The sequence below is a fragment of the Dipodomys spectabilis genome, unplaced genomic scaffold, assembly GCF_019054845.1.
Source record: "Dipodomys spectabilis isolate Male_0828 unplaced genomic scaffold, ASM1905484v1 ptg000201l, whole genome shotgun sequence".
NCBI lineage: Eukaryota > Metazoa > Chordata > Mammalia > Rodentia > Heteromyidae > Dipodomys > Dipodomys spectabilis.
The window spans coordinates 2965844-3037932 of record NW_024870878.1 but is presented as its reverse complement, the minus strand read 5'-3'; the positions used below and the strand labels follow the sequence as shown (position 1 = coordinate 3037932).

The following is a 72089-nucleotide window of genomic DNA, read 5'->3' as shown; positions in this document are numbered from 1 at the left end:
CCACTTGAACCAGGAGTTCAAAGACACATCAGGGAGCCTTCTGCCAATGTCACAAGGCCTCGTAAACCTATTTCTGGAGTCTCTCAAACAAAGTATTTAACATGTCAGAAAAATAGTTTTAAAATAATACTTATCAAAAATTTTGCTGATCTAAGGAAAAACATAAATCCACAGATCCATGAAAAGCTCAACAAGCCCAAATACATGAAAAATGAAGAAAGAAAGTGCATCATAAACAAATTTCCTAAAACTATGTTAGAGCTCAAGACAAATTTTTAATTTAAGCTCATTAAAGTCTGATAGGAGACAGCATTGAGCTGAAGATAGATATTATAGGCACTAAAGGAAACACTAAATATATATTGTAAGTAAGATCACAAAATAGATAACATTTTATTATGAAAACACTCAAACAAAAAATGAAAAAATAATAACATGTGAATAATATATGTGAAAAGCAAATAGCAAGGAGGTAGACTTAGACTCACTATATACTCATAATAAATGTAAATATTTAAGTATTGAGATAAAAGGCAGAGTTTGACATGTTGAGGGAAAAGGAAAAATCTGCAAGTAACCTGTCAGAATTCCATTTATATGATGATACAAATATATTAAAAATAAATGCATGAACCTGAGTGCTGGTGGCTCACACCTGTAATCCTAGCTACTCAGGATGAGATCTGAGGATCACAGTTTGAAGCCAGCCTAGGCAGGAAAGTCCTTTGAGACCATTAGCCCCAATTAGCCACAAAAAAAGTCTGAAGGTGAATCTGTGGCTCAAAGTAGAGTCCTAGCTTTGAGAAAGCTTAGGGATAGTGCCCAGGACCTGAGTTTGAGCCCCAAGACCAGCACAAACACACACACACACACACACACACACACACACACACACACACACCACATACACACACAAAGAATTAATGAATGGAAAACTATATTCCATTCTAGTACTAATCAAAAATAGACTTGAACACAATTTGAAAGTTCTTTCTAGGCAATGTCCAGCCAATTAGAACATCATAAAAAATAAATTAAAAACTGAAAGCAAATGACTTGCCAACTCATTCTAGAAGTCCAGAATTACCATGATATCAAAACTATAAACAGTACAGAAAGAGATGTGTATATACTCATGTATACACATGTGTATATATACATATGTATGTTATGCACTCATATATGTATGCATATATGTATCACTCATAAGTAACATATTCAAACATTCGTTAAAATATTTTAGCAATAAAATTCATTAATATGATTTTTAAAGATAATACATTTTGACCAAAAAAGTCTTATCTTAAAATTAAAATTAGTATTAGCATTAAATACTGATATAATTCATTAAGTTAACAGGCCATATGACTATTTCAATATATGTAAAAATATTTTATGATGTGACTGTTTGTTGTATGCATTAATTTGGTGGTTATAGCACTTAGTCTTTTAATGAAACACTAATGTGGGTGTTACTGTGATTTGGTATTTGTATGTGTATTAGCATCTACAATCAATTAACTTTACAGTAATTCTTTAATTAAGTAAAGGAGATTACCTTTAAAAATGTGGTGCACAGGGCTGGGAAGATGGCTCAGTGGTGGAGCGCTTGCCTTGCATGCATGAGGCCCTGGGTTCGATTCCTCAGCACCACATAAGAAGAAAAATCTGGAAGTGGCGCTGTGGCTCAAGTGGTAGAGCACTAGCCTTAAGCTGAAGAACTCAGGGACAGCACCCAGGCCCAGAGTTCAAGCTCCACAACCGACAAAAAAAAAAAATGTGGTGCACACCATCCAAACAGTTCAAAGTCCTTGAGAGCTTTAAGGATCGGCCTTCAAGTCCTTAAGAAGTTTCTTAAAGAAGAGAAAATTCTACCTCGACTACCCACTCCTTCCTGAGGTTAAACCTATAGCTTTTACATTATCAAATCTCATAATTGTACCAGATAATTCTTTAAAATAAAACTGCAGATAAGATGGATGCATAATTTATTTTTATAAGGTATTTATCAATTTCATATATTTTATTTAGAATATATGAACATGTATTGCCCTGTAATATACATATAACACACTATAACATATATATTTATGCAATATGTATACTTATATGTGTATATATATACAAATATATATTACAGAGTAAGTCTCTTGATGACCTTTGAATTCCCTAATCCTCTCACTGCTTCTGTTTATGGTAACTAAGAACAAGTGTAAATTGTACTGGGAAAGCAACATCACAAGACAAGGAAGAACTGGCCAGAACAGATTGTACTCCATTCCCAACATTGTAGCCTAGAGACTCATGTTTCACCAAGATATGAAATCCAGGATTGATTGCTGTTCTGAGTCCTTCAGCTACAGTTAAAAGTTAGATATTCACAGACAAAGATCCATCCATTGCAGAAGCTTTCCTAAATCTTGAAGAGATAGCTTTCCTAAATCCTAGGCTAAACTTGTGCTTAGCTTGTATGACCAAGTCTCACCAGACTTGTGCAAGTAGTAGAAACTACAGCTAAGATGCAGAGGGCTGAAGCAGGATCCAGTGTACATGAACCTGCTTTGCATGCACATCTTATTGGTTCTGTTGAAGAGAAATCTAACTTGAATCACCCAAATAGAGCACCATAGACATAGTCATTTTTTACACTCAAGCCAATTCAACTAGGATAAATATGTATTGGGGGGAAAAAAGGAAATGAGTAGGCATTTGAAAATTAATACACACTGGCTCTGATCTGTCACAGATTCCAGAAGACCCCAACTGAAGCCCAATCTAAATAAAGTCTTATTGAGATCAGATAATTGATAAAATGTCAACTCAGGTACATCATACAGTATGGGTTATTTCCACAGTTCTGTAATGGATAAATGAAACAGACACATTGGGCAAGTGGAAGAATTCTCTCATTGGATTCCTCAAGATCCTTTGGAAATCCTTAGAACTGTCTGTATCTGGGAAACTAGTTAACCATAAGCAATATTACATCCCCAGAGAGATCTCAGATTTCAAAGACGGGTGCCACTTCAAGGACTTGAAAGTTGGATGGGCTGGGCAGGGAGAGATCCCTGCATTCTCCTTTTATCTTCCATTTGGCAAAATGAAAGCTGACAGGTATTGAGAATGCAGTCGAATATTACCAACTTAGCCAGGTGGCGACTCCAATTGCACCTGCTGTTCCAGATGTGATTTCATTGCCTGAATAAACTGACATATCCCCTGGCAGCTGGCATGCAGCTATTGTACTGACAAATGTTCTCTCCTTGCCTGATACTAAAGACCACTGGAAGTCAGTTGATGTCAGCTGGTCATACGCCTTCACTATCTTTTTGCAAGAGGGCATTAACTCTCTCCCAAAGGGTCTATTTTAGTCTGCAGAGACTTTAACCACCACTCACTTCATAGGACATCACACAAGTCCATTACATTGATGTTGATAATGTTATGTGGATTAGATCTGGAAGACTAGAATTGTTAGCTATTCTAGACTGTTCAGGAAGACATTTATAGAAAGAAATCTGACAAAAATCGAAGTGTCTTCAAATTCCTGAGTTTTCCAGGTGGCCCAATGGAGTGATGAATGTCAAAATGTCCCTAGATATCCATGATACCTAGATATCTAGGTATCATGATATGACACTCTGAGCCGATCTTACTATTTAAAAGGCAATATACTTCTTTGAGTATGTTATTCCAATCCACTTGCTCTTTCTCCAAAGGGCTTCGATTTCTGTGTGGAACCTAGAGCAAGAGAAGACTTTCCAACAGTTTTAAGCTGAAATATAAGCTGTTCTGACATGCAGCCAAATGATCCATTAGAGTTGATTGTGGTAGAAGGGCCAATGGCAGGTCGAAGTGTTGCTTGGAACTCTGACATTTTTCCCTCATCCTGGGGCTCGAACTCTGGTTTTGGGTGCCATCCCTTAGCTCCTTTTGCTCAAGGGTAGCACTCTACCACTTGAGTTGCATCAACACTTCTGGCTTTTTCTGTGATTAATTGGAGGTAAGAGTTTCAGACTTATTCTGCCTAGGCTAGATTGAACTGTGAACCTCAGATATCAGCCTCCTGAAAACCTAGGATTACAGGTATGAGCCACCAGCTTCTGGCTTGGCTGACCCTTACACAAACCATGTATAGACCCTTAGGTCTGGCATCATATGCCAGGCTGGCTTCAAGCACAATCCTCAGCTCTCAACCTCCCAAGTAGCTAGGACTATAGGTATAACCAGAAACAGCTTTTGGCTTAATACTGGTTCCTAGTAGAAACTGAATTCTTAACCATGTTCCATCCACAACTAAGTGTTGTCTGACCCAGCAAACTATAAATTTGTTCATATACAGTAGTACTCATTATCAAATGGAAGTGGTATTACAAGACTGAGCCCAAGCAGACTCTGAAGGTACAAGTTACTTGAAGAAGTTGTCCATATGTCTATAAACTCTTTCTTAGCCTGAAACTATGGCCTCAAGCGGGGCAAAGGAAAGAAAACTCAGATTTGATTTGCAGACACTTGTATACAATACACAAGCCTCCTACAGAAAGGAACAACTGCAACTCTTACAGTGTCCTTTTCTGAAACATTGCAGAAAGACAATGATGAAGGTAAAAAATTTCCCAGTGGGAACAACTTCAAGTTTTGTAGCTGACTGTTCACTTTGCTTGGAAGAAGGATGGTCCAATATGTGATTATATCAAGACATGGACTATGGCCAATGGTTTATTAGGTGTTCACAGACTTAGATGGGGCATGATTTGAAAGCTAGTATCAAGGAAGTCTGAGAGTGTGCACCTAGGCTTCTTCAAATTAACATTTTCTCTTCAAAACATACCATAATGAAACCTTAGGACAGAAAAAAAATATTGGTAAGGCAAAGTAGTGTACACCGAGGCTTCTTCACATTAACTTTTACTCTTCAAAACATACCATAAAGAAACCTTAGGACAGGTAAGGTACTTATATTCAAATATTGGTAAGGTACTTATATTCAAATTTTACAAAGGACTTGAAGACATTGATAATTATAACACAATCTAAGAAAACTAGGCAAAAGATATGAGAGTCAATAGTGTTATTCATTAGATAAATACTAATCAAATCATCAAATCAAAATTGAGTAATACTAAATGCAAATGAGAATCTTTAAAATGGAAAAGGCTATGCCAGAAGAGGGAAGGAAGGAAAGAAGGAAGGAAGGAAGGAAGGAAGGAAGGAAGGAAGAAAGGAAGGAAGGAAGGAAGGAAGGAAGGAAGGAGGGAAGGAAGGAAGGAGGGAAGGAAGGAAGGAGGGAAGGAAGGGGTGAATATGAAGTAGTAACATCACTTTAGAAAACATTTTAGGAGTTTCTTAGAAGGTTTAGCAAGTATATACCATATAGCCCAATCATTTTACTAGTAGATACTTTCCCAAGAGAAATGAAAGAATACTTCTGCATAAAGACATGCACACAAAAGTTCTTACTAGGTTTATTTATAGTACTCAATATTAAAAAAAAATGGTGAAAGAAAATATACATGACATATAACTATATAATAGAATGCAACTCAGCTATGAAAAAGAATAAACTATTGATCAAATAGCAATATGGAAAATCACAAAATAATTACACTGAGTAAGATAAGTTACACACAAAAAGGTGTCTTGTGTATGACCCCATTTATAATAAAATTCTGCCAAATATTAATGTAAACTGGCAGGAAACAAATTATGATGCTGAATATTCTCTTTATTATGGTGTTGGTTTAATGAATGTGTATATGCCTATGTTAAAACTTGTCAAGTTATGCACTTTAGTTTATTATTTACAACTTATCTTATGTAAATTTTATTTCATTAGACTTGTTAAAATGTGTAAATACAAGAAAACAAGTGAATTAGTTAAGTGTTCCTAACATTTCTTATTAAAATAATATTTAAAGTCATAAAATGCTGCCTCAAGTTTTTGTGAGGTTTGTTTGCTTGTTTGTTCTTACTTGCAATCATGGATATTGATACTTATTGCTCTTATTGTAGTGTCTGATGATTATGTAAACTTTAATGTTAAACGACCCTCACAAAATATTTTATGTCGGTGAGTATTAAGACATTTTTGCATCTAAGTTGATGAGCAAGGGTTGCCTGTATTTCTTTTCTTTTCCTGGCTTGCCTAATTTTTAGTTTCAACCTTACAACATACTCATGAGTTGCAAATATCTTTTTATCCTTTTGGAAAATGTGTGTGACATTACATAGATTTGCAATGACTATTCTACTTGAAATTAGTTTGGAAAAATTGACTGGTAAAACAATCCAGTAATTTTTGGTAATATACTTTCGAAATGTTGTTTATTTTCTGAATATATGTAGATTGATTTAGACTTCTTAATCCTTCTTCACATTGTTTAGTAATTTCAACTGTCCTCAAAATGTTCCCTATTATAGTTTGAACTTGTCATAATGAATTCGTGTGTTAGGCTCTCCTATATCTGTAACTATGTAACCTTTTCAGTTTCAATACTATTTATTATATTTCTTTTTATTCCAAATCAATTTCATTTGATTTTATGGAGTATTTATAACAGTTAACTTTTGGCTTAGTTGATCTACTTTAAATTAATGCTTTTTGACTCTATGGATTTATGTTTCATCAATTTTACAAAATTCTCTGACACAAACTTAAAATGCTCACTTCTCTTTGTTTACTATTTCCTCCTCTGGAATTCTGGACTATGTTAGAATTTTTATTCTGCCTTTCATTCCTCTTAATTTTTCTTTGCTATATTCTATGCCCTGGTTCTGTATGTTACAAAGTGATTTCTTTCAACAAATGCTCCAGGCTGGTGACATTCTCTGCATGTATATACAATCAATTATTTATTCTTCTTCTCTTCTTTTTAAAAATATCAGTAGTTATACAAAAAGGTTCCAGTTCAACATGCCGGTTGATGAGCACAATGCATTTTGATCAATGTCACTCCTTCCATTGTTCTCTTCCATCCCTCTCAACTCCATCCATTTTCACATATGTTCCTTGAATATCATGACTGTATTCTTCCATTTTTTTCCTCTCTTTGTTCCCTACTTTGGTCTCACCCCACTCCCCAGCAGCATATGTTCCAACTTCCTGGCATTTATTGCTTAAAACTGAAATTTAGTTGTTCAAAGGAATTGCACCAGTAGAATTTCCCTCCCCCACCCACAGTTACATACTTCAATTTGTATATATGTTTTCATATATGTTCATAATTTAGATCTAACTTCCAAATGTTTAATATCCTACTAATGTTGTGTGTGTGTGTGTGCGCGCGCGCACGCATGCACATGTGCAAGCATGTGGGTGCAGTCACCTATGTGCCTATCTTGGGCACCGTCCTTGAGCTTTTTTGCTCAAGGCTAGTACTGTACCACTTGAGTCACTGTTTTATTTCCAGCTTTTTCTAATGATTAATTGGACATAAATGTCTCATGAACATTCTTGCCCAGGCTGACTTTGAACTGGGATCCTCAGATCTCAGCCCCCTGAGTAGCTAGAATTACAGGAATGATCCACCAGCACCCAGCCATCTACTAAAGTTTTTATTTTAATAGTCTTACATCTCATCTCTGGAAGTTCCATTTGGCTACATTTTGGGTCTGTATGTGCATCTTTAGCAATGTGTTGCTGCTAGGCGCCATTTGTGTTTCTTTCCTTTGGACTTCATATACTGGTTTTGTATATTAACTATATGACAAGTTCTTTATTTACAGTCTTGCAGGTCTAAATCTGTTATTTATTATTGCTTCTGATTCTCACCCAGGGTAACTTTCCTTTCCACATTTGTGATACTCTTAGATTAAGCGTTCCTATTAAAGGCTGGGAATGTTGCTTAATGGTAGAGCGCTTGCCTAGCAAGCATGAAGCCCTGAGTTTGATTCCTCAATACTACATAAATAGAAAAAAAAAAAAGTCAGAAGTGGCTCTGAAAAAACTGAGAAATAGCCTCCAGGCTCTGAGTTCAAACCCCACAACCAACAAAAAAAAAGCAAAAATAAACCTGATTTTTTTAGAGTCTGGAAATGAGTCTTAGTGGTAGAATTCTAACCTAGCATGCATGAAGCCCTGGGTTTGATTTCTCAGTACCACATAAACAGAAAAGGCCAGAAGTGGTACTGTGACTCAAGGGGTATACTGCAGCTCAGGGATAGTGTCCAAGCCTTGAATTCAAGCCCCAGCACTGGCCAAAAAAAAAAAAAAGTTCCTCTCTACTCCTTCTTGGATCTGTGCTGGTTTCTTGTTTTACAATCTTAAGATGAGAATGTTTCTTCCAGAAAAGATTTGGTCTTGTCTTCCAGGAGCTTCTACTTAACCTAAAACTTCTTCAAACCCCCTTCAAGGCGGAAGTGAGGGATTCAAAGCAGAAGTCAGCAACCCCACTCACTTACCCTTTGAGAAAGGTTCAAAACCTGAAGTATGGTTCTGCTAAAGACAACTGTGCCAAGTGCCACCTGCCCTCCTATCATCGCTCATTATCATTTTACTATCACATCAAAATTTGCATTCTGATTTGTTTCACCTTGGTTTTTGTTATTATAGAATGGGACAAAATAGTGTATATAATAATCCTCAATGACTCTATGGCCTCTTATGTTTTACTAATATATTCATTTAATTCATTAATTTAATGCATTAATTTAGCTAGCAATTTAATGTGTTTAATTAATAGTCAAATATATTATCTTAATTTAATAATTAATTAAATAGACTAATTTAATTGATTTAAACACAAAGTGTTTCCTCTTCAGTTTTACTAGCTGTTTTAGAGTGGATGAGTCTATTTGAACGGCCAAATGTGGAAGTTATCTCCACCTTTTTATTTTGTTTTGTTTTGTATTTGCCAATCCTGGGGCTTGATTTCTGGGCCTGGGAACTACCCCTGAGCTTTTGTGCTCAAGGCTCTGGGTCTACCACTTGAGCCACAGCTCCTTCTGGCTGTTTGTGGTTAATTAGAACTAAGAGTCTCACAAACTTTGAACCATGATCCTCAGAGCTCAGCCTCCTGAGTAGCAAGAATTACAACTATGAGCCACTAGCACTGGTAATTCATCTTTTTTTCAATTGTGGGGCTTGAACTCAGGACCTGGGCCTCTTTGTGCTCAAGGCTAGCACTCTACCACTTGAGCCATAGCACCATTCTGGTTTTTGAGTGGTAAATTGGAGATAAGAATCTCATGGGAGCCTGGTGCCAGTGGCTCACGCCTGTAATCCTAGCTACTCAGGAGGCTGAGATCTGAGGATCACGGTTCAAAGCCAGCCAGGGCAGGAAAGTCCATGAAACTCTTATCTTCAATAAATCACCAGAGAACTGGAAGTGGCACTGTAGCTCAAGTGGTAGAGCACTAGCCTTGAGCTGAAGAGCTGAGGGACAGCACTCAGGCCCAGAGTTCAAGACCCACAACAGACAAAAAAAAAAAAAAGAATCTCAAGGGGACTTTTTTGCCTGGGCTAGCTTTGAACAGTGGTCTCAGATCTCAGCCTCCTAAGTAGCTAGAATTACAAAGTGTGAGCCACTGGCGCCCAGCTCTTCATCCTTTTAACCTGTAGTTTTCATTGCAATTTGCTGTTTCCACTATATATCTAGGGAAATACCAAGTATAATTCCATAGATAGATAGATAGACAGACAGACAGTCAGACAGATAGAGATAGGTAGGTAGATAGATAGATAGATAGATAGATAGATAGATAGATAGATAGATAGATAGATAGATAGATCACCCTTCTTTTCAACAATCTAAAGAAGATCATTTACATATATCACAGGTTGAAAGAGACTGTTATCAACCAAATCATCTCCCTTTAAAATGAGTATGTTGACAGAGATATATCTCAGCTGCTCATCACTTACTGAATTATGCAAGCTCATTGATTTGTTACCAAGTACTGCAATACAAACAAAGAAAAAGACTCATATTGAAGCCCTAATGCCAAATATATCTCAGAATGTGACTGAAATGTAGCACTTCTAATGGTTAAGGTTAAACAAGGTCAGAGGATGGGAACCATAACCATGCACCTGGAGTCATTCTAAGAGAAGTAGAGACACTAGGAATGGCAGACACATTGGGAAAGACCCTTAAAGGACACAGTGAAAGCCAAAGACAGAGGCTTCAGGAAGAACTAAATCTATCAACACCCTAAGAAAAAGATGTCCGTTGTTTAAAAAACTTCATCTGTTAGTATTTTGTATGAACTCTAGCAAAGTAGTATAGGAGCTTACACAGAATTTTTAGTCTTTTTCCTCATTTCCAGAATGACCTGTTCTTCCTACTTCTATCTTCATGGATAACTCTAATGTCATCTCTTCTTTGCAAATTGTTTTAATTTTCTGCATTGCCATCTCTGTGTATGTGTGTGTGTGTGTGTGTGTGTGTGTGTGTGTTATAATTTATGTCAGACATGGGGCTTGCACTCAGGGCCTGGGTGCTGTCCCTGAGCTCTTTTGCTCAAGGCTAGCACCCTACCACTTTGAACCACAGCATCACTTCCAGTTTTTTGGTGGTTAATTAGAGGTAAGAGTCTCACAGACTTTCCTACACAGGCTGGCTTTGAACCAGGATCCTCAGCTCTCAGCCTTCTCTGTAGCTAGTGGCTCATCCCATATTTTTTCTTTCTACTACAGTGTGTTTTATATTGTTTCATTATCTATCTCTTGAATCAGATTGTAAATTCCACAGAGAGAAAGCGCATAATGTCCATGTTTGAATTCTTAGTCCCTATCTTAATCTTGTGGGATGAAAGGACGAATATATATGAATGGATTGATGAATAAACATCTTGTTTCTCCTTCAAATGTCATGCTCCCTGCTGCCCTCTGGTGGCTATTTATTCTCCCCTCTATCTAAGGCAGACATGGAAATGTTAATATTTAGGTTGCTCACAAGTCCTTTGAGGTCACTCATTTTCTAGTTTCTGCAAAACTTTCATCTCCTGCATTATTAGTAACATACTCACCTATAGTTATTACACCCTCTGCCAACTTCCTGGTCATTCTCATTTATTAGGAACTTTTGTACCAAGATGAGAGTCTTTCTCTAACTTAAAAATGATATCTGTTAAACTCACATAGATCAGGCTTCTCAAAAGCAAATTCACTTAGGCCTGATGTTTTATGCCTATAATCCTAGCACTCCAGAGGCTGAGGCAGGAGGAGAATGATTTGGAAGGCCAGGAAGTGAGCTTGGGTTGCCAAAAACTGACTAAAAATTTCTTGTTCAACATTAACATGTTTATCTATAACACACCTTAGGAATTCATTTTTTGCCACATCCAAATTTGAATATCAAGGCTGATAGTTAGAGGATGAAGGTTAGAGGTCAGCCAAGGCAGAAAATACACTAAAGTCCATCTCCAATATAACCCACAAAAAGTGGAGCTGGTAATGGAAGTATGGTTCAAGTGGTAGGTCATCAGCCAAGCAAAAGAGAGATCCTGAATTCCAACCTTGTTACTACCATACACACAAAAAAATCTCTAAATACTTGGCCCTTTAGTATGCCATACAATAACCTCCTCCTGTTAAAAAAATAAAAAGATGGTTGAATCCTAATCCGCAGGATTTACAAATACACTGCTTTGCTTGACAAAAGATACTTTCTAGACATTAAGAATCCTTACACAGGAAGATTATCCTGTTACAGGAGATGACCTAATGCAATCCTGAGGTTCCTTGTATGGAGGCAGGAGGGTCAGAGCTAGAGGAACAAATGTCACAACAGAAGCACAGGTTGCACAGGTTCTGTAGCTCTGAGCCAAAGAACGCAGGTGGCCTCTGGAAGCTGGAAAGGGCAGGACACCAGATTGCCCCTTCTAGCCTCCAGAAGGAACACCACTCTGCCAACCCGCTTTAGACATCTAATGTGCAGAACTGTCAGAGAATAAATCTGTGGTGCTGCCAGTAAATGACTGAAAATTCGATAGAGCAGCAACAGAAAAGTAATAAGGAGCCAATAGACAAATCTCTACTCATGAACCTTCCTCTGACTCACTTGCTCCATTTCTCCCAGTACATTTAAATACTGTTCTCACAACGGCTTGTCACTTTCCTGGCTTGTTTTCCTTTCCCAGACACCTAGCCATGATGAGTTTCAATTTCATCTTCTCTCAGGATGTCAAGGTGTTAACCTTACCGTGTCTCCTCATCTACTCTGATATCCCCAACAACAGGCCAACCTCAAGCTTGCTTCTGTCCTACACAAGTTACTAAACATCTTAAGGGAGGGGACAACCCAACATTCTATGTTGGTCCCACTGAAATATGCCGTCAGTCATTTCAGAGGTAAGATCCAAGATCCTCAGTCCCTCTGTTCCCTGCACTGGTCCTTAATTCACATTTCTTATATTCATCGTGGCAATAATTCCACTCTACCATCCGTTCTCTACTGACGTGGCCCATTGCTGAACCTCTTTTTAGTAAGTTATCTTGCCTTCAGTTTTTAAGAGAAATTGAGACATAGGCTGCTTCCAGCCTGGCCTCTTGTCCTACATCCCTTGCTCTCACTTCCCCTGCTCATTGTTACTTATATGCCGATGCCTAGAAGACAACTCTCTCTTCTGTGTTTTCCTGAATTAAAGTTCTTTCTGTTTTCCAATGTAAGGATAAACTTCTATGAGGTACACAATTCCCCAGTTGAGCTCCCTCTTTTGTGTCTCCATTTTATTGTGTTTATTTCTGATGCAACTACCATCATACATCACTTTAAGCATGAGATAATGTTTATTCGTAATTTTCTATGTATGTGCTTCTTCTTTATCTAGACTGAGTCCCTTGTGATAAATTGCTGTGTCTTATTTGTCTTGTTACCCTTAATACTCCAACACTTTGTCTTCAATGTTTCAAGAAATGGTAAAGAAAGAAGAAAAGAAAGAAGAACCTATCAAGAAAGTGAGTACTATGACCAGCTAGACAGCCTCTCCAATGCATGAATGTGCACGTGCACATGTGCGCTCACTACACACACACACACACACACACACACACACACACACACACACACACACACACACACACTACTGCACATCAGTCAGAAGTCTCATCTCCTCCAAGTGGCTAATTTGTTTGGAGAAAGAGTCTTGTCCCAGACCCCTGGGCAGAAAGTCATACCCATCCAAATAGCAAATGCACTGGAATGTCTATCAAATTTGCTTCAAAATCAGGAAGACAGTCTTGGCTATTTCAGTGCTCCACACCATCTGTTCTGGTGGCATAATGCCCACTTACAAGGTCAGTCTTTACTGCCCTGAACATTCCAGAGCTATGGCAGAAGAGTAAACTTTCTCTCTGAGTTGCCATGAGAAGTCCTCAGCAGAATCATTAATCCCTCCATCATTCACATTTTCCTATTTCATTTTTCAACTAGATGGCAGGGATATTTCTTCATCTTCAAAAGTATTCCTGAGAACAATAGATCTGGCCAAGCAAAAGGGGGTGGAGGTCAGTGTCTTCCTTTCAGATTTCCTTTCCCTCGGAAGGAATATGGCAATAGAGTGAACCACAGAAACATGGACAGGCATCCTGGGAATTGGGGGAATATGCCCAGTTTGCTTAGTGGATACTTGGATCCTAAATCACACCATTTTCTTTCTAAGTGCTTTGTCATTAACCATGCCCTGCACCTAAATGATTTTACATTACAAATTATTGTAATGGAGATGAAAGAAGCCATAATACCCTTCTGATTGGCATATTTGGAGGTTGGAGTTTGCTTGAAGAGTCCTTTAAATATCTAGGGAGTAAATGTGCTACTTATGAAAAACTGCTAACAGCATAGGGAAGTCTGCTTTGGGAAAATGATATCCACCATGTGTTGTAAATAAAAAGACAGAATTCCTAAAGACCAAGGTGAGAAAGGAAGCCAGCCCATTTCTTGCCAAATAGACCCAAGCATTTCCACACTGGTCAGTGCTCCTGTCTGACATTCAACCTTCCTGTAGGTAACTCTGTTTTTGTGTAGACATCTGAAAGAAAATTTATTAACACTGGAAATAGTCAAACACACAGAGCTTATTCTAAGCCAAGTACGTTAGAGGTTTAACCAAAACTGTGTCTCTAACTTTGGTTTCCCATACACTTGAGAGGGGAAAAAAGGATGGATGTAGATAGACACTCTCATCCTTGGAGATTCAACACAAAGGCATCTTTCTCTATGAGGTACCCATAACCACTGCAATTCACAGAAATATTTCCTTCCCTGGATATCTTTAAGGTTTTACCTTTTCTGTTATTCCATACTGTCTCACTTTGTTGAAAACCCACTGTGTTCAAAGAACTTGTTTCCTGGCCACAAGGGCATGGAGGGCAAAAATGGTGTCTATTTCTCCTCTTGACACAAAATTATAGGTGCTTCAAATATTTTACTACTTAGGTAGTGCTGTAGGTAGTAAAGAACCTCGGCTCACAAATGTGATATAGTCTATGAAAAATAAGGAACAAATTTATCTCTGGTGTGTTTAACGGATTGTCTTTTGTGATTCCTGAGAACAAGTTAGGTAGGATGTCTGAGTGAATGGTGAAATCTCTCAAGCTAATAGGATTAAAATGACCTGGACTAGTTGAAGACAGGACACAGACAGGATGCATTGTATACATAAACTGCAAATGGCAAAAAGAAAAAAGAAAAATCTGTATTATCATAAAAATTAAGACAAGGTGAGGGAAGGGGTGAGTTGGGAGGGGTGGGCGAGAACATGGAAAGGGGTTACACTAATCGTGCTACTCATAAACTGCTTTGTTGAGTGACAACTCCTTGGTACAACTAAAGGTCATAAAAATATTCAAAAATAACACTAGACTAGAGAAAGTTTGCCTAAGCAGTAAAGGGTTTTTAAAACAAATATGCAACAATTAGGACCTGAACGCGTTTTAAAGGCGCTGCACTGGGAGTCTGAGGGTCTTGCAAAGGGCCCGCACTGGGAATATGTTTTGCGGGTTCTTAGCCCAGGTGGCGCGCGCTCAGCTTCAGAGAGAGAGAGAGAGCAGTGCGCGCTCCCGCCGTCACTCCGGCTCCTGCCCAGCAGGGGGCGCTGGTAGCGCCGCTCCGCCCGCAGCGCCGCCGCGTTCCCAGCAGGCTTCGCTCCCCGCGGGTCGCGACCCGGAAGCTGTCGCCGGCGGCCGGCCGGCCGGCAGCGCTGACAAACAAGAGTTGGAGGTGTGCGGAGCGCGGCGGTGGCAGGGCTGCCGGGGGCTGCGGACCGCGGCGGTCGAGCGGGTTCCGCTTCCCCATGAACCCAGTCCGGGCGGGGGCTCCAGCTGGGCGCGCGAGCCGGCGACGTGTTCCCGGGTCCCGTCGGCGTCTGTGAGTGTTTGCGGGGGGCCCCAGGCCCCCGCCTCCTGAGGCCCGGGACCAGCTCTCCGTCCGCCCGGCCGGTATGAGGGCCGCGGGGTTCTTCTGGAAAGCGACGCCTCCGCCCGAGGCCCCTGGTTGCCCGGGGCGAGGCGGGGCCGCGGCCGCGCTGGGCCTGTAGGACTTGCGGAGCCGGAGCCTCGCCGGTTCCCGGACCAGCACCCCACCCCACCCCGGTTTCTCCTCGCCTCCTCCCCGCCCCCCGTCAGCCAAGCCGAGAGAAGGCTATCGTTCCTGCCAGCCACCAGATCCTTCCAGCCATGAGGGCAGACACAGTGCCGCCCGTCCAGGAGCCCCCAACCCAGCCCAGCAGGATCAGCCCCCTGTGGAGGAGCCGGAAGCTGTTGATTGTCGGCCTCGTGCTGGGCTGGCTGCTGGTCATCTATCTTCTGGTCAACGTGTGGCTCCTGTGCCTCCTGTCTGCCTCCCTAGTGGTGCTCGGAGGATGGTTGGGCTCCAGGGCCATTGTGGGGGTTTCAGGCCGATTGCACCTGGAACGCTTCATCCTGGTAGCTACCAGTCCTCCATGCCCCGAGGCGGAGAGGCAGTTGGAACTGGAGATCAACCATACCATTCAGATGATTATTCGAGATTTTGTCTTATCCTGGTATCACTCGGTGAGCCAGGAGCCAGACTTTAAGGAAGAGATGGAGGCAGCCATGAAGGGGTTGGTTCAGGATCTTCGGAGGAGGATGAGCATAGTGAACAGGCATGCTCTGACGCAGAGGGTTTTGACTCTCTGTGGTTGTCATCTGCAAAGCTACATTCAGGCCAAGGAGGCCACCACCAGGAAGCAGAATGATCCAGTACCGCCCTCCCAACTGTGGGAGGCTTACTGCAGGGCTACTGTTCCACACCCTGCTGTACATAGCCCTAGTGCTGAGGTCACCTATACACGTCACATAGTGAATGTGTTGCTTCAAGGGCTGGTACCCAAGCCTCATTTGGAAACTAGGACTGGACGTCATGTAGTAGTTGAACTCATTACTTGCAATGTAGTCTTACCACTGATTAGCAAGCTGTCAGATCCTGATTGGATCTACCTTGTACTTGTGAGTATCTTTTCCAAAGCCAAAAATGCAACTCAAATGACCAAACCGCTCTGCCCAGGCAACACTCTGGAAGAGCCTTCAGTTCCCACATCATTGCCATCTGTTGTTGAGGCACAAAATCTGCCAGAAAGAAGAGCCCCTTCTCCAGTAGTAGCTCCAGTACTCCTAAATTTCAGTGATCCAGAGGTTGAAGAAGGCCATGAAGCTGTAGAGGGAGATTTGGCTGGGATAGTTGAAGAAAGGAAAGTAGAAAGCGATTCATCTCATTTTCTACAGCCAGATATTCGAGGTCCCCTTTTCTTATGTGAAGAATCAGAGTTGGAGTCTCCACTGTCTGAACTTAGCAAAGAAACTGTTCTGCTCATAACACAAAGTGACTTCCTTTCTGAGGGAATCCAAGATGCCTTGCGTGCCCTACAGGATTCCCAGGCTCTGGAACATAAGGATGGTGAGGGATCTGATAGCATTGAAAGAACAGAGAGTCCACAGATAGAAACAGAGACAGGTGTGATGGTCTCTATGCTGAACTCCTGTCCAGAGATCCAGATTGACACTGCAGACAAGGAAGTAGAGCAAGGGAATGCTACCTCTCTTATGTCTTTGATGGAGGAACCTGAAAAGACATACCCCTTACGACCTTCATGCCTAGAGAAGGATCTCTCCAATAGTGTGAGTTCTCTGGACCCTACTCTGCCATCCATTCCACTTTCTTCTTCTCCACCTGGTCCTCTCAGCTCAGCCACCTTCAGCTTTGAGCCGCTGAGCAGTCCAGATGGCCCAGTTGTTATCCAGAACCTTCGGATCACTGGCACTATTACTGCCCGAGAGCACAGTGGCACCGGATTTCACCCATACACGCTTTACACCGTGAAGGTAACAGAAATAGAGCTATGGTCACCCAGTGGGTTTGGAAAGCAGCCAGTGAAGCTAATATTCTTAATGTTAGACAATAAGCATCTTTCATGAGTGCTGTGTGTCTAATATGTAAGGTAGAGAAGGCTCTTAACCTAATTCATTCAAATAGTCCTAGAAGTTCCAGGTTGTTGCACCTCAAAGTCATTTCAGTTGGGTTTTAAATGTGGCCATTTTTGTAGATTTGGCATGAGAATTTGTGGGCATGAGTCTCAGGAGTCAGGTTTTTGTGTTTTAGAGACAAGATGCCTCACATGGCACTCCATGTTGTGTTTTTTTTTTTTTTAATGATTCAAATAGTTGTACAAAAGGATTTCAATTTAACATACCTATTTGTGTGTATACAAGGCATCTTGGTCATTCAGTTTTGTACTTTTTTTTTTTTTTTTTTTAATGAAACTGCCATCCAATAGAGGCAGCCTGGCCTAAGGCCATTTTACGAGATCTGCACTAATCTAACCAGACCTCTTCACATCATTTCTGACAAGTGGTTCTTAAGCCTATGATTAAGCACTTCCAGGAATAAGAAACTTGCTATATTCTGAGGTAAATAATCTACCTTTCCCAAAGTGCAAAAGGTGTTAGTGTATATTTTTAAAAGGAAGAAACCTGTGGGGAAGTAGTTTGGAAAGTGAATTCCTGGGCAAGACCGTGTCTTTTGGATTTTACTTGCCTTGAATTTCTCTCAGTCCAAATGCTACCACTAGGCACCGCCTAGAACTACACTCCTCCCAGTAAAATCCCAATCCAAGTAAGAAGGAAGGGGACCTTCCTTAATCTGCACAATGCAGGTACAGTATGATCTGGCATTTTGAAAAGGTACATGATATTTTCAAGGTAAAAAAGTAGAAGTAATTAGAAACATACTTGCATCCACATATACATAGGACATACATTCCTTATGTAAATAGAGAAATTTTAGAAGTATAAATGTCTTGTCATATATAACTCAGGCTAGCCGTGAATGACTTGGTCTAACTTTGCTAACACTTTTCCTGCCTTTTTCTTCCCCTAGTTCTAGGTGCTCCTCTAACGTGTACCTTTTTCATTTACAAAACAAGACTTCTGTGTATTTCATCTTCCATACATATTCCAACACTGGTATTAAACAGTTTTTGTTGCATTAGCAGAAATATCAAACTGATTCAGAGAATGTTTTTGACCATTATTTACTCTTTGGTTTTCATTCTTGTTAAACTTTGACACTAGCTACTTGCTACTTCAAATAGGCATTAAAAAAGGAAAAGTGAAAAATGTGTCAGAAAACAACAGCCAATTGTGTATAGTGTAAAATTGGTTTTTATATGGACATATGTGGCCACACGTGTAAATTAAATATCAATATTGTTACACTTTCTGATACCAAACCAGCTTTCGGTTTACAGGTGATAGAGGTGAGTAGACCAGGACTGGATACTGTCCATCAAGGAACAGAATATTTCACAGAAAGCATTAGGACTCCTAGGTATTCAAAGCTTGAGAGCCCTACCTTGAATTCCATCTCTCTTTCCTCTTCAGTGCTAGCTCTTTATCAACAGCCCAAGTCCTGCAAACAAGGAGTTAGCTTTTTCTATCACTTACTACAGTATAATAACTCAGCCAAACACTAACAATAACTCCATTGTATCTCAACTATTCTGACAGAAAGTTATCCTCTGTGCTTACTGGAAGTTTCCATATTGCTCTTCCAGGAAGTTTAGTATAAGTCATCTTCCCCATATACCAGCCCTGCAAACATGAAAGCAACAGATGCTGACTCCTTGCAGTATCTTCAATCATGACAGTACCTTTAATGATACAAATGATATATACTTTGGAAATATTTTCAGTTTAAGGGCTGGAGTATAGTTTAACTGTTGCACTTGCCACGCATGGAAGAGACCCACAAGTGCTGGGGATGGAGATGAGGGGGAATCAGTTTAACAATAACATTAGGCAGATTAATCTTCCAAAAGCAAAACAAAAACACATGTCCTTTTAATTAATTCCAGACAAAAACTGACTTCTGATTATCTTCTGTTTGAGATTGTTTCTTCTTTCCACCACTAATACAGAACATTACTATTTGAGTATAATAGCAAAGTGATTTTTTCTTCTTAAAAGGTCTAGCCTGTAGTTTGGCATAATAGAAGTGGTATTATCACCTCTATAACAGAAAATTCTGTTATCTCTGTTATATTCAGGCTTTGGGATTTGGAAAATAGTTAGGATTGAATGTCTGTGGGAGAAAGCATTTGAATGGATGTAATGGTGGAGAACAGTAAACCTCGTTTCTGATTTTCTAAGCCATATATATCAGAAAGTGCAGCTCATTCCTTAATTCAGCTACATTTGGGTTTTAGCTCTTCATTACAGCACAGTTAAGCAATCAGCTTTACTGATTTAAGGGACTTCTTTTGTTGGTCCTGCAATAGAATTAAAATAGTTCTTTCCCTTTATACAGTTATTGTATAGTCATTTAAAAAGTCATTATTGAAGCCAAAATAGGAGACTGCCTAGCTATGGCTGATTTGGTCAATAAATCTGTTCCTTCACCAGTATGAGACAGCCCTTAATGGTGAAAACAGCAGTGGCCTGCAGCAGCTGGCCTACCACACTGTGAACCGCCGCTACCGGGAGTTCTTGAATCTGCAGACTCGTCTGGAGGAGAAACCAGATCTACGAAAGTTCATCAAAAGTTAGGAGTTTCCCCAGTCCTGGCCTGCTTGCTTGCTTTTCCTATCTAGCCACCTTGATTTTACTTCTTGGTATCCTATAAGTTGGTGGGGAGGAAAGTACTGCATTGAGTTTCTCTCTTCCCCAAATTTGCTTCAGGAGTTGTAAAGGATTAATACTGGGTCACATTTTTTCTAGGGTCTTCTTTTGTTACTAAATGCTTTCTTCTAGTGCCTCATCTAGTTTAAGCTTAAAAAAAGAAGCATTCACATTTCTGCTTATTGTCCATAACCTAGAATGAGGAGTTAAATTTGCTTTTCCAGACTCATAGATAGATCAATCTTCAATATGAAAATATTGTCCAAAAATCTTTGTTACTTTCCTTTTTGTGTACTCTTTGACAGCTTTTTAAGGCAAGAAAATACTTAATTTGTATGTTGTTTTAAAAAGTCAGTGAATTCCAAAATAAACAATTTTATGTTTTAGTTTTCTTCTAGGCATTTTGCATGTGTTAGTTTACTTATCTTCATAAAAAGCCCATGAAGTAGATACTATTATTTTCTCTTTTTGTAGAAAAAGAATGAAATCACAGAAAGATTATGCATTTTGCCTAAGGTCATTATTACAGTAGAGATAGGAGCCAAAATTTAAATTTGGGCTATTGGAGTTTGGAACCCTCCTAGCAGTTGTACTGCATGTTCTGTGAATGTTAATAAAAGCAGATAGTATACATCATATCTCTGAGATATGTTTGAAACTTCTGCAATATAACAGCAATCCCAAGGGATAATCATTAATTCTATTTTCTTTATAGTTTAATAATGTTTATATGGAATAACTAGGACTTACATGAATGAATTTGTTTTGTTTTGAAGACGTGAAAGGTCCTAAAAAGCTCTTTCCAGATCTTCCCTTTGGAAACATGGATAGTGACAGGGTAGAAGCCCGTAAGAGCCTCTTGGAATCATTCCTGAAGGTTAGATCTGGTGTTTTGGCTTTGCTTTAATTCTCATTCCCCTCCCTCCCTAAGCCAAGTGGGGGGATCTGGGAACGTGAATTTTACTTTTTATTAAAATCTCCATATTCTAGAATTTTCCTTACTTTTACAGCAACTCTGTGCCATTCCTGAAATTGCCAACAGTGAAGAGGTGCAAGAGTTTCTTGCTCTGAACACAGATGCTCGTATTGCCTTTGTCAAGAAGCCATTCGTGGTCTCTAGAATAGACAAGGTAACCACAAGGCCACTGTGCTCAGCTTATATTTCTGTCTGTCAGTGCATTATTTACCAAGCCAATACTTAGAAAATAGAAATGGTGCATAGAAGAAACATAAAGGGGTCAATAGAATATGGATTAGAATTTCTAAGACTTAGCAAATATTTGTCGAACCTTCAATTTACCAATCACAGTGAGCAGCTGTTAGAAAGTAGTAGCCCTGACACTATAAAAGTATGCACATATCTCCTTGGGGTATAGCAATAGTGTTATTTTAGTGGAGGCATGTAAAAATAGATGTAAGCCTTTAGCGATAGGTAAGGTAAGGAGAGGTTCTCTTCTAGAAGGAAAGCTCCTTCCCGGCCCTAGTGTTAATCATTCAGGAAATAAAGCCCTAAGACAAAACACTAAGCTGAATTCCTATTGGTATAGTGGTTCTCTGCTGAAGAAGAGAATGTGCAGAACATTTCACCTTTTTCAAAAGAGTGTCTCAGCAACAACTGTAGAGATGGTAGAAGTACATATGGAATGTGTCAGAGCCTATAAGCTGTGATTCCCAACTGATACCATCATTGTCAGATCAGAAGGCTGAGGTTTGTGTTCATTAGAAGATGGTATGTGTTTTATAAGTTCGGAAAATACTGGCTGGCCAAAGGCCTCCTTCTTATCAGTGCTTGGGAGGACAAATTAAAGTGGAATTCTGTGTCATAGATTCAGAAATGATCCATTGCTATATAGAGAAAAATTACAAATTAGAGGTCAATTACATAAAAGCCCCAGAGTTCCATGAAGATGTGTTCATTCATTGATTCTTTCAGTACCTCCTTACTGGATGCCTGTTTTAAGCCAGGCAATGTACTAGTCTCAGAGAGGCAGAAGTAGATGAGACCCTCCCACAGACAAGAATTTTGTATCATTTAAGTTACATTCTGTCTGTTCCTGCCTTCCTGTGTTTCTTCCCTGGAGACTTGCCTATAGTCTTCCTGTCCACACAGCCTCATCTTCTCTGTGCTAGCCATGTTCCTCATGGAGGATTGCTACAGGAATGACTTCACAAAGGCTTGATGCTGCTTTGAGCCAGCTGCATTAGTGACAAGCATCAAGGAAGAAGATTTCTTTCCATTTCTTTTATATATTTCATTTTATAACTAATATCTATATGTGATTTTTCCATTCTGAGAAATAGAGATGAGTCTTATTCTCAATGAAACTTTTAGGTTTTTTCTTAATTGGTAGTGAAGTCTGTACCAATTGTAGATAGGTTAATTTAGGTCTGCTTGGTTTTTATTCTTTCTATATACTAAAGAAGAGAAGTTGTTTGATTTGACTGGACTAGATAAGTCAACTCTTTGCTCTGTGTGAATTACTCTAAGCATGTTTATATTATTTATGCCCTGAGACTGTATTTTTTATTTTTCATAATTTGCTTCTCTCTTCCTTTTTCCTTACACTATACTGTCTATAGACTGTGTGCGTGCATGCATGTGCAAGTGTGCACACACACATACATTCAGAGCACTTGAACTCAGTGCATCTAGCTCTCATTTGCCTTTATTTTGTTTTAACGTTTAACGAATTTATTTTAGAATAACTGAGTTAAAGAAGGAGAAATGGGAATAGAGAAACATTTTCTGCTCCCTAAACAGGATATGGGAGTTAAAGACTTAAAATGGTGGCTCCAATCTATAGCTTTTATACTTCCTAAGCAGGGCTTTCTTGCTTACAGCAGGTGCTGTACTATTTGAGCCATACCTACAGCTCTTATTTTTTAATACTTTTTTATTGTAAAAATACTGTACAGAGGGGACATTTACATGAGCAAGAAAATGAGTATATTTTCTATCAAGCATTGTTACCTCCTCCTTTATTTTCCACCTACCATCCCTTCCCTCCAACCTCCACAACTACACTCCCCACCCCCCCACTCCCAGCCTAAATTGTAAAGCTCATTTTTCAACATAGTGTCTTGTACATCTCATTATTACAATGGGTCCACCTGTATCCCTATTTAAGCATTTTGATTTTTGTAGATTTGTTAGAGCTTGAGTTTCCAGCACTTTTCTCAAGGGACTTACTTTGAAACAAGATCCTCCAGATCTCAGCCTTTCAAAGTAGCTAAGATTACAGATGGAAGCCACCTGCACCCAGCTGAGGATTCATCTTTTTTAAGTAAAAAGAAAAGGTTGAAAATGAAAAGTACCCATTAGCTACAGAACTCTCTAAGTTTTTATTTATCCCTCTGTTTTGGCTTCTTTTCTCAAGGCATAGTTTTGTGTTATCCTATAAGGAAGAAGGTCTTTATGGCCATGGAGGAAGTATATTGTCATTAGCTGATATTGGCTTTTCCTAATGGATAAGCCCTCTGTTCATCCTGCTGCATAAAGCCCAGTGAGATAACTGCTTGCTGGCCTTTCCATGGGATATGAACACCTTACTGAATCTGTATCTCTGATCCCTGCAGATGGTGGTAAGTGCTATTGTGGATACCTTGAAGACAGCATTTCCTCGCTCTGAACCCCAGAGTCCTACGGAAGAGCTGAGTGAGGCTGAGAATGAAAGCAAGCCCCAGACAGAAGGCAAGAAGGCTAGCAAGTGAGAAGCCCTTCAGTGGTGCAGGGACCCTTCCCCAGATCTCAGATTCATCTCCAGTCCTTCAAAGCCCTCCAAGAGAGGAGGTATTCTGTACATACCCGTTTTTAGGCAAAGCCTACCTCTCTTCCACAGAGGAGTCTGATACTCTCTAAATGCAGTACTACTGAGCAGTTGTTTCTGATATGGGAACCCAGACCCAGCTGACCAAGGGTTTTTGACGAGAAGGAAATTTCCCAATTCTGTGTATTCTCTTTTCCTGGGAAAATGAAATATTTCTTCCTACCAAGAAGTAAGACTTATTACCATGGACTTATTTGCTGTCATTTTTTTGGCTCTGAAATTGCATAAACTAGCAATGAACAGGAAAGGGCTCAAATGGAAGTCCATAGAACCTATTTCAGGTGTGTGTGTGTGTGTGTGTGTGTGTGTGTGTGTGTGTGTGTGTGTGTGTGTGTGTGTGTGTGTGTGTGTGTGTGTGTGTGTGTGTGTGTGTGTGTGTGTGTCAAATGGAAGTCCATAGAACCTATTTCAGGTGTGTGTGTGTGTGTGTGTGTGTGTGTGTGTGTGTAGTGTGCAATACCAAATCACAGTACTTAGCCTTTTAAAACTGAGTGTGTGTGTGTGTGTGTGTGTGTAGTGTGCAATACCAAATCACAGTACTTAGCCTTTTAAAACTGAGTCCACATTTGAAACCATGACCATAATGCCTATGTTTATGTCTTTTATTTTATGTTCTATGCCTATCCTGGGACTTGAACCTCAGGTCCCTGAGTTTTTGTGCTCAAGGCTAGTTCTACTACCTGAGCTACTGATCCACTTTCAGCTTCTTTGTTGGTTAATCGGAGATAAGAGTCTCACTTACTGTCCTACCCCAGCTGTCTTCAAACCATGATCCTCAGATCATAGCCTCCTGAGTAGCTAGAATTACAGGGGTGAGTCACTGACACCCAGCTAAGTCCTTCATTTTTGAAATATACATGTTATCACTTGCAGTTCCTCCTCTAGTGTTTGTTTGTAACACAGCAGGAACGAACCACTTTCCAAAAAAGATACCAAAAATAATAACAGATACAAGGTGCTGGTGGCTCATGCCTGTAATTCTAGCTACTCAGGAGTCTGAGATGTGAGGATTGTGGTTCAGAGACAGCCTGGGCAGAAAAGTCCTTGAGACACTTACCTGCAGTAAACCACCAGCAAACCACAAGTGGCACTGTGGCTCAAGTGGTAGAACGCTCGCCAGGAGCTGAGGGACAGCACCCAGGCCCAGAGTTCAAGCCATATGACCGACAAAAAAAATTAATGAAAATAGACCATCTTAGTATGTGCTAGCCATGCTGTGGGAATATAACCATGACACAATGTTCCTATTTCACTTAGCAAAAAATGCCCTTTTACAAGCGTACTATACACATAGCTTAGTAACAAAGTGGCACTGTCTATGAAAAATTAACTATATACTTCGTTTGGAGAATTTCAGGGCAAAGTCTTTCTTGGCAACTCTAAGCCCAGTAAGCTTCCAAGAATAGTGTTCTTGTTTTGATGTATTATCAAATATTTACCAGTCCTTTATATAGGGATCAAGACGATGAAGTACATTTTGCTTCTGCCCTTTGTTTCTATGCCAGGTCCAGACTGAGGTTCCCATCCAGTAAAATTGGTCCTACACTGAGTGTGACTGAGGAACATGACAGGATCCTCTATTGTTTCCAGGAAGGCAATGTGGTAAGAATCAAAGCCAAGAGAACTGCAGAAATCATGGTTTAGGTGTTGACACTACAGAGTTAAAGAGATTTGAGTATTCTCTAATATCAGAAAGGACTTAGGTATCCCACCAAAAGATTTAACTAAGATCCAGGTCTCATATTTTTATACTGAAAGCATTTTTTAAGTGCTTTGGAATTCTCCAGTTCTGGTTGGCAGACTGGCTTCTAAAGGAAGTGAATTTGGAATAATGAATGACATGATGAAAAGGAAAACCAGTTTCTAGAACAGGTGGCTCAAAAAATGTGAGCAGAAGTGATGATTCCAGAGCAAGCTTCTCTTAGTTGAAACTTGGATAAAGAATAGAAACTTTCGGGACTGGGAAAGTGGCTCAGTGGTAGATTGATTGCCTCCCATGCATGAGGCCCTGGGTTTGATTCCTCAGCACCACATAAACAGAAAAAGCCAGAAGTGGTGCAGTGGCTCAAGTGGTAGAGCGCTAGCCTTGAGCAAAGCAGCTCAGGGACAGTGCCCAGGTCCTGAGTTCAAACCCCAAGGACCAGAAACAAACAAAAATAGAAACAGTCCTAAAATAGTTACAGCATCATTAGGCTCCAAGCCCAAGGTCCTTCTGCACGGGAAAGGTGGGAAATGTGCCCTGCTACCTGTACTCCCCCTGCTCTCTGCATTCTTGATCAGATGTGCCACTGTCTGTTTCTTTAGGAGTCAGATACTCTGTCCATGTCTGGGATGGAATCCTTTATTGAAAAACAGACCAAGTTACTAGAAATGCAGCCAGCAGAAGCCTCAGGAAAAGATCCTGTATCAGTCCCCAGAGACTATGTGGATGGTTGCTCATCAGCTACACCTGTGCCAACCCAAGACCTCAACAATAGTGATACAGGTGAGTGGTGAGATCTTTTTATCCCCAGAGAAAGAAACCAAGTGAAGTCCACTAGAATTTGGATAGGTGACCTTTACAACTCTTAATTTCTCTTGTATTCAGTTGACCAGGCCATGACCATATGTTGGACTCCAGTATTAAAGATCCTGGGGCCTTGGGATGGGTAGGACATGGTCCCCAAAGCCAGGCAAGTGGCAGAGCAAAGCATGGACACAGAGAGTTATAATCCAGGAGGAAATGATCCACAGTATAATGTCACTGTTACTTTGAAGTTATTTTGGGCATATAGAACTGTTAACTTTATCTAGATACCTCCTTTCCTCAGTGTCTGGGATATCACTTTTCTGGTTTTCTGCCTATATTCTTTGTGATCCCTTTTTGTTTCACTGTTTTGGTTTCCTTATCAATCTTCTGGAACTTTAGTTCTGGCTCTCTGTTCTTACTTTGCAAAGCTCTCTGGTAATCCCATATTGTTGTCCTCTGCCCTCAAACATGTACTGATGGTACGTAACTGTTGCATATTGTGGGTCTCCACATGGATAGATCACAGAACAACAGAAATACAGCATGTTCAAAATAGAACTTATCTTTTTTCCCCAAATTCATCCCTTCTGCTTTATTTCCCGCTATGGCAATAACCCTACATACTATCTGAAGGCAGGGCAGGAAAGTGAAGTGTCAGACAGAGGCTTTACTTATTCCTTCTTACAAGCATTGAGGCTAAGTGGTTTTCTTCCCAGGAGAAGGGCAAATATTCCACAGAAGGTCAAAATGTAGGTATTAACTAGTATGCTTGCTGAACTAGAACTTAAAAGAAGAAAGCTGCCAGATGCCTGTGGCCCCACACCTGAAGCCAGCCTGGGAATTAAAGTCTGAGACTCTTATCTCTAATTAACAACCAAAAAGCCAGAAGTGGAGCTGTGACTTAAATGATAGAACACTAGCTTTGAGGGAAAAAAAACTCAGGACAGCACCTAAGCACTTAAGTTTAAGCCCCAAATCCAGCCTTTAAAAAAAGAAGGACACGGAGCTAATAATCACAAAATACCAAAATTATAAGAGAAACTCATTTTATTATGGTCTCTCAGGTATCCAAGAACAGATTACCTGAACTCTGTTCTATGAATCTAAATAAATGGTTTTTAATTAGGAAAAATGGGATTTGCAACCTCATTTCCTCACACATAACTCACTGATTAAGTAAATGCAGTGATAATGACAGTGAGAGCACCAGAGAACTCTTAAGGAATAATAAGATGGGATCTGTAAAACAAAACCATTCTAGTCAAAATCAGACTTTTAAATTTTTAGTGACTGATCTTTAAGGAAATAGTTTATCCCCGAGTCCTTCCTTTTTCTAGTCCTGAAGTATTCATATGTTCATATGATAGAAAATTTACTATTTTCTTCAAGAGAACTTTGACAATGCCTTGTTTTCTTTCTCATTTTTTTTACTGCTATGACTAAGTGTCACCACAGGGTGGCAGCTTCAGGCAAATGCTAAGACTAAGAAAACTCTAGCATTAAGGAGGACACTGTTCCCAAAAAGAAGAGAAGCCCATCATGAACAAATTGATCAGCTCCCACACAGCCCTGGAATACATTACCAAAAAGGAAGTATATATTGGATACTTTAAATGGAAGTGGGATTCAGTTTATTTCACCATGTCCATCAGAATCTGAAGTTATTCATGTTCTAAAATACTAGTTATAGAACTGGGTCAAGAATAGCTATTGATCTTAAACTAACAGTATTGTTGACAATTTTCTGTAGTATAAATAGCAGTAGCATGGTATATCAGAATCATTGTGAAACATCTGAAATCTCCCAGGAAACCAATCAGAAAGACTCTGAGCATAGGTTTAGAGAATAAATCATTAGGACTAATAAAAGTCTTCCATCCATAAAACACATGTGTTCAGGAAACTCCAGCTTAGCATAAAATATGAGCTCATAATTGGCCCTTCCAGATTTCCAAAGAGGAAAGAAATCAGTAAAGGTCAGGGCATTTTACCAGAGGTGTGGTACTCTTCCTAGAACTACATGTTATCTTAGAATCAAAATGAAGCCTCTTGAATTCCAGCCCCACCAGTGTAATGGAGATGGTTTTCAGGAGAATGAAGCCCAATCTTTCCTCACATCTGTCCACATTTCCATGATACATTGTGAGAGTAAATGGAAGGTCGGTGGAAAGGACAAGGCCTTGCCAGTTCCAGTTAGTCATAAATTGTGAGCTCTCACTTGGGACAGAATGAACTCAGCATCCTGAAGGAATATTGGGGAACAAAAACTAAACAGGTAAGTATATGTAAAATATTTTAAAAAGGTAAAAACACTAGTTACGATGTCAAGGATATAGAAAAACTGTGAAGACAGCTGGTGCTCTACTACTTGAGTCATGCCTCCATTTGCAGCCTTTTGCTCCCTTTCTTATAAAACGGTCTTACTGACTTTTCTACCCAAGCTTGCTTTAAAACTAGATCCCCCAGATCTCAACCTTCTGAGTAGCTAAAATTGCAGGGCTAAGCAGTCAGTGCTAGATACTTTTTTATTTGTTTTAGAGACCTTCTAAATAGAGTGAACATTTCTTGATTTCAGTGTAGAGGAATTACAAAAACAAAAGATGATAGATACAAGGTTAAGAAGACCCAGTGCATTAAAAGATATTCCTCAAGTAAGGGACTTGTGTTTTTTTTTTTTAATCCCTTAGGTACAGAGATAGAATTAGCTGACACAGCCTTAGATCTGATCCTCTTACTATTGATGGAGCATTGGAAATGGCTATGTACGGAAAACATGCAGAAATTTCTTCGTCTTATCTTTGGGTCCCTAGTTCAAAGGTAAGATTGCTAATTTCTTCACCGTAGATTCTCAAATTGCATATAAGTTGGATATCTTGCTCTGTAGAAAGGATGAGTGTAGGGTCTTTGGAACCTATTGGCTAGACCAGAGGGTAGATTCTCTGTTATAGGGGAACAGATGTGAAAACTGACTAAAGAGTATCAGAAAGCTTTCTTTTTCTTTTTTTTAATAAGTTTTTTATTGTAAAAATACTGTACAGAGGGGTTACAGTTATATGAGCAAGGTCAGAAAGCTTTTTAAACTACGCTATTGTTTAAAGTTTGATTGTGTCTGGTTCTGTAAGACTTCTGACATAATGCACTTAATTGTGGACACTGCCTGTGATGGTAAAGTATGTTAGCTGAACATTGCCTACTTTGGGATCAGTTCTCCAACTCTTTATATCTCCAAGGCTCTATACCTTTCACCTGTTACAATAAACACTTCTTAACTAACAGTGCATAGTCACTGTGATAATAATCAGTGGGAAAGACAAGTAGAAAACTGATCAGTGCTCTTGATACAATCAAAATTGCCTTTTCTAAAAAGGGCATAGATATTCACAACTGAAGAACTACTTACCGAAACAGAAATAGAAGTATAGAAGGAAACATAGATTTGCAGTTTGGCTTAATTCAGGTTTTGTGATCCCAACATGATTGGTAGACTTGTACATAGATGGAGGTTTTAGTGATTGACTTTTTGTCCCAATGTGAAAAAGGCTAGAGATACTGTCTATGAGCAATCAAAACACATGGTCTTATAAGGCAAGCTAACATGTTCTAAATTAAGGAGAAGCCAAATATTAACCATTTCTGTTAGATCACCCTATTGATACATTGATAAAGTACCTTTTTAAAAAGTATCTTTTCAAAAAATCCTCTACAAATAGAAAATTTATTAACAAGTAATCCAGTCTCTCTTCCCATACACAATTATATAGGATCAAAGAGACTTAACCCGAAATCATAGAGACTGAAAGATGCTGCACAGGGGGGTGTGTGTGTGTGTGTGTGTGTGTGTGTGTGTGTGTGTGTGTGTGTGTGTGTGTGTGTGTGTGTGTGTGTGTGTGTGTGTGTGTGTGTGTGTGTGTGTGTGTGTGTGTGTGTGTGTGTGTGTACACAATTATATAGGATCAAAGAGACTTAACCCGAAATCATAGAGACTGAAAGATGCTGCACAGGGGGTGTGTGTGTGTGTGTGTGTGTGTGTGTGTGTGTGTGTGTGTGTGTGTGTGTGTGTGTGTGTGTGTGTGTGTACACAATTATATAGGATCAAAGAGACTTAACCCGAAATCATAGAGACTGAAAGATGCTGCACAGGGGTGTGTGTGTGTGTGTGTGTGTGTGTGTGTGTGTGTGTGTGTGTGTGTGTGTGTGTGTGTGTACACAATTATATAGGATCAAAGAGACTTAACCCGAAATCATAGAGACTGAAAGATGTTGCACAGGTGTGTGTGTGTGTGTTTGTGTGTGTGTGTGTGTGTACACAATTATATAGGATCAAAGAGACTTAACCCGAAATCATAGAGACTGAAAGATGTTGCACAGGTGTGTGTGTGTGTGTGTGTGTGTGTTACTAAAAATTCTGCCCAGGGCCTCAGGCTTACTAAGCAACCTCTATATCACTTGAGCTTTACTCCTTAGACCTTTTCTTTTTCTTGTTTTTGAGCTAAGGTCTTGCTAGCTTTGCCAACCTGTACTCCAACTTGATATCCTCTTGCCACTGCCTCTTAAGTAGTTGTGATTTTGATTTTAGGCACGGGTTCCATTCTCAATCAGGATGAACATTTTTATTTGCTGAGTGCTTATGTATGCAGGTACCTGCCTCTGTTTATATATATTTTCTTAGAATGACCAAGTAAGATAGGTAGACTTAGTTTTTAGACTAAGAAAATAGAGGTTGGCAAATAACTTACTTACCTACCCAGGGTCATTAGTGACACACCTAGAATATTAAGCTATATTTGTATGAATACAAAGCATTGTGCTTTTTCCTATATATTGCAGACTTAAAACTAGTCTCCAAGTGAAACACAAATACAAAATGCTTGTTTTTCTCTGTCCTTCTGTGTTTCCCCCCTTGTCCTTTATATATATCAGTCCCACCATTAGAATGCTTTCACAGAAAAGTGTGTCTGAAAGATTATTTGCACTTAAAATTCTTTAGTGGTTCCTATTGCCTGAGTATTAGGCTTTCAGTAGATTTTGAAAGATTTAAAAAAAATGTAGCTGGGCACTGGTTGCTCACATCTCTTAATTGTAGCTACTCGAGACAGAGATCTGAGGATCACAATTCAAAGCCAGCCCAGACAGGAAAAGTCTGTGAGGCTCTTATTTCCAATTAACCCCCCCCCCAAAAAAAAAGCCAAAGTAGAGCTGTGACTCAAGTGGTAGAGCACTAGTCTTGAACAAAAGCACTCAAGACAGCACCCAGACAAGTTCAAGCTCCAGTACCAGCACCAAAAAGAAAAAAAGGAAACATGGTTTTTCCAGTATGTGTTCCAGAGTTCTAGGGTTCTACTGAAGTTCTTCAAAAGCCAACTTAGAACCTAAGTAGAAAGCTGAGAGGATCCTCTTTTTTGTTTCACTAGATTTAAGGTGTCTTCTACTTTCAAAAGTTTTGGCAGTAACACTTACCATAATTTTCTAGAGGACATTCTGGTCCCCAGGACATAGCAATATCTGGAGAAATTTTTGGTTGTCATAGCTTAGAAGAGAAGACAGGAAGCCCACTGGCATCCAGTGGATAGATGTCAAGGATTCTGCTTACCATTCTGTGCTCCACAGGATGGCTCTTCCCCCACAAACAGTTGTGAAGTGTATGTAGTACTGAGATTGAGAAACCTGGTCACAGACTAAGAGCCACAGCTAGCTTTGCATCCCCAGAAACATATAGAGTCTGGGCTTTGTGGAGATCCATTATATATTGGATAAAGGAATAGACATTTCCTTTTTCAATACCTGTATACTCTTTACATTTCATTCAGCCACCTATAAGTATTATTAATTAGGCCTTAATTTTTCCTCTCCATCTACTAGGCTTTGCTTTGCAGGTTTTTCAAGTACTTTAAAAAACTAGTAGGCTACCAAAACTAGGGAGTTCGTGATTATTGATGACCTCAAATTCTTTGCACATCATATTGGTTTCAGAGCATAAGAAGTAGCTCAAGGAACATAAAAGTATAGGGAGAGAGTAAAAAAAATGGAGATTTATATCAGAGAGAAAGAAGTTTATCTGAAGTCTGGATAACTCAGAACTAAAGTCTAAATAAAGAAGTCCAAGTAAATAAGAGAGAACCTTACCTGAGAATTATAGTAGGGCCACGGAAGAAAGAACTGGTAAATCATGTGGTGAACCACCTTGGAAATGTACAGAGACCAACATCCAACACAAGGGAAGTAAGCCCTGAAGGAATTACATATGGAAAAGACAGGCTCGTTTAAAGGTTCAAAGGTAGTCTGAGAAACTTCCAAGCCAGGGTGTAGTACCTCAGTGGGAAGTGAACAGAATATGAAGAAGTCATGCTCTCTAGCCTATTTTTTTACTTAATGGTAAAAATTGGTTCAGGGTATTTTGTAGCATCCATTGCACTTTACCTTAAAAGTACTTTCCTCTCTATATAACTAGGGAATTATTTTGAACTTATATGTTTAGTTAATTGGACAAAATGCTACGAAAAGCAGGTTAGTAATGTACAAAACAAACATAATCCCTACTTTTCTCAAATTTTACAGTTCTTACTTACCTACTGTCACAAAGCTAATCAGGATGGAACCAGCATTCAACCCCTCCAGGTGCCTCTGAAAAAAAGCTCAAATCCTTAGGGCCTAGGGTATACTCATATTCTTTGAGATTTGTTTTCTTCATCGGGAAAATTGGATTCATCATGCCGCTTTTCTCTTTAGGTAATATTAGAAGTTGTCTGCTAAAGGTTAGGCCTTAATATGTATTCTTTAGAAAAGGAGAAAAGGGTATACAGCATTTTGTGAGTCTTAATACCTCTAGCAATGGTTCCATATAATTTGTGTTTTATGTCTTTAATACCCTTACCCATACTAATCACCTGCTGTAAGGCGTCACATTCTGTCTTGTGCTTGTCTCTGAACTACACAGACTTGGGCTTTTAAACAATGAAGTCTTTGTGAGTCAAGATAATTTTGTGCCAGTGGGTTCATTGATTAAAAGCAACAACCAGAACAGTTGCAGTCTTACATTAGGAAAAAAAAGAGCACCTGGACCTTGTATGGTACAGACAAGCCCAAGTTCCGAAGTCCTAGGTATACTGGTGCTCCTGGTGAAATGATAGGAGGGCTGCTGGAATCCATTCCTAATAAGGAGAGCTGGGAAATCAAGCTAAGTTTCTCTTTTCCAGCTCCATCCTCTGGCAGTTGTACTAGATCAAGCTAGCTGGATAGACAATTTTCTAGTGAATGAAAACGGAAGCTCATGTCATAAATTAAATCAGAGAGGGATTGCTGCTGAATTTCCCCTGATTCTTTTTCTCATTTTTACTTTTGTTCTTGTTCTTGTTTTGTGGCTGTTCCTCAAGAACTTATTGTAACTGTGGTCACTTACACTTGTTTTTCACAGATAATTCCAGGTGATGATCATTTATATTTGTTAGGTTATCTCATATTGCTCCTAGCCAAAAACCTCGATTATATCTAATCATATTTTATATGTAGTTCATTTTGTTTTCTGTCAGCTGTGAAAAAAATAGAACTCTAGCTGATTGGCATTCCTTACCTTAAGCTTTCTCTGACTGGAGTTTAAGAAGGTCATCCTTCCCTGTTCAAAGCCTTCCACCTTGCCCTACAAACAACATTCCCATCATTTTCATGATGTTCATAGCTTCTCAAGAATCTTGTGCTGGCTTTACAGTATTCCAGAAATTTCCTTAAGATAGGAAGTGAGAAGTCATAGTATTTGAAAAAAGGAAAACTTGCCCCTGTATAGGCTCCAAGGATCTGACCTCCCATGGCCCTTAGTCTCATATCACAATATTTAACCACAAAGCAAATCATTCATGCAGGTATAGAACACTTAATTTTTTCTGCCTCTTTTTAAAAATATATTTTATTGTAAAGATATTATACAGAGGGGCTACAGTTCCATGATGAATAGATGTCCTATGGAGCATTGTTGCCCCCTCCTTTGTTTTTTCCCTACTATCCCTTCCCTTCCCACCTTGCCAACTCCTCCCTTCCCCTGTCCCCTCCCCCCACCACCCCAAAGGTGTAGAGCTCATTTTCAACCTAGTGTCTTGTATGTCTCATTGTTACAGTGGGTCAACCTGTATCCTTGTTTCAACATTTTGTTATTTCCCTTCCCCTCCCCTCCCCAAATTAGAAAGATACAGGGCACCAGAATCAAATAGTGACAACAGAGGTTATACCATAGGGGAAAAACATACAAAAGGAACAAAAAAAATCACATAGTACATTGAAATTTTCTTAATAAATCAAAGAAAGGTTGGACAAATGGGATTGCATGAAACTGAAGAGCTTCTACATGGCGAAGGACATAGGCAGCAAGATCAATAAAAGCCAACTGATTGGGAGATCTTCATTAGCCATACAGTAGACCAGGGCCTCATATCTAAAATATACTTAGAACTCAAAAAATTAAATCTCCCAACAACAAATCCTCAAAGAAACAACCGTCCGATTAGTAAGTGGCCTAAAGACTTAGAGACTTCTCTGAAGAGGAAATAAGAATGGCCAATAGACACATGAAGAAATGCTCAACTTCTCTAGTCATAAAAGAAGTGCAAATCAAAACAACATTGAGATTCCACCTCACCCCAGTTAGAATGGCCATTTTCAAGAAAATAATAACAGATGCTGGTGAGGATGTGGCCAAAGGGCAACACTACATATACTCTTGGTGGGAATGTAAACTTGTAAACCTCTCTGGAAAACAGTTTGGATGTTCCTCAAAAGACTACACATAGAGCTCTCCTATGACCCTGCAATCCCAGTTCTGGGCATTTACCCAAACGATCACAAACAAGGCCATACTAAAGCTACCAGCACAACTATGTTATTGCCCCATTATTCACCATAGCTAAGATATGGAACCAAACCAGATGTCCCTGGGTAGATGAATGGATCAAGTAAATGTGATGTCTGTGTCTGTGTGTGTGCGTGCGCATGCGCACACGCATGTGTGTGTGTATATATATGTATGTGTGTATATATATATATATACACGTGTACATATATATGTATGTGTGTGTATATATATAGTAGAATTCTATGCCTCCATCAGAAAGAATGACACAACCCCATTTGTTAAGGAATGGAAAGACTTGGAAAAAATTGTATTAAGTGAATTAAGCCAGACCCAAAAAAAACAGGTCCCATGGTTTTCCTTATTTGCAATAATTAGTATACGTCTAGGATAATCCTATCAGACAAGCAGAAAAGGTCAAAAGCTATGTACATATGACCATATAAGATGGTGCTAAGCAAAATGAACCTCAAGATATGGTCACAAGAGGTTTTTTCTTTGTAGCATCTTATAATTTGATCCCTTCAAAAGCTCCTATGAAGAGGTGGTATCTCATTTCTTAACATGAGGTATCTACAAAGAATTTGGGTTATAAATGAAGATCACAGAACTCATAAACATCACTCAGAGAATGTAAACCAAGTTTCTCTAATTTTCAGTCATACTGATTCTCTAACTTTCAGGATCAGAACTTTGCCATGATTTGGAGGGATAAAAGCCAACTCAAATCTTTGGCTCATAGTAGCAGACCTAAGAGATGATATCAGATACTCTAGAATCCAAGTTGTGTATCCATATCCACATACTCACATACAAAAAAATGGATATCTCTAAAGTCCAACTACATTATTGTCCACAGGACAACCTACTTTTTATTTTTTAAAAGTGCTTTATGAAGCTGGGCACCAGTGGCTCATGCCTGTAATCCTAGCTACTCAGGAGACTGAGATCTGAGGATCGCGGTTCAAAGCCAGCTCCAGCAGGAAAGTCTGTGAGACTCTTTTTTTTTTTTTTTTTTTTTTTGTGAGACTCTTATCTCTAATAAACAACCAGAAAACTGGAAGTGGCACTGTGGCTCATGTGGTAGAGAGCTAGCCTTGAGCTGAAGAGCTGAGGGATAGCGTCCAGGCCCAGAATTCAAGCCCCACAACCAAAACAAAACAACACAAACAAAAGATGCTATGAACTTGATTTCTCCCACACAGCTATAGTACCATCCCCACTAAACCCACCCACACACCCAACAAGGGGTGTAGTACGAGGTTCTGGTTTCTCCACATTCCCAGACTGCTATCCAGAACACCTTATGTTTGTCCTCTCAGAAACCACAAGTAGCTAAGCACTTTTTGCAGGGCACTTGAATTCTCTTTGTTTACATTCTGTACTTTGGGGCAAGTTGGGACTACAGGTAGCTGTTGCCACTGCTCTCCTTATCTTGTACTCTATAGTTTGGATACCACAGATAGTATAGACAACCACATTTAAGTTCACCACCTCCTTAAAACATATTCATTTTTTACCCTCTAGCATTACTATCTCCAAGCAAACAAATTTATTTCTTCTCCTTCCAGCTTTCTTCATTCTTCTTGCTCCCTTGAAAGACCTATATAGATAACTACTTTGGACTGTAGGGATTTCTGCCAAGTTGTAAGCACACTCTCTAGCCTACAAGAGAAAGGAAAAAAAGAGGGGGGGGAGGCAGAGTAAATTCAACCTCATGACCCTTCCTAGCTCTAAGCCAAGACTGGAGGAGTTGAAATCTGAGCCAGGCTTATAAATCTTTTTGATTGTTGATGGTGTGGATAGAATGGGGGTGGGGAGCCCAAGATAAGTTAGATGTCCAAAAAAGGCATTGTTAAGTCAAAAGAAAGCTTTGCACGCATGCGCACCTAACCTTGTATGTCAGCGTCTGTTATGTAACAACACATGCTCCTTATTTGGAAGAAGGGAAGTCGGGGTAACAATCTAAGTCAAGGAACAAATCCAGTTTGTGCAGACTGCCCATGTTCTGAAAACAGAAGAAACTTGACATTATCCTTGCATGCATCAGAATCAGGTTTAGAGAACTGGAAAAGGACTCAGAGCTAGTCTGAGTTGAAAGGAAAGAGGAGATGTATACTGTTGCTTCACTGATGGTAGAAGGTTTGGGGCAGGAAGACCAGCCAAGGTAAGAGATGAGATTATTTTAGAGTCTTGATGTAGAGTAAAGGAATGAGAAGAAGCTGGATGGGCCTCCTGCCTAGATGCCCAGAGCTATGCCATGGTAAAAATAGGAGCCAGGCCAGCAGTGGAGTACGAGAATGCCATGTCCATGGTTCTGCCCTCCCCATGGCCTCAAAGATGGCACCGGGATCCTGTGTCAAAAGGGCAGCAGACACATTCCTGGCATCTTCATCAGGCTTTCTTAGGAAGGAAGGAAGGAGTAAGTGAGTGAGTGAGTGTGTATATTGGGGGCACATGGGAACAAACTGACTGGCAGAAAGAGTGGGGAAAAAAAGAGAAGTTTTGTGACCTCTGGGCAGAAGTGAGCAAAAATAGGTAGTCAGAAAGAATACAGAGAGAAAATAAAATATGTGGTTTAAGGAATTCAACATGCAGTGGACCAAATAGAAAGTTAAATAACTAGTTCTGGAACTTGGACCAGGCCATGGAATACTTTCTTAGTGAAGGTATCTTTCAGCAACACATTCTTCAGGAACAGTCAGAAGAAGGTAGGACAGAGTTTAGGGCCATTAGAGAGTATTATGCTATGAGGTCAGTTTGTGCCTGTCCCTGAGGACAGTTAGGAATGGCTGACCATGAACCTCATGTCGCTTGTTTTGTAGGTCACCTGAGGGTCATAGGTAGTTTCTGGCTAGAACTCCACTTAAAGCCCTATTTCTTAATGCTCCTGTGTAAATATTAGATAAGGGATATGGTAGATAAGGAGTCAGTGACATTGCTTTTCTTAAGGAAAATGAGATCCATCACCCAAAGGCACAAGTAATTTTAACAATAAAGGAGCTGACCTTTACTGTATACTGGCTACACCAAGTAATCATCTACAAAGTTTATTTATGAATGAATGAGCAATTCTGTAAGATTGATATATGTTTTCATATTTCACGTTAGGAAAATTTTGTGCAGATTTAATAATTTCCCAAAACATAGAACTAAGAAATTTCACATCCAGGATTCTACATAAGTCATGCTGGCTTCAAAACTCAAGCACTTTTTACTATTTAACACTGCCTCCCTTCTGTGCAAGCCTTCTGACAGTGGCCACTTGTAAATCTCTGTGTTCTCAGTATTTTGCTTCCCATCTGCTCTGCCTGGTTTCAGGACATAGATATCTGATAGGAGCATATAAATTCATCCCCATCTGCATATTCTGATTTAATTCTTAAAACACCCTGGGTCACAGATTGATTAGTCTCCTTAGATGTCTCTTTTCTACGTACTATTTACAATTAGAGAAAGAGTATCAGGATAGAGATTCAGAGTTGCCTAGGAAGCACAGACTTCCCTTTAACTTCTTTTTCTTCCAGTTCAGCTCTGATACCTCGCTATATCATATAACTGATCTCATCCTAAACACAGCTTCTCCAGAAAATGCATAATTTTACAAGAGCCTCAGATACAAAATTAACTTAGTTTTTAGATTTCTTGTTTTTCCTGTTATTGACTTGCGCTGTTTTTAGAGGTGTTGAAATGAATGTTCTGCAGTGATGTCTTTGCTCAAATTGCGTTATCTCCTTGAGAAAAGGCTTGTCCCATGCCTCTTCCATTAGAACATGCTGAAGGGAAGCTGTTGACCTCTCAGGACTGGGCCAGGAGGATCCCCAGTGGTTTCACCTACCAAGCATGTAGTCTGCTGACATCTTTCTTGGTATCATTTACTCTACACTTGACTTGAATACCTATCCATGGTTATAACATGTGGATAACTGACTGCTTTCTGTCCGTGAACTGTCCATTTCCATTACTGTATGTAGTGTATGCTCTTAAATTCTCTTGTACTCAAGGAGAGGAGCAGCACTGGTCATCGTACAAGTTAAGGGGGAAAAATAATAGAATACTGAGGCATTTAAACCAAATCAGGTTATTGGTATCTCTTGCCTATCTGTAATTACAAATAAGAAGCTAAGAACTTGATGTTTTGATGACAGCTTTAGACTATGTAATACCCTTGAGGCGGGATCTGTGCCTTGTTTACCGATATCCCAATTGCCAAGCCTAATTAAAAAGATACTTAACAAATTTGTGTCCAGGGAATGTGTAAGATCACATACTATTCCACTTAAATCAGTCCTTCTCTCATCACTAACAAAGGCTTCAGGCATTCCTCTCCCCAGTGCTGTGGGACAAGAAGCACAAAAGGAAGCTAAATCTTTCATCCTTCCCCCCAACAGGGCTCTTAAATGGAGGCTTTCCAAAAGACCATAGGTTCCCACTGAGAGGTCTCACTGAGATTGCTTGCTCAAATGTCCTGCTGTCAGATAATCTAGACTTCTCTCCTTCACATAGGAATGAATTAATATGGGTCTTGAAGCAAGATCCATCTGAATACATACCCTACTGTCAAGTTTACTATCTCTGTAATTTATTTACAAGTCACTTAACTTCCCTTTGCCTTAGTTACTCTCCAAATGAGAATAACTGTGCCTTGTTCATGAGATTGTTTAAAGGATAAGAGATCATTTGGGGTTAAAAGTTAGGGAGGTTTATAGAGGAAGGTATCTGGAGCTGGATCTTATAGGACAAGTATCAGTCACTGCACATTTTTGAATGGGGTCAAGGGAAATTGCCTTTATTTTTAAGCAAAAAGTAACCTTTAAATGTATTTTGCATGTTTTTAGTCAAGTTGTAGGTTCTCTCTCTCTCTCTCTCTCTCTCTCTCTCTCTCTCTCTCTCTCTCTCTCTCTCTCTCTCTCGCTACTGCTACAGGGGAAGTGAGTAAAGGAATTCTCCCTCTGGACACCAGATGGCGCTGCAAGTCAAACAATACTTACTAACTTTATTTGAGGGAAACCTGTTTTTGCAATTTTATAGGTCTCTTGTCCTGCTAATGATGATATCCAAAAGCCATTTGATCCTGCACCCTGATTTAGAGGCCACCAACCCTCCCACTCCATAGTGCCAGTGACTTTTAAGCAAGCCAGTATTCTTTCATCTTCCACCATTCGTCTTTCTGTTGTGATGAGTCTTCAGTCTGTTTTTGTTTCTCAGAGTGGCATGTCTCGCCAGAGTTGCCCATTGAGGTAGACCATCCCTTAAGGATTAAATACTGGGAATGATTAAGCACAGGTGAACCAGATAATCTCTGGTTGAGAGAAGTGCATCTGAGTTGAAAAATGTTGTCAGTATTCTTTATAAGGTAGTTGGAATCCAAAGCCATGGAGATGTATACTGATACATCTCATTAAGGTGGGATAGTCAGTGGTAGATTGTCCCAGTGCTAGGAACTTTTCCTGCTGCTTTCAGTCATAGATTCAGATTGTTTGGCTCTTTTCTGTTCACTTGTATTTAGAGGGGCAGGCACATGTTTTTCTTTTCTTTTCTATTTTTTTTTTTTCAGGTGCTGGGTATGGAATTTGGGGCCTTATACTTGCTGGGCATGTATAGGGGGATAGTATACACACACACACCCTGCCCCATTCTGATCTTTATCTACAGACTTCATTCAGCCTATATAATAAAGGAGCAGGGAGAGAGTAGTGTTGAACTGGCAGGAAGGAAGTACACTGTAGTCTTATCTCTTAATATGATGCCAGCACCAAGGAATTCTGGGGGGGAATTAATCCCTCTTAGAACTTAGACTTGCTTTGTAAATGCAGCATCAAGATAAGTATCCCCCAATGCCATGGTTTCTTTCTTCCTTTCTTTTTTTTCAATTTCATTTGTTACTTCCTTATGTTTTCTAACCACAGGTGGTACTCCCCAAGTTTCCATTATATGGAGGTACTGCAGATACCACCACTGTCCTAATAGCCTTAATACTTAGATATAATAGCTCCATACTTGAAAAGATTTTGAGATTTTTGCCTTAGATGAAAAGGAGAAACAAATACCTTTGAATAATTCTCCCGCACCAGGTGATTCAGTTCATTACAGTCGCGTTTCCTTTTCCTCCATGCACCCTCCCCCATTGTTTGTTCTGCTTCTTGGACTTGTACATCTGCTTCTCATATTTATCTTTTGTTCTCAAGATGTCTTTTCTGCCTTCCTCTAGCCATCTTATAGAATAATCTGGAGCCATGCAATTTCTGCTTATTTAATACAGTCTCAGATAATTACCGTCCAAATCATGGCTGAGTATGCTCTAAAACTGCAACCTCTTATACCCAGAGAAGGTTGGACCCTGTCTGAGTAGAGAGCACATAATTATTTGACACTTCTCCCTTCTTTCCCTTCCCCTTCTCATTCTCTGCTGAGGTGATGGCTCTGTGCTCCTGCGGAGCTGAGAGCTCTCCCTGTGAGGTAAGGTCACTGTGAACAATAGGGGCTCTGGTTGTCTTGACAACCACTTAAATTACTGCCTTCTCTCCTCCTTTGTGTTTTGCTTTACTTCCTGGTGCTCTAGCACTAAGGACTACTACCCTTCCCCTGCCCTTTCCCCTCTATCAGGCTCAATTTTCTTCTAAATGGGTGGCCACTTTAATTACCTTCCCCTTCTCCAGCCACTTCCCTGCCTTAGGTGCTGAGAAAGGCAGGCTCAGGATTAACACCTGGGGACTGAGAATGAGCCCTGCTTGTGGTTCCCATGGGGCCAAGATTGAGGAGGCAGTTCGGATCTTGAGGTCTCTTCAGCAAAAATATTATTGTTTCAAATATGCAGGTCTAGTTTTAGGAAAGATCCTGGAATATAGGCTTCATATTGCCTGTAACTCCACAGGTCTTGTTGCTTACTACCAAATGGTTTGCTAGTCCTGTAATTGCTTCCCTGACCCTGCTGAAGTTAATGGTAGGAAGACTAGGCATGAAGTATAAGCTCACTGGGGATCCTGCGGTCATTTAGTTCCTTGCCCCTGATAGAATTCTTAAGGAGATCCAGGGGGATACTTTTCTCCATTACGTGCACAAACAGCCAGGTGCTTTCAAAAGTGCTTTTATTTTTCTCAGTTGATCAGGAAAACTTTATGAAGAAGGCAAAAGAAGAATTGGCCTAGATTAGCCAGGCACAGTGGCTCTAGCCTGTCATCACATCTACTCGGGAAGCAGACATTAAGGATGGTCCCAATTCCAGGCTTAAACAGGATTTTTAGATCCAAGCCCAAAGTTTACGAGTCCCATGTTGAGTACTGCCACTTGCTCCCATATACCAAAGACACAATGGAGAAAGGGATTTTTCTTTTTATTACATGGCAGCCATGGGAAGACAGCAGTGTAACACTCTGAGCAGTCTTCAAGAGTACAGCCCATTGCTTCAGGTTAAGTAGGAAAATTGAGCACAGAAGATAACAAAGGTAAATATAGTTAAAACAGCCACAAATCACAATTGTTAGCTCAGGCTTAGTCACAGGAGGAGCTCTAGAGAAGTTGTTACCATTTTGCCATTTGAACCGGAACAGATTGCCAGGCAAGTAGTCGTTTGAGCTTTTGGCTGTTTTCTTAAAGACGGTAAGATGATGTCATTGCTTGTTTCAGGGCCATTTTGTCTTCTGTCATGCTTATAGGTGAATCCTGTTCTTCCTGGAGCCCAAGTTGATTGTAAAGAGCCTGCAGCAGGCATTGGCTCAGACTAGAGAGCACAGATGCAAAAGTAGGGGTGCTGGGTGTCTATAATTTTCAATAAATTCATAGGCCTAGCAAAACTAGCGTTCAAGTTGCCAGTCTGGGCAAAAAGTTAGCAAGACAACCATTTCAACCACCAAGCTAGGCATAGCAGCACACATCTGTAATCCTAACTATGCAGGAGGAATGGGGAGAATCATCATCACCAGATGATAAGGGGTAGTCTGGTACTTTTTAATATTTATTAATTTTAATTTCCACATTTTATTAACTATGTTGTCAGTGGAATATCGTGTTCTGGGCTGGTCTTCTGCAAGAAGGTATCAGACCATGTCTGAAAAATAAAGAAAGAAAGGACTGAGTCAAATGATGGAGTGTCTCCTGGGGAGGAAAGGAGAGCAAAAGAGAAGGAAAGAAAGAATTAGTCTGTTTTATAAACAAGGAAGCAAAAAAATTAGCTCATTCAACTTTTAAGTGGTCAAGCTAGGTTTACAGGCTTGTGGTTTTTCTGGGTTAGTTTTAAAGTCAGCCAGCTCTGGTTCTCTGATTTTCTCTGAATCGAACATGTAACATGAATTTATAACATGATAAAAGGTGGAAAACATTGATCGGAACGTCTTTAGAGGCACACTGGTAAGCTTTCTAGTTAGAGTCCTGAGGGTATCATAATGCTTAACTCTGAATGACTGTCTAGAGATCTCCCTTGCAATCGAGCTTACCTTTCCCAAGTATACAGTCTACATTTCATTGTCCATTTTTCAGAAAGGCAGCTGACTTTTGATTTTGGTCTTTTTTCACATTCTGCTGTCTTCCTTTCTTTCACGATAGTTTCAAGTACTGGCTCAGAATCTGTTTAGCGCTATTCCATCTGTCAAACTCACATCCCAAAATACCAGTGTGAGTTACAGTCGCCATAATCTCTGTTTACTTTGTTTGACTTTCAGTCTCTTCTGGCCTCTGGACATATTTGCCAGGAAAACCAACAAAAACACAGGCTGCTGACAGCTATTTCTTGAAGGGTTATAATGTGCCAGAAAGGAAACAAGGCTGACCTATTTGCTTACCTTCCACCTCTTCCCTTCCAGAGAAATGCACAACTAGTTGTGAATTACTCATTGCATGAGTTATGTACATCAGCCAGAATCTTCCAACATACTCCTTACAATATCTACCCTACCGCTGTTATATTGGCCCACAGTTTAATTTTACTATTAGCCTAAACAAAGATCATTAGGAAACTTAATCTAACGTTTATAGGCAGATGTTTATTTTTTATTTATTTATTTTTTGGAGGTCCAGTCGTGGGGCCTGAACTCTAGGCCTGGGCGCCGTCCCTCAGCTCTTCAGCTCAAGGCTAGCGCTCTATCACTTGAGCCACAGCGCCACTTCCCGCTTTTTTCTTTTTGCTTATGTGGTGCTGAGGAATCGAACTCAGGGCCTCAGGCATGCAAGGCAAGCGCTCTACAACTAAGCCACCTTCCCAGCCCTAGGCAGATGTTTATATAGATATATATGAAATGCTAAGTACAAAGATTTCTATGTTATTCACAGTTTTTTTAAATCTATTATTGCCTTTCTCCATAAGCACGAATAATGAAGAGCTTACTTTTTTTTTTTCCTTTGGCTGCTTTAGTGGGACACATGCCCTTGGCAAAGCTTACAGTGTCATGCTTTAAGAGCAGTGTTTCCCCATATACGTGTTAATTGACTTATATTTATCAGTCATCTATTCTGTACCACTATGTTAAGTGATAGTAATACATTTAAAAAAAAAAAACCTTCCTTAACCTTCTCCTATAGGAAGTTTGATATTCACCTGGAGGTGCAAATTTATAAATAAATTGTTCCAGTGTAAAACTGAAGCCTTACAAAGAACTCTATTATCCAGAGAAACGACAAAGTAATCAATTGTGAGGGGCCCAGGGAAGGCATTCAGAGTGGTTGACATCAAAAGTGGGAATTAAAGAATCAGGGGTGTTGACAGCAGACATCGAAGGGTAGAACATTCAATGCAGAGCAGTAAAATGATGTAGCATATCTGTGGTGCAAGTTGAGAGTGATTCAGAATATGCAATGTGTAAAATGAATGGATGAAGATAATACTGAAAGTACAATGGTAGTTGATTTATGCAGGGCCCTGTCAGTCATTCCAGGATCAAAGCATGTGCACCCTATTTGATGGGAAGCAATTTATAAAACAAACACAGTGGTGGCATGATCACATTTCAATTTTAGAAAAATCACTTAATGCTATTGAGGATTAATTGAGAAGACAATTAGAGCAAGGGAAACAAATTAGGGAGTTTTTTTCATTGGTATAAGATGAGAAGAGGCTTAGCTGAGATCACAGCTGTAGGAATGGTAGATCATGAATTTGTGAGAACTGCCCATGTAACATTACAACCAGAAGTAGTCACTGGTTGGACAGTCTGTGATATGGGGCTAGGGTCAAAGGAATGGAGAAAATAAGAATTTGTATAGTTTTCCCATGGTTGGAGAAGTATAATTAATAGCATGGTATGGTCCTTTGTGAACAGTATATATAAATTGTGACTAAAGGTGTGTTTGCCTATTAAATCAATAGATTATTATTTACATTGTTTTGTATGCATATAAGTGATGACATGGACTATATCTCTAACTTAATCAGTATGAGAATTTTAAATAAAAAGTTAAAGCCTAGATAGTATTTTCATCTTTTCTTCTATGTGGGTCTCTTTTTGGAAGAAAAAGGAATATATGGCCTGAGTAGCTGTGTAGCTGGTACCAAGGGAAGGTTTTTGTGTGTGGGTACCAGTCCTGGGGCTTGAATTTAGGTGTCGGAATCGTCATTGAGCTGTTGTGCTCTAGGCTAACACCCTTCACTTGACCACAGCTCCATTTCCAACTTTTCCGTAATTAATTAGAAATAAGAGTCTCACAGACTTTCCTGACCAGTATGGCTTTGAACCACAATTGTCAGATCTCAGCCTCCTTAGTAGCTAAGATTACAAGCTAAGCCACCAGCACCTAGCTCCAAGGGAAGATTTTTAAATGTTCAGTGGCATAGTTTAGGATATATCCCATCGTGAGCTCTGCTATAACCCAAGGAGAAGAACTGTGCTCTGCAGGAGACCTATCAACCCAGTGAAGAGGAAGAAGTTGGATTTTTTTTTAATTAGGTAAAATTAAAACTGTATATTGTGGAAAACAGCCAACTCAGAAAGGAAAACAGAAATGGATGAGAGGCTCTGGAATTCACAGAAGAGCATAATAGATTTAACACTAGAGGTATCCCTGATAGTTTTGGAACAATATTCAGCAAATATTTGATGGCTTTTTATATGATTAGCACATTACAGTATGTGCCCGAGGAGATAGTAGAATGAAATGAGTCAGATCCCTGCTCTCAAAACCTTACAATGTTAATTCTTTTGTAACTTATAAGAAGCTCTCTAGGCAAAATAGGCAAATTAAACGTATCATTCTCATAGAGTAGGGGAAATCAGCATTAAATAAAACCAGGACAAGTAACCAACATCAGATTCTAGATGAATATCTATTACAAAATAAAGAGGAGACATAAACTGAGTAATGCAGATGTAGTAACCATAGAACTAAGAATGGTGATCAGTAAATGAAAAAAAAAAAAAGCTGAAGTTGTGGAACAGTATTGGGTGGGAAAGACACAGCAATCAATAAAAATATAACTGGTGTCAGTTATTCATGCTTGTAATCCTACTACCCAGGAGACTGAGATCAGAGGATCAAGAGTCAAAGCCATCGTAAGCAGAAAAGCCCAAGACCCTTATCTCCAGTTAACCACAAAATGGTCGACTGCAGGTATGGCTGAAGTGATAAAGCACCAACTGTGAGCAAGCAAGCCAAACACAACCACAGTGCCATGAATTCAAGCCACAGTACTGACATACATGTGTGTGTGTGTGTGTGTGTGTGTGTGTGTGTGTGTGTGTGTGTGTGTGTGTGTGTGTGTGTGTGTGTGTGTGTGTGTGTTTGTGTGCATGCGTGCGCACATGTTTATGAGAAAGAAAGGGAAAGAGAGAGAGAGATAAGGAGTCAGAGATGGGCAAATATCTTGCCTTTTCCAAAACAGATAGTTTATGGACCCTGACATTTATTTCTGGAAATTTCTGAAGTATATTGTAAAGTATTTGTTTTGTAAACACTCAGAAACGAAAATAGTGAGCCCTGGAAAGTGGTATGTGTTTAGTAGGAGTATGTTTTGAATGATTAGCATGGTTTTTGTCCTTTAACAGGATTGTGAGACCATTAAATGAAAGGAACAAGTGGTGTTATATCGATAATTATTTCAACAGGCCTTTATCATACTATGACAGACATGGGAGGCCTGGACTAGTTAATTCTTGCTTTAAAGTGGTTTGAGTATTTTTAGCACAAGAGAATAATGCCATCCTGAGAAGACATTTCTAGTGATGGAGCATTGCTCTTGCTCAAACCTTATTTGGTTATTTTCAGCAATAAATTTGAAGTATCTCCAATCTTATAGAAATAATTAATTTTCTTGATGACAGAAATCAAGATTCAAAGAGGTCCTGAAATGTTAGGATGTATAATCTAAAACTACAAGATGGCACCCACATATCCCAAGCAATTTTAGGGAAGGAATAAGGAATAAGGAACAGCCAGAAAGTCCTCTTTGAGGTCACTGGTAGTGGAAGGCACTGAAATTTTAGCACACGGGGGCAGGGGGGCGGGGGAGGACATAGAAACAAAAAAACACATAGTACATTTTAAATATGTTAAAAACAATAGCAAGAAAGAAAAAAACAGTTGTGTTCCTATCTTGGGGTTCATTTCACTTAACATCATTATAGATATATATATACATATATACATATATATACATATATATACACACACACACACCACATCACATCACATTTTCTTGATCCGATCATTTTCTGAAGGGCATCTGGGTTGGTTTCTTATCTTGACTATGGTAAATAATGCTGCGATAAACATAGTTGTACTGGTAGCTTTATTGTGGCTTTGTTTGTGATCGTTTGGGTAAATGCCCAAAAGTGGGATTGCTGGATCATAGGGGAGCTCTATGTGGAGTCTTTTGAGGAGAAAAAGATAATTTCTGACATTCAATAGATGATTTCTTGAAGGTCCTTAACATTCCATCAACTGTTATGTGTACTAATCTTTTATCTGTAACGTACACATTACTAGTCAAAAACAAGGACTGTTTATGCCTAGATATAAAAGCAAGAAACTCAGAGTCTTAAACTGTGGTATTAAGAAGGGTTAAGTCCTCTCTTGATGGTCATGTTTCAATGATATGGATCTATGACTTAGAACATAAAAGTTTTTTTAAAAAATCAAAGAAGAAATTGTACATACTCTGAGCCATTTAAGACTTCACAGTTGGGGCTGGGAAGGTGGCTCAGTGGTAGAGTGCTTGCCTCATATGCATGAGGCCCTGAGTTCGATTCCTCAGCACCACATAAGCAGAACAACACTGTAAGTGGCGCTGTGGCTCAAGTGTTAGGGCACTAGCCTTGAGCTGAAGAGCTGAGGACAGCACCCAGGCCCAGAGTTCAGCCCCCACAACTGACAAGAAAAAAAAAAAAAGACTTCACAGTTCATTGGGAGAAAGAAGCTTCATGTCATTGGAGTTCATTTCCTCCTCATTCTTCTCCTGCACTGAGCAGGAAAGGATGGTGACCTAGATACACATTCAGAGGGCAGCAATGTTGAACTTTCTCACAGCTGGGTAACTTGGGTCTGCCTAGTTATAGGACAAAGAAGCCTAGAGTTGAGAGTGACAGGGGGACTGTCCATAAACACAAGAAAGCTGTGGCAGGAAGACAAGGGCCTGGGAAAGGAATCAGATGGGAAAAGAAGTGTTAACTTTTATCAGGTGTGAAATTGGCAAAAACAACTTGTTTAATGTCAAATGCCCTGAATCCACATTACCCACCTCCTACCCCTAAGATCTGCTTTTTCTTCTACCCTGTAGAGTGGTATTCTCGAGAGGATGAGCCAATACACAGAACAATGTACTAGGACCAGGGGTTCAGAGAACAGTGTTCATATTGTATGTGGCTATGTTGTTTTGCAAGGTATAGTAGACAGACATTGTTTCCAGAAAGCCAACTTCATAGCTTGTGCTTTTCCACTTTCTCAAAATCATAACCTTTTCTTCTATATCAGTGTTCTTAAACTTTTTTTTTGAAAACTTCTATTCACAATGAGGAAAGCCTGGAAGCCTGTCACAAATACTTGAACAGGTACAAATATGCATTCAGATATACACAAACATCTGGTCTATGCAGTCATATGGATGTATATACATACATGGCAAAAGTATTCTAAAACCTCTAGTGTACTTTCATATTTTCTGTTTGAATGAATTTCTATTTTGACTTCTTAAAATGTTGCTACAGCCACCCACACAGGACTTCCAGTGATATTCAGTCCACAATTTAGAAAATATTCTGGGACAGCTACCAGGCTAAATCACTACAAAGTAACCTGATACATTGGATCCAAAAGACCCCAGGTCTAAGGAAGTGTGACATGGCTGAACCCACTTTAGAGGACATGTGACATTGTCTAGAATTTTTTTTTTCATTTTGATAAATATTTTATATGAACAGAGGCACATAGGCATTGTACCTTTATACTCCTCTTCCAAGAGTATCCTCCTTTGGTCTCACTGTGTGTGAATACAGAGAGATCTGTATAATTTTATCCTGTCCTTGTATATTTTAGAACTAGCTTCCACATAGGAGAATAAATATGTGCCCTTTGTCTCTCTGAGCTTGGCTTACCTCACTTAAGATGATTTGTTCTAGGTCCATCCATTTCCCTGAAAATGACATACTATTATTCTTTCTAATGGCTGTGTAAAATTCCATTGTGTGTAAGTACCATATTTTTTTTGACCCATTCATCTATTAAGCATCTGGGCTGTTTCCATATGGAACTATTTTGTGATTGTCACAACCAACATCTAGTTGAGGATAAAGAGTCAAGTATGCTTCTAAACATCCCATAGGAAAGCAGCCCCACAGGAAAGAATCAGCAGTCCAAACTGTCAGTGGTGTGAAAGTGAAAACCATGTTCTAAGGATAGAATGAGGCAGCACTTCATGGCACCTGTATGTCCATTTACAATGATAAATGTTGTCTATAAGCACAAGAACAGGCTGTTAAAGATCAACTTTAAGCAAATTTTTCTCTCCTTTTCTTTGAACTGTACTTGTGCCTTAGGATAAAGCTGAGGCATATTCATACTTGGGGTTACCAGCTTATAAGGAATGAAACCTGGTTTTTGTTTGTTACTTAGACCACAGCAGGTATCTTTGTTAGAATAGTAGTAGTGCTCTTAGGAATATTTTTCTAATTTTTGACTTGACTATTTTCTTTCTGTCTCTTGCCTGTAAAGTCACAATAACTTAGGACCCTTTCTCACTTAGCCATGACGGATCTCTTACAAAAGAAGTGGAGGGAATTTAGTTATCTGGATTAAGCCTGATCTCCCCCAGTCTTCTCCTTTTATTCATGAAATTTGATTCGTCTGTTTTTGTTTTGTTTTGTTTTTTTAATGGGAAGTGACCTTCTGCTAATCTTGAAGCACCATCTTAAGTCCTGGTATTAAACCATCTCCTTTTTGTCTACTACTTCATTCCTCCATCTAGCTATTTCAGACCAGGTTCTCTTGAACATGGAATAGAATGTACCCCCCATATATTGGCAAGCCTTTAATCTCCAGATCCTCCTTCCTTCCATGTCTGGCATAAGAACAGCTCTTAAACATCTCAGTGTCAATCTGTTGTTGTTCTTTCATGCAGTAGGCTATTTCTTTCCTTCCCGCCGCCCCCGCCACCCACTATAGAAGTAAGGCTTCTATGTACTGTGAGCCATCCCAGAAATGGCTTAACAGAACAGACCGTTTGGGTTTTCCTTTTCTTTGAGGATTCAAGTATAACAATAGGAAGAGATCTGTCTAAATCAAACATTAGAACCAGAACAGTGTTGAAAAAGAAAACCAAAGCTATTTGAGGCTATTTCTACCATATTATTTTAACATGTTTACCTCATGCGTATCATATTACATAAACAATAACATTTTTATTTGGTAAATGAAGTTTATCATGGAAAGATGATGATGATAATGATGATGATGATAATGATGATGATGATGATGATGATGTGTGTCCATCCACCTTGAAACTTTAGATTCCCATTAGTTTAAGTGCTTAAGTAAGCAGGGAATGATACTGCATGGCAGCAGGGCCAGCACTTAGGAGGCAGAGGCAGAAGGATCTCAAGTAAACACCAGCTTGGACTATATGGCAAGACTGTCTCAAAAATAAGCAAACAGACAGAAAGAGTAAGGAATATAGATTCTAGAAACAGATGGTGAAGACATTCCTGTAACACATCAGTTCCATTCCTTTGCTTTAAGGAGCTATAGGGTCATAGATCTGTTTGTCTTGTTTTCTTTTGTGTATTTGTTTGTTTGTTTTTTCTGTGCTGGTACTGGGGCTTGAAATCAGGGACCTGGGTGCTGTCCCTTAGGTTATCACTCAAGGCTGATACTCTACAACTTGGTCCATAGCTTCACTTCCAGATTTTTAGTGGTTCATTGGACATGAAGTCTCACAGACTTCCTGCCCTACTGACTTCATACCCAGCTCCTCAGATCTCAGCTTCTCCTGAGTAGCTAGAATTACAGGCATGAGCCTAGTACAGTTTAATAAAGAGATGGAGGTATGGATGAAGCTCTATTTCCGAAAAGAATGACAGAATAAAAGGAAAGGAAGATGAAATGGATAAAAAAGAAAATGTTATTGGCTGAAGAAATCTCCATTTTCTTTGTTATCAGTAATCTACTGGCAACTGGAGCTAATGGCTCATCCTTGAAGAGATCAGAGTTGCACAGTCCCAGGTTTGCCTAGGCATACATACCAGAATATGCTTGAAAAATAACTAAAGCAAAAAGATCTGGGAGTATGGCTCAAGTGGAAGAGTGCCTGTCTGTCAACTTCAGGGCCTTCAGTTCAAACCTCAGTATTACCAAAAAGGGGAAAAAAAAAAAGGTCCACTGGCATTGGCTTATATCTAGATATCAACAAATTATACCAGATCTGTGAATCTGGCCATTTGAAACTTTTAAAAGACATTGTAGATAATAATAAAGCATATCTTAGAAATTGGATTGTAACTCATAAATGTGAGCTACTAATATATATATATATATGGCAGCTTGAGCAGGGGTAGTTATAAAGGGGATTTTCTTGATTTGGGCTTTGTAGTCATGGTTCAAGACAAGATACTATCCCCAGAAGCTGTGTGGACCAGAAAGATTGGTTGCACATAGTGTACTGCAGAGCCTGCCTTGTAGAACTAGAAAGTGACCACACTGAGGCCAAGGGTCTGAGGGAAAGCATTTGTTTTCTAGAGGAGGACAAGCAGGAAGAACCCAAAGGAGAGTTTTGCTACTGTATTAAATGCGATGTACTGTAGTCCAAGTGTGTGATCTGTAGGGTCTGGGAAAAGATAAGGAAAGTTGACTCTCTTCAAGCTCTCATACAGAGAGAAAAGCCACTCTGATCTCTGCTCCTCTCTGTAGCCCTGAAGTTCTATTTGGTTCCTGCCTGTTTATACAAGTCTATTTCCAACAGTCCTGGGACCATCCTCCAGGGTCTTCTGGTGACCAACTGTACCTTGGGTTACAGTGCTTAAGAGTGACTTCTTTTATTAGCAGTTGATATTACTTGGAGGTGTTAATCCTAATAAACAGTTCTGCTGTTCTCTTCCCACAAATTTGACTTACCGACTCATCTTCATTATCAGATGCTTCACTTTACCTTTTCAGACTTGGACTTTTCTTCTCAACATCCCCACTTAGAGCTTGAGAAGTTATAGCCTTAGAGCTTTGTATAAATTCTTATTTTGCAAAATACTAAAATTCCTTTTTCTTCCAACATCTGTCACCAAGAAGAGACCCAAGAAGATATCCTTGTCATAATGCAGTATGAGGTCCTTTCCCACTAATAGACTAATGTTAATTCAAAAGACTCTGACTCCTTTCTTGTATGGTAGGCCCAAAGATAACCGAGGTTTTCTGATTGTATAATATGCTTAGTCTTTGATGCTCAGCTTTTGAAGCACTTGAATCATGGGCATTTTTGACCCCAGACAGAAATAAGGGTAGACTGGCATCTATGAATATGTGGATGATAAAATGAGCTACAGCTGATTCAGGATGCTGTGTTTCTAGAACAAAATCTAGGAATTAAGGAATCTCTAGATTCCTTGAAGATTTGGGGTAGCAAGGCTTTGCCCCTCTCTACAGTCTCTTAAATGAGAATCTAAAACACATCATTCACCTCAGTAGAAGGTGCAGTGGTTGTGTGTAGTTTGAGATGGAGAAGGGAACCTTTGAGTCACTTGATCCCCTGCAAAGAACCCAATCAGGTGGTCATAGCCACCTCCCTCTGGTGACCCTCTTCTATAAACAGGAACAAGAATTCTTGCTACTGGATCCCTCTTGTCAGGCGGCTTAGGCTCGCTTAATGAAAGGCCTTGTGAAAAGGAGATGCAATCCTAATAATAACAGACACGATCGTGATAGCTATTTTGGGCAAGAGCAGCTTTGTGCCGCTCTTGATCTCCATCGATGTCTGCCATTCTTGTCCTGCTATTACCTTTCAGGTTTCCTATATTTAGAATCATTTGTGAGCCCTGGACTTGGGGGATTGCAGCCCCCAGGACCGGAATGCCCAGCTTGAGTGGAATGCAGACTGTCTGGCAGAGTGGAGGTTAAATAAAGTTTGCCTTGGCGGCCTCCTCTGCTCTTGAATGGGCAACAAGTAATTTGGGCATAGGAGCAATAGCATGAGCTGCTGTGCATCACAGTTTTCTGGCATGAGTAGAAGTAGTTGGTGGTCCAGGATCAGCATAGCCATGCTATTCTCCAGAGATTGGTCTTGAACTTCAACTCATGACCATACCACTCTGGAAGGATGTAGGGACAAATAAAGAATTACAGTGAAACATGTTCCAGATTTTCCCAGATTTAGTATGTCTGCCCCTCAAGGAAATATTCATTACAATGATGACAGTTGTCAATCAACAAACATTTTTTGAACATTAAGGCACTTTGGGAAATTGTTAATAAGTGCAGGACCCAGAAATCTTGTAACATTTATAATTTAGTTGAAGAAATAAACCTAACTCATATTCCAAAGTAATATAGCAGCTCTAGACCTACACTATAGCATTAAGTGCCAAATGATAAGAGGAGAGCTGTCTGGCTTGAAATTTCATTGAGGAAGTTGAGATTAAGTAGGGCCTGCCAGCAAAGCCCGCATCAACTTCTGGAGAGAAGAGGGTCTTATAAGTGACAGGACTGTGAGAAAGGGCAGATGTAATCATTTCTCAAGACAAAAAAAGTGTGTTAAGGTCAGGTAACAAGAGAGAGAGCAAAGGATTGTATAAAAATCACCAATCTCCTAACTGGCAGCTCTGTGTTCAGGTTACTCAGACGCTTATAATCCTTCTCCCTGGACAAGAGCTGGAAAAGCTAGGTGCAGTGCATTCTTACTTTGAGACTGAGACCCTTTTAACATTCTATTCTGTAAAACCCTGGTACAGTATAAAGCTCACAGTGAACACTCAGTAAATTCACTATTTTTACTCTTGCATGTTTTCAAATTGTGTGATCCCAGTTCAGATGACTTGGTTTCCACTCTGAGAATTGGTGCTGATTTTGCTTTGACCTGTTTAGATTGCTCACATAATTTGTGCTGTGTTAGTTAGCCCATTAGGGTTGCTATAAGAAAATACCATAAACTAGATGGCTTATAAAGAGAAACCTGTTCCTCACAATTCTTATGGATAGGAAGTTCAAGAGCCATGCACCAGCAGGTCAGTATTTTCTGAGGACTCAATTTCTCATTCATAGACTTCCAGTCTTCTCCCTATATCCTCATGTGGTTAAAGAGTCTCTTTTATAAGAGCACTGGCCTCATTGACCATGGCTCTACCTATGACGTAATCCCCTCATGCCGCCACTTTACAGTTAGAATGTTCACATAAGACCTGGAGGGTGACAGATTCATTGTTTTATATTCCATTTCCTTGTGAGATTTTTGCACTTCTTTCTCTTTTCTACCACAGGTGGCTAGAGGTACAGGTGGCTAATCTAACATGTCCACAGCGCTGGGTGCAGTACCTTCAACTTCTTCAGGAGTCCATCTGGCCTGGTGGTGTTTTGCCTAAGTTTCCACGGCCTATAAGGACTCAGGAGCAGAAAGTGGCTACCAGGAAACAGGCTTTACAGAGCCTGATGAGTATCCTGCCAGGTAATCAGATGAAAGGGTGAATTTTAATACAATAGGTCTTATAACTTTACTACCTTTACCCTGTACTTGAATGTGGCTCGACTCAAAGTCTTAAGATACTAGAAAAATAGTCAGAGCTGAAATTCTTTTATCCCTCATTCAGGAGATTGCAAGGAAATGGAATTGATCACCTTGGCTTCATACTAAGCACCAGAAGAGAATACTATAGATACTTAAATTAAAAAGGTGGCTCAGTGGTAGAGCGCTTGCCTTGCATGCATGAGGCCCTGGGTTCGATTCCTCAGCACCACATAAGCAAAAGAAAAAAGCCGGAAGTGGTGCTGTAGCTCAAGTGGTAGAGCGCTAGCCTTGAGCTGAAGAGCTGAGGGACAGCACCCAGGCCCAGAGTTCAGGCCCCACGACTGGACCCAAAAAAAAATAAAAAATAAAAAAAATAAAAACTCCTGCCTAATTGTAGGTATTCATGCCTATAATCCTAGCTACTCAGGAGGAGATCTGGAGGATCATGGCTCAAAGGAAGCCCAGACAGAAAAGTTTGCATGCTCCATTTTCAAAACAATTATCAAAAAGCAGGGCTGGAGGCAAGACTCAAGTGGTAGAGTGCCAATTATGAGCTAGCAAGCTGGACAAGAACAAAGCACTGAGTTCAAGCCCCAATACTAGAGGGAAAAAAAAAAAAAAACAAGCAAAAAACTCTTTGGATCTAAGGAAGCTGTATCTACAGAAGTAGTCTCAGAAGCATTCCTGTTCAGTGAACATGTCAGTCAGCTTCTCTACCAACTTACGGGGTTATGGGGCTGGGAAAGACTGTAAGTCCTCCAGAGCTTACAACTTAGCAATAGTAAAAAGACCTGTGAAAGCATTTTCTTCCTATATGCTGTTTTTAAAGGGAAGAGAAAGTAGTTTGTTGCCTACAGCTTTAGTAACCAGGAAACAACTCTCTCTTGAGCCACAGAAGTAACCTGCACTTTTGTGGCAGGTTACAAGAGTATTTCTTTTTTTGTTGCTTTGGGTTTTTTGGGGGGGGTCCGGTCGTGGGACCTGAACTGTGGCCCTGGGCGCTGTCCTTCAGCTCTTCAGCATAAGGCTAGCTTGAGCCACAGCACCACTTCCGGCTTTTTTCTTTTTGCTTATGTGGTGCTGAGGAATCGAACCCAGGGCCTGATGCATGCAAGGCAAGCGCTCTACCACTGAGCCACCTTCCTAGCCCAAAGAGTATTTCTTAAAGCACATTTCTACTTAGATACCTAACGTAGGGAACATTTTTATTGTCTTTTCTCTAGTTTATGAAGTCATCATTTGGCTGTGTGTTTTGGAGTTAGACCAGAAAGCACCTATCTATGTAAAATGGCAGAAATTTTGGGGAGACATTCTTCTGAGATTGAAGTTTCAATAAAGATGCAAAAGTTCTGTCTTTTTTTTTTTTTCCTCGTCAGATTTTTTGGTAGAAATCCTGGGGGTGAACAAGTGCCGGCTAAGCTGGAATCTCATTTTAGAGTCACTGCAGCAACCTCTCATCAACAGGTAAACTGAAGCATGCATGCCCACCACCATCAACATAGGGAAAGCCATAGATGGTTTCAAATCCCACATCCAGAAGAATGTGATTATACACTTGCCTTGCTCTGTCTGGTCTCCTGATTGCATTGTCTGATGTCCACTAAGTAAAATCCGTGTGTTCAGGCTTCTGAGCAGGTTGTGCCATGGTAGTAAGTTCCTGTTAGACCAGCTATTTGTATTCAGAACTCACTGTAGAACCGGTATGAATGGCCAACAATGCTCTGCTAACTGCAGGCTTGCAACTTCAGTGTGCATAATAGATCTTTCCAACATCTGCCAGCCCCTGTTAACGTGCAAGACCACACACTGACCTGTACATCACAGGACATACCTTGACTTTCAACATTGGTTCCCAGCCTCACAACACTTGTGATGAGTGTTGATATTATGAGTTGTCATTACTTAAAAAGAAATACCAAAGATAATAAAATTGAAATCAGATAATTCTGAGTGGCAATTCCTTGAATAATTTACAAGAAGCAGACTCCATCCTTAAAGCTGGAATGCTTTGGGAAAGTCTAGAATGTTCTTATATTCTTTTCTCAAACCCTACATCAAAGTCAATTCCTTGGTGCAGGTTTTGCCCCCTGAATGTAGAGTAGCCTGTAAATCTATAGTGATTAGTATGAGAAGTGACCGTAGTCAATAACATGCCATCCCAGTAATTTCCCCTCCCAGCTCTTCAGAGAAGTACTGATGTGCTAATGTCACTGTCCACAGAGAAATGGTACTTTATAAAAGTCCCCTTTATAAAAGTTCCCTTTTTGCCTTTGATGGGGTTGTAGCCTTTAGCAGCTCAACAACCACTTCATCAGACTGTTGCTGAAAAGGTAATGAGTAAGTGGGTAAAGAAAATAAGTATTATAAACAGAATCTTGTGTTTCTTGACTGAACTCTTAAGTTGTTCTATCCATTTCTTTCAGACATTTGATCTACTGCCTTGGGGACATCATTCTGGAATTCTTGGATCTCAGTGCCTCTGTTGAAGAATCTGCCACAGCCCCCTCAGCCTCAGACACCCCAGGCAGCCCCAAAAGGATGAGTGTTTCCCCGTAACTGGCGGTCATTCACGCATTCTTCAAAGACTAGGAAAGGAGAGTAGTTCATTTATCCAGACACCAGTCAGGACATTTAATCCACTGAGCAAGGCAGCTCAATCCTTGCCCCACTTCAAACCCAGTTCTAACCTTTGTAGCAGGTGGCAGGGGTTATCTATCAATCGCATGTGTATCCATTTCCATAGCTTTGTTGTGGTTTTTGGATTATTGCTAGTGGCTAGGTCCTCTATGTTTTGGAAAGCAACACTGTGAATTAGAAGAATGAGCACCTTTTGCCTCTGTCCTTTCCCTCTAAGACTGCACAGCCAAGCCCTGTACCTACATGTGCCTAAGCTACCAACACACAAACTCCGGATGCAACTATAGCTCAGTTTCCTTGGAGGAGAAAATAATCTTAGATTCTCTTTTCCTGGAAACTGAAATTCATTTGAGGTCACTCTTTACAGTCAGACCTCTGGGTCCTACCTAGTTAGTAATTCCAGAAGAGGAGAGGGAAATGTTTCTCAAGGGACTTTTTGCTCATGGGCTGTTTTCCAACACAGCAGCCTTATTGAGGCTGTCATGAAGGCTGATTCCCTGGACGGCTACACTTTTCCTGTTCAGAAAGCTTCAAAGAAAACTGCCAAGCCTCTGGTAAATCCACCCACCCTTCACACCCTATCCTGAAAGGAATTGCAACACAGATTGCATTTGTAAGCTTTCCTCCTAACACCCACCCAAAAGCCATTAAGTTTTAAGATTTATAACTTTCCCTCTATCTTCAACAAAATCACATGGCAACTTAGATATTGGGCTTCACTGTTTCCAGAGAAAAGGAAAAGTACTTGTTCCATGGCTAAGAATGCTCAAAGGATAGAAACCCAGATGAGAGGACCTCTGTCCACATGTCTTTGGCAGGAAACTTTTACTCTGAACACAAAATGATAACAGATTTAAAGGGCTTTGCTTGACTTCCTGTAGGCTTTAAGGATCAAGTTAGTCCTTAAGACTTGAGAAGGTAAAAGTGTTCCGTCAGAGGTAATGTCCACTAAAACTGCTGGTAGAAAAGAAGGCAGGCAGCAAGTCAAAAGGGAAGCACTGCTACCTGTGAAATGCTGGTGTGTAGCTAGTAAAAGACATGTCTGGGCACTACCAGGAAACCATGACTGACCTCTAACCCTCTTCCCCTGGTGCATGAGACTCTCCCACTTGAAGATCTTCTGCCTGGAATTAAGACTGCTGAGAATGGGCTTGGATATCAAGACCAGTGTCAAAGTTCTCAAAGACCATGAAGTAGGTGATGAGCGCACAATTAAAATTGTCATAGAAGAAAAAGTTGTGAAATAATGTTACTTCTCTTCCCACCACCCACCCCACTACCTTCCTGCACCCTACCCTAGCCTGGTCTGTAAGCTCTTAACCATAAATTATGTTCTGATGTAACTAGGAGGCTTAGGTGTGCTATTCTTGCTGAAAGGCAAGAAGGTAAATGAGATAGTGTCTCATGACCCTCTCTGTCCTTCAGAGTTAGTTATGACAGTGACTTGAAGGCTCTGAGTGCTCTTAAGTACCTTCTTCACTAGATTTTCATAGACCAAAGTAGCTTAGCCTTCTACATGGCCTGAGTACCTACAGGGCTACAAATCCAGCCAGAAGATCCTTTGGCTCCTTCAGGCAGACTGTGGCATTCTGGGTAGGTGGAACTGCGCAGTCCTAGTTTCTTCTGCCTTCTCTCCCTACCCTTACCCCTCACATGTACTTAGCTCTCTGTACTGCTTTCATTCTGCTGTTTCTGACTCAGATGTGACACAGATTCTCTCCGTTGATAACCTGACACACCATGAAATCTCTCTGTCAAGAAATTCTAAGGAATCTTTAGACACTTCCAATCCAAACAACTTCTTCAAATTTCACATTATGTAAGAGACCCCACCTCTACTCCACCTGGCCCAGATAGATAAGCTGTCCTCACATCCTACTTCTACCCAGGAGGGAAATAATAGATATCACTAAGGAAATAATCAAAACCTAGCTCTCTGCTCAAAAAACTTGCCAAGTTTGGGTGGCAGGTAGGCTAGATCAGCATTTGGGAGGGAGCCACCGGTGTTAAGAAAGATTTCAGCTTGGAGTGTAACTGAAGGCAGCTGAGGCCTGGGTCTTCACTATTCCAGTCATTTCTTTTACTCTGGCATATATTCATGACTTAAGTTTTATTTATTTACATCAGAATTGTAATGGTTCTCTCTTCATAAAACCACTTCTATAAAAGAGGAGGAGAATGCTGTATACTTTCTGTTAGATTTTCAGCGTTATCTTTGCCTTTGTTTTTTCAGTTCAAGAGAGCTGTACTTAATCATCCATCACAAAACAACCTACCACATTTTTTTTCATGCTTGTGGATTAGGCTTGACAAAACTTAAAAGTTATATTTTTAGATCTGAGCAAAGGGTCATATATAATTTTTAACTTAACACAAGCTAGTAAATTTCGAAGTTTCTAATTTACAAGGTGACTTTTGGGGGGGTTGAGGGGTCCAGTCGTGGGGCCTGAACTCTGGGCCTGGGCGCTGTCCCTCAGCTCTTCAGCTCAAGGCTAGAGCTCTACCACTTGATCCACAGCGCCACTTTCGGCTTTTGTTCTTTTCTTTTCTTTTTTTTTTTTTTTTGCTTATGTGATGCTGAGGAATCGAACCCAGGGCCTCATGCATGCAAGACAAGCAGCACTCCACCACTGAGCCACCTTCCCAGCCCCATGGTGACTTATTTTTAAAAGAAGCATAATGTAAAGTCTACCTTGACAAATTAAGTGGTACCATACATTGTTGGTTAACTGTAAAAAAAAAAAAAAAAGTTCAACAGATGTCTAGAAGCTTCTTGTCTTGCATAATTGAAACTATACACAGTGAAACAACTTCCCGCTTCCCTCACTGGACAGTGGTGGTAGTTGAAGAGCCACCATTCTGCTTCTGCCACACAGAAGTAGAATTGTATAATATATGTCCTTCTTACTACCAGCTTATTCTACTTAGTATAATGTCCAGGTACATCCATATTGGAGCCTGTGACAGAATTTCCTTCTTCATGAAGACTCAGTAACATTGTATTGTATGGATATGTCACATTTTCCCCATCAATTCATGGACATTTAACTTGCTTTCACTTCTTTGTGATTGTAAGTAATGTTGCAGTGAAAATACATGTAAATACTTCTTTGAGATCCCGCATTTACCACTTTGAAACAAATACTCAGAAGATTTCAAGATCTATGGTTCTATTGAGGAACCACCTTAGTTTTGCTTTGCAGCTCTACTTAAAATGCACGCGCACACGCACACCCGCGTGTGTGCGCGCGCGCGTGTGTGTGTGTGTGTGTGTGTGCACTTTAATACTCACCATCCTAATGAGGTGATAGCTCATTGTGGTTTTGAATCTTCCAGATGCCACTTCCTTTGCTCATAGCACCCAACAACAGTTGTTAGGTCCTATACGAAGTAAAGACAGATATAAACATAGCCCCCTGGCTGTATGAGATAGGATGCTTTGGATAGAAATTGGACTGCTAGGGAATTATATTTTCCTCTATAAAATCAGTTTAAAAAAAAAAAGAGCCCAGGGTTCATGGATCTCATCAGTTCAGGGGCCTGATTCCTTCCTGGTTTCTGCTCTGCCTTTCTAAACATGTAAGCTTTTCCCAAGACTACCAGATCCAAAACGGCTTCAGTTGCTGGCATCACATCCAGACCTAAAATTGTGAAAAGACAAGGCCATCTGATGACTTTTATGAATGAGAATGAGGGAGCCATTTCCCAGAATCCCTTCAAGAGTCTTCTAATTACTCCTTGGCCAGGGCTGCCCACCCTTCTGTCAGTCTGCACAGTGATCAATGGGATTATGGTGACTGGCTTGCAATAGTATTGACTCCCAGAAAATAGGGAGGAGGGTAAGTGATTTAGGAAGATCAGACACTCCAAAGGAAAGTTAGCAAGGAAGAAGTGAGGATATGTATTGAGACACTTGTCTGTAATGGGTTATTCTACCAACATTGAACAAATACACGTGCAACTCAGAACACCTAGTGCCACCTAAGAGTTACCATTTGATTACAAACATTCTATGCATATGAACACAATGCCCTCATCAACTGTAAGGCAGATGCATCTACATATGCCATTTTGTACATGAGGCACAGAGGTCAACTCAGTTGCTTACACACAAAAATGACAGATCCAGATAACAAAAATCTTGTCAGACTCCAAGCTCATGTGCATAACAATTGCACTTGGCTGATTCTATCTTACAAAGAGAATTAAGACCACCCCCTTACTTATAAGGCATCTATAATACAGAAACCAACAAACCTTTACTGTAAAGGACCAGAGTAACTATTCCAGGCTTTTCAGCTGTAGGGGCTGTCCACTCAGCTCATCCATTGAAGCATGAAAACAGGCACCAATTCATCAGCAATGTGGTTCTGTTCTGTGGTTCCAATAAGATCTGAATTCTAAACAGGCAGCTGGCTAGATTTAACCCTTGAGTTGTAGTTTGTGGACTTCGGGTCTAGTGAGTTAGAATAGTACTTTGAACTAGGCTATGACTGCAATTCACCTTGTAAACAATGAATGTTTTCATTTGGTGGTCTGAGATGAGGCCTATAAAAGTGCATGTCTGCTATGAAATGGTGTAGTTATCCCACCCCATGGCTGGTTATTAAGGAAGCAGGTGGAGATACCTTCCTCTGAAGAGCCCATGGCCCCTCATTGCCCTCAACTTCCACAGTCCCTCAGCACCTCCCAGGACAAAACGGAAGGGGAGGGAAGGAGCATTAACTTGGGAGCTGGGGAACACATGTTTGCAGTTGAAGGCTCAGTTGAACAAGCTCTGCCATAATGGATCACCTCTGTTTCCTTTCCACTGTAAGTGCCAGAAATCACAGGAGAATGGTTGTCATACTCATTGCCGGAAGCCCTAACGGGTTGAACATCAGCCAGCAACTGCATCACTCCTGTGTGATAAGAGGTTATTGCACAAAACAAAACAAGATTCTAAGGGAGCCAGGAGCCAGGGAGGAGGAAGATATCCCAAACGTGATTTTTACATCCTCAAAAAAGCAAGTGAAACATGTGAGAACCTTTCCTTTGCAGCGACAGCAAGTGAAGTGAACGTGGCTACGGAGTAGAGGAGGTAATTTGGCCACAGGTCACCTGGCTACCTGTACTCTGAACTGTTCTCAGACACCTTGATGTCTTTTTATCACTCACATTTATCTCTGGTCTGAAACTTCAGATTCTGCTTTCTTGGATGCAAAGTAAGGACGTGACAGGATTCAGACATCCTGGTCTGGATGTCTACCTACCAACATGAGATAAATCTTTCTCAACTTACTCACATCCGTACCTGCAGGCATATCTGTGAAGGTAATCACTGCATTTTCTAGGATGTGGAAGAGAGGGAGGAAAGAGAAAAGGAAGCTGGGCACCAGTGTTTCTTGTAATCCTAGCTACTGAGGAGGCTGAGGATTGCAATTCAAAAAGCCAACCCAGGCAACAAAGTCTGTGGGACTCATCTCCAAGTAAGCAACAAAAAAAGCCTGAAGTGAGGCTGTGGCTTGAACACAAAAGCTCAGGAACAGTGCCTAGGCCCTGAGTTTAAGACCTATAACCAACTAATTAATTAAAAGAGAAAGAACAGGGGCTAGGAAGGTGGCTCAGTGGTAGAGTGCTTGCCTTGCATGCATGAGGCCCTGGGTTCAATTCCTCAGCACCACATAAGCAAAAAGAAAAAAGCCAGAAGTGGCGCTGTGGCTCAAGTGGTAGAGCGCTAGCCTTGAGCTGAAGAGCTGAGGGACAGCGCCCAGGCCCAGAGTTCAGGCTCCATGACTGGACCAAAAAAAAAAAAAAAGAGAGAGAGAAAGAACGATCTCAAGATCCAAACTTAGAAAACAGTTCTTGGGTTGGCATTTACTGTTCCTTTTAACCCCCTATAATATATCCCTCAGTCACCAGTGTTCACTTAGGAAATGCAAACTGATGTTACTATTAAAGTGTTCCAGCCATTAAGAAGGCAAGTCCATTGTTGTACATGAATAACTCACACTTGGCATTTTGTATTTGTCTTTCTTATCCTCCACTCACCGCTACACTTTCCATGGTTGCAAGCAAGGGAAGCTTGATTATGATTGCTTCCAGAAACTCCTGAAGCTGAGTGAAGACTAAGCCAGATGAACACAAAAGTCTTTGGTAGCAAGTGAAGAGATGATCACATCTTCCGGAGCCATTTTCTGTCCTCTGGGTTGGACTAGGTTTTGGTAACCACACAAGGCAAAAGATGCCATGGCCTGTGGGTCTTGAAGAGTTATCCCTACTCCAGGAGCTATTAGAAAGGATGAGCTATAGATATTCAAATGAAATGCAATTTGCAGCTCTGCCACTTGGGGGAACAGACCCTACTCAAGGAGGACACATCTCTCAGTATCGGCTCCAAGTTTGAGAAAGTATTTGCAAGCCACTTCTTTTCTAGCTTTACACAGTTTGCCTCCTCTTTAGCCAAGAATGTGAACAATCCTTTCAAAAGTAGTAAGGGCTTCTTTCACTAAGGCTACCTGAATCACTAGGACAATTTGGCAGAATCTATTAGGGAGAGATTGGATGTTTTACAAAAACATTGCATTATACCTCAACCATATTTCTATCCTTTGGCCTATACTTTTGTTTCCAACAGGCAGCTTACCTTTCCTCCTGGGATGGAGGACTCCTTCTACTTCTTAAGGACTCATTCAAGTTCCACTTTCTCCAATAACTATCTGGTGGTTCCAGCCTTAACTCTCCCCCTCCCAGTGAGTTATTTAAATTGCCTCTGGAGTCGTGAATAAATGAGTCTTCCAATACAAAGTAAAGATTTGTGTTTATTAACTCATAGAGGTAACAAATGTAAGTAGAATCTAATGAAATAATTTTCTAGAGACAGAAGATGAGGGCAAGCACAAAGTGAATAGTAAATATTCATCTTTAAAACTTTATTATATCCTCAACAGCAAACATCAAATAAGTTTTTTTTTTTAATTTCCTATGTAAGACCCACATGGTTTTTCCTTAACTATACTATTTGTAGGCTAGGGATATAGGCATAAAGTTCAAAACCTAGGCTTTTTAAAGAAAACAGGTCCTGATTTGAAAATGCTTTTAAAAATCATTCAGTAGTAAAAAATGACCAATGTCCCTACAGTTCCCCAGATCTCCACAAGTGTTTCTACTTTTCATCTAAGTAAGATCAGGAAAAAAAAATCTGCCTAAAGAAAATATTATCAACTCTTTTCTACCCCAGACATACATTTGTAAAGAGTATAGATAGCATCAAGAAGGAAAAAAGACTTCCTACTCTTCCCTGTTCTGTGCTTTAAAATTGTCCTGTGGTTCCAAGCTTAAAATTCTTTCACACCTTTTCAAATGGTTTAGCTAAGCCATGTCTAAGATACCAAAGGAAAAACTTCAAAGTTTAGTTGGAAAAGAGAGAGCACAAGCACATTCCTGACTCACACAGGATGTTTGCATCCCAACCATGTTTGTTTCTGAAACTATTTGCCCAAGCCCAACAGATCAAAACAAGGCAGCTGCCATAAGGAGAAAACTAAGGAATCTAAGACATCTGGCTAATGGATAGGTTCCCCTGGGGTAAGTTCACCTATTGTTTCTGGGTTTGAAGTGAAAGTCTCCAGGTCGTGGTGAGGAAGCGGGCAGAGCAGGTGGAAGAGTAGAGGAAGAAGTTATTCTGAAGATCAAAGCAAGGACGTGTAACATAACAAGGGAGGCCTCTCTAGACCACTCAGTACTAAGGTCATATATTAGTTTAAAGTACGCCTGCATACGAAAGAGCACATCTGCCATGGTATGAGGGCCATTTTTCATGCCAGGGCACATTTGCAAAACACATGATTTGGAATAGTCTGGAGCCAGAATTGGTTCTGTATCCACCCCGGGGCAGGTTGGTTAGACTCCAGTGTAAACCTCCTTGGGATAAACCACTTATTCCAGTGGAGAGCGCTAGATAATTAATACCAGATCTGTCCCAAACAACTTTGTATGTCTTACACGTGGGCCAAGACCCAGAAAGTTCCCTTTTTGATGGATCTGTTGAGATGAGGTTGAGAGTTTTGGTGTTTTCATATTTGATGGAAGCTACCCCTTAGGTGCATAGATGTGGCATTTTGACAGTCATGTAGCATTTTCAGGGCAAGAGCTGGTCTGGACAGATGAGGGAAAGTGTGGGAATATAGTACTATCTGTGGCCCATCTGCTCTCAAGAACATCATTAGGTGCATACTTTTAGCAGTGTGGAAAGATGGAAGCACTAATTTGTGTTTCAGCAAGTTCCACATCTTGAAGTTTGGGGTATGGAATAGTGCCTACCAGTGGGGGGAAAGGACCCACGTTCTTTATGGGATTAGAGTTTCTGAAGATTTCCCCCCCAAGTGATAAAAATTGTCCTGATTTAGTCTGTTTCATGGCAGCCAGCATTGAACCAATCATTTGCCTCCTTTCATTGCTTTTCTTTGTTCATTTCTGAAATACTTTCCTTTTCTGGCACGAGCCACCTGCAACCAGCTAAGAAGTGCCTTTCAAAAATGCATTAGCCAGGGGTTGGGAAGGTGGCTCAGTGGTAGAGTGCTTGCCTTGCATGCCTGAGGCCCTGGGTTCGATTCCTCAACACCACATAAGCAAAAAGAAAAAAGCGGGAAGTGGCGTTGTGGCTCAAGTGGTAGAGCGCTAGCCTTGAGCTGAAGAGCTGAGGGACAGTGCCCAGGCCCAGCGTTCAGGCCCCACGACTGGACCACCCCCCCAAAAAAAATGCATTAGCCAGGTGCTGGTGGCTCATACCTGTCATCCTAGCTACTCGGGAGGCTGAGATCTGAAGATCATGGTTCAAAGCCAGCCCAGGCAGGAAAGCAGTAAGACTTTTTTTTTTTTGTAAAAATACTGTACAGAGGGGTTATAGTTTCATAAGTAAGGTAATGAGTACTTTTCCTATTGAGCATTGTTACCTTCTCCTTTGTTTTTCCCCTACCATCCCTTCCCTCCCCACTTCTCCAACTCCTCTCTCCCCCCCCATCCCCCGCAAAGTTGTAGAGTTTGTTTTCAACATAGTGTCTTGTACATCTCATTGTTACAATGGGTCAACCTGTATCCTTGTTTCAGCATTTATTTCCCTTCCCCTCCCCAAATTAGAAAAATGTATGTACAAGACTCAGGGCACCAGAATTGAACACAGTGAAAACAGGGGTTATACCATACAAAAGAAACAAAGACATCACATAGTACATTATAAATACTAAAAACAATAGCAAGAAAGAAAAGCCCACTTGTGTCCTGAGACTCTTATCTCTGGGTAACCACCAGAAAACCGAAGTGGCACTGTGGCTTAAAGCGGTAGAGCTCTAGCCTTGAGCTGAAGAGCTCAGGGACAGCATTAAGACCCAGAGCACCAGTCAAGCAAAAAAGCTCAGGGAGCATCCAGGCGCTGAGTTCAAGCCCCAGTACTGCAGTACTGGCACACACACACACACACACACACACACACACAGCCAGGTGATGGCAGCTCATGCCTATAATCTTAGATCCTCAGGATGCTGAGACCTGAGGACCAAAGTTCAAAGCCAGCTGAGGCAGGTAAATTCATGAAATTCTTATCCCCTAAACCCAAAGTAGAAGCATGGTTCAAGTGGTAGATCACCAGCCTTGAGTGAAAAAGCCAAGTGAGAGCTTGAGTCCCTGAGTTCAAGCCCTAATACTGGAACTAAATAAGTTAAAGAAATAAAGAATGAATGAATAAATAAAAGAACATTGATTAAAAGGTTATCTTAAATCAGCTGACAGCACAAACTGACTGAAATATACACAGCAGTGCTCACTGAGGAGCACTGGGCCGTGGGCAGCCCCTCTCACCTGCCCTTGGTTGTATTGTCGTCTGTCTGCCAGTTTCATTAGACTGTAAACTCCTTGCAAGCAGAATGTCTAGTTTTCTTCCATTTCTCCAGTGCTTCACACACTATTATGACTCACAATTTTCTCACCTGTTCTGTCATCCCACAAATTTTCAGGAGCCTTGGTCCCTGCACAAACTAGGGTGGCCAACGGCAAGACTGCCTGAATCAAGTTAGCAACCACCTCGGGGCAATTAGAAATGCTTTTCTTTCCTTCTGGTGGGCTTGGACTACTCATCTACTTCTGGTCATTTTCTTTCCATCTTCTGACAGAGTAGCGTCCACACCCTCACAACCCCTTTGGCTAACCCAGAGATAGCAAGAACACCCAGTTCCCAGCCAGCAAAGATGAAAGCTCGGGCTTTTCTCTCCTTCTACACCTCCCTTCTAGTTTGAAAACACATGGAGGGGCGGGAGGTGAAGTCCCCTGAGAAGGAAGGGTTCCCAGGGGTTGTCACAGCTGCAAAACCTCCAGCTGAAACTCGGGAAGCTCCAGGTCTGTTGCCACAGTAACCAGCATGGTCTTGTCTCTAATGCTTTGGCGAACTCTTGTCTGATCAGAGGTGGAAATGGCCCCAGGAGCTGACCCCAAGCCAACAGCTCTTAACCCTGACCCACCCCATAAATACATATCCAGCTGGATCTTCTCAGTTGCTGGGGTGAAGAGGCCTATGATCACCACAGGAGGAATCTGAATTCTGGGTTCATTACCAGACCAGACCCCTCCAGCCCTCAGTCCAGTCCCATGATGAGAAGACTTCTTAAAAATTACCTTAGCCAGGACATCCGTGGCTCACACCTTTAATCCTAGCTACTCAGGAGGCTGAGATCTGAGGATATGAGTTCAAAGCCAGCCGGGGCAGGAAAGTCTATGAGACTCAAATCTCCAATAAACTACTCAAAAAAGACCAGAGCTGTGCTCATGTGATAGAGCATTCACCTTGAGCACAAAGAGGTTCAGGAACAGTACTCAGGCGCTGAGTTCAAACCCCAAGACCAGAAAAATAAGATACAATTACCTTACGTGGCTTATAATGCTGAATTCAAGTGAGAAGCGCAGTGACTGAGGGAATGTGATGTCCTTCCTGCCAGCTGTGTATGTAAAGAATGGGCAGGGAAGGGCGCCGGTCTGCCTCCTGGGGGACCTGCTGATAGTGAGTATCTGTAGTTGACTATATCATCTCCTGGGGGCACCCACCAGGGTGTGCAAGTGCTGATTTCCATCTCAAACAGAAGCTCTTCCTTGCCAAGTGAAAATGAGCCATTAACAGTATCCAAGAGACCATCATCAGCTGTCCTCCTCAGTTCTTCATACAAAGATACAAAGGCGGAGATGCTGCGTTCTAACAAGGCGCTAAAATATAAATAACAAAGCTTACTTCATGCTCTGAAATTGTCACAGGGGCATGCTATGGATCTCAATTATCCCAATCAGCCCCAAGAGAGAAATGATGAAGTGGTGTGGGCTGGGGAGCAGGTGGGTAGCATGCATTTGCCTGGTGTCTGAGGAACTGCCTTCAAGTCCAAGAGCCTGGAAATTGTGGACCAGTCTCATCTTTGCCAACTTGGACTTTGATGTCTCCCATTCAGTCAGGTTGAAGAGGACCATAAACATACTATCAGATAAGTCTGGGGCAGTTGGTTTTGGATATTCGTCATGAGTGGATGATAATGTTTCATCCTGACTTCTACCTTAGTAGAGAGTTTCTCCAACCTCACTTGGGTCTCAGGAAAGAAAGGATGCATAATGAAAGAGGAAGGAAAGAAAACACAAATGTTCTTCCTGAGAAGAAAGTCTTTCTTGGACTTCTTGAATAAAAAGTTTAGGTCCTAAGTCAAATGCTAGGGGCTTACGCCTGTAATCCTAGCTATTCAGGAGGCTGAGATCAGAGGATCGCGATTCAAAGCCAACCTGTCAGGAAAACCTGTGAGACTCTTTTCTCCAGTTATCCACCAGAAAACCTCAAGCAAAGCTGTGGCTCAAAGTGGTAGACTCCTGTCTGTGAGTGAAAGAGCTTAGGAACACTGACCAGGCCCTGAGTGCGAGCCCACAACCAGCCCAAACAAAAAACAAAACAACTAAAAAGCTTCTGTCCTACCGTTTTCCTCTTTGAACCTGGCAAGACTGAGTTGATTCCAGATGCAAAATAGATATAAAGGAAAAGCCACAGTATTTTCCAATAATCACCCTGTTTTACCTTTTCATCGTTCTTCTGAGAAATATAGCTTGCACGTGTACAGGGTTCTAAATTACAAAGTACTTTTTAATTATCCAATTTAAATCTTGGTAACTGCTCTTTGGAGCACTATCCAAACTGGAATGTAGGACTTGGCATTGGCCCAATCTTTCTGTCCTACCTAGCACAGGGATCAGACATGGATGGCAACCTGGCAGAACCCAGCTACCAGGGACTAGCTGTGTGTCCTTGGAAGAATGATACAAAACATCTGGCTCTTAGTTTCCTTATTTATTATCCAAAACAGGATGGTAGTTGCTTTGGACTGTATAGGCAGTCTAAATCATTTGATGTATTTTTTTAATGTATTATTTTTAATTTGGTTCCAGAACAGGATTCAAACTCAGCATTTTATGCTTCCTCTCATTGACTGGTGCTCTACCTCCCAGCCACACCTCTACCCCCAGAGTTGAGATATATATATATATACACACACACACATATGTATGTTGATACATATATATACATACATATGTATATATATACATTTTTTTTTGGTGAGACATGGGGCTTGAACTCTTTGCCTGAGCACTGTCCCTCAGCTCAAAGCAAATGCTCGACCACTTGAGCTACAGCGCCACTTCTGGTTTCCTGGTGGTTTATTGGAGATAAGAATCTCACAGACTTTCCTGCCCGGGCTGGCTTTGAACAGCGATCTTCAGATCTCAGCCTCCTGAGTAGCTAAGATTACAGGCGTGAGCCACCAGCACTCTGCTCAGAGTTGATATATTTTAAGGACCATCTCCTGCACACAATGAGTAGTAGATGTTTTTCATTATGATTGGCAAAGCTATGACTGGAAGCTGACTCTCTTAGCTTCTAGTGATGTTTTGGCAGCATTGCACCATGATTTTCTTTAATAACTAGATTTGAACTTCAGCTTTCTGCATTTCAGTGAAAAGCTCATCCAGTCTTTCTGGCCAGCAGCTACAGCACCAGGGTCTCTAGTGTGGTTATGCCACACTGCCCTCTGTGGCTGTAGGCATCATGTCAACCCTCCTAGATTTTAAAACTTCGTCAACCAAACACTCATTTCAATATTTCTGTCAGCCTGAATGCATCCTGACTCTTTTTTTTTCTTTCCATATATATTTTTTATTGTAAAAATACTGTACAGAGGAGTTATAGTTACATGAGTAAGGTAATGAGTACATTTCCTATCGAGCATTGTTACCTCCTCCTTTGTTTATCCCCTACCATCCTTTCCCTCCCCACATCCCCAACTCCTCCCCTGTGCCCCCCAACACACCACCACCTCTCCCCCGGCCACAAATGGTAAAGTTTGTTTTCAACATAGTGTCTTGTACACTTCATTGTTACAATGGGTCAACCTGTATCCTTATTTAAGCATTTTGTTATATCCCTTCCCCTCCCCAAATTAGAAAAACGTACATACAAGATGCAGGACACCGGAATCAGATACAGGGAAAACAGGGGTTATACCATGGGGGAAGAACATACAAAAGAAACAAGAGCATCACATGATGCATTATAAGTACATTAAAAACAATAGCAAGAAAGAAAAAAACCACTTGTGTCCCCTTCTTGGGGTTCATTTTACTTAACATCATCCTATATGGTCATATGTACATAGCTTTTGACCTTTTTTGCTTGTCTCAGACATATACTAGTTATTGCAAATAAGGGAAACCCTGGGACCTACGTTTCTTTGGGCCTGGCTTACTTCACTTAGTATAATTTTTCCAAGTCTTTCCATTTCCTAACAAATGGGACAATGTCATTCTTTCTGATGGAGGCATAGAATTCCATTGTATAAATATACCACATTTTCTTGATCCATTTATCTACTGAGGGGCATCTGGGTTGTTTCCATATCTTAGCTATGGTGACTAATGTAGCTTGATTTTTAATGAAAGGGTTCTCTACCTTTACAGTCTTTGGAGATAAAAAGACTTGAGTTCAGCTGAGCACAGGCGGCTCATGCTACTCCTAGCTACTCAGGAGGCTGAGATCTGAGGATCAC

General features: G+C 40.5%; 1 protein-coding gene and 1 long non-coding RNA gene across 4 annotated transcripts; both read left to right on the top strand.

Annotated features, from left to right (window-relative positions):
- Positions 1 to 15169: 15169 nt before the first annotated feature.
- Snx19 (sorting nexin 19) lies at positions 15170 to 59231 on the top strand. 3 transcript variants are annotated; one of them, XM_042696165.1, is made up of 11 exons: positions 15177 to 17281; positions 19859 to 19997; positions 20851 to 20951; positions 21085 to 21204; positions 23651 to 23781; positions 25407 to 25503; positions 26206 to 26386; positions 29098 to 29227; positions 55115 to 55299; positions 56736 to 56823; positions 57783 to 59231. In XM_042696165.1, the coding sequence occupies exons 1-11, from the start codon at positions 15617 to 15619 to the stop codon at positions 57913 to 57915; spliced, it is 2970 nt and encodes a 989-aa protein (XP_042552099.1). In that variant the 5' UTR covers positions 15177 to 15616; the 3' UTR covers positions 57916 to 59231. The 3 variants fall into 3 exon arrangements, with proteins under 3 accessions (XP_042552101.1, XP_042552099.1, XP_042552100.1); XM_042696167.1 differs by lacking the exon at positions 55115 to 55299 and having other exon boundaries at positions 15170 to 17281; positions 57783 to 57845; XM_042696166.1 differs by lacking the exons at positions 15177 to 17281; positions 20851 to 20951; positions 21085 to 21204 and having other exon boundaries at positions 19944 to 19997.
- Positions 59232 to 62727: 3496 nt separating this feature from the next.
- LOC122122035 lies at positions 62728 to 64740 on the top strand. Its single transcript, XR_006150087.1, has 3 exons — positions 62728 to 63076; positions 63179 to 63309; positions 64613 to 64740. It is a non-coding gene; the product is annotated as an uncharacterized LOC122122035 (long non-coding RNA).
- Positions 64741 to 72089: the final 7349 nt, after the last annotated feature.

What these genes read in the sequence shown, in the direction of transcription:
- Snx19 (XM_042696165.1), top strand. Translation starts at nt 15,617, where the DNA reads ATGAGGGCAGACACAGTGCCGCCCGTCCAGGAGCCCCCAACCCAGCCC. An exon ending in TCTTGGAATCATTCCTGAAG is followed by an intron (nt 20,952 to 21,084) that starts GTTAGATCTGGT and finishes TTACTTTTACAG; the next exon opens with CAACTCTGTGCCATTCCTGA. An exon ending in CAGCAACCTCTCATCAACAG is followed by an intron (nt 56,824 to 57,782) that starts GTAAACTGAAGC and finishes CATTTCTTTCAG; the next exon opens with ACATTTGATCTACTGCCTTG.